This window comes from Colossoma macropomum, unplaced genomic scaffold, assembly GCF_904425465.1.
Source record: "Colossoma macropomum unplaced genomic scaffold, Colossoma_macropomum, whole genome shotgun sequence".
Classification (NCBI taxonomy): Eukaryota; Metazoa; Chordata; class Actinopteri; order Characiformes; family Serrasalmidae; genus Colossoma; species Colossoma macropomum.
Window position 1 is genome coordinate 8,897,401 of NW_023494794.1, and position 71,389 is coordinate 8,968,789.

At 40.8% G+C, this 71,389-nt stretch overlaps 4 protein-coding genes across 7 annotated transcripts; 3 read left to right on the plus strand and 1 right to left on the minus strand.

Annotated features, from left to right (window-relative positions):
• The first annotated feature begins 311 nt into the window (after positions 1–311).
• On the plus strand, positions 312–8,950 carry srsf7a (serine and arginine rich splicing factor 7a). 3 transcript variants are annotated; one of them, XM_036580086.1, is made up of 8 exons: positions 312–394; positions 3,279–3,501; positions 4,611–4,790; positions 5,486–5,539; positions 5,724–5,762; positions 5,987–6,100; positions 6,472–6,570; positions 8,379–8,595. In XM_036580086.1, exons 2-8 carry the CDS (start codon positions 3,293–3,295, stop codon positions 8,428–8,430), a joined length of 747 nt encoding a protein of 248 aa, XP_036435979.1. In that variant the 5' UTR covers positions 312–394; positions 3,279–3,292; the 3' UTR covers positions 8,431–8,595. The 3 variants fall into 3 exon arrangements, with proteins under 3 accessions (XP_036435979.1, XP_036435980.1, XP_036435981.1); XM_036580087.1 differs by having other exon boundaries at positions 313–394; positions 3,286–3,501; XM_036580088.1 differs by lacking the exon at positions 312–394 and having other exon boundaries at positions 3,456–3,589; positions 8,379–8,950.
• Positions 8,951–11,975: 3,025 nt separating this feature from the next.
• Positions 11,976–29,586, plus strand: hnrnpl (heterogeneous nuclear ribonucleoprotein L). Of its 2 annotated transcripts, none has more exons than XM_036580089.1 (14): positions 11,976–12,093; positions 14,237–14,355; positions 15,178–15,415; positions 16,033–16,118; positions 17,663–17,759; positions 18,534–18,606; positions 24,917–24,952; positions 25,317–25,385; positions 27,197–27,459; positions 27,582–27,703; positions 27,881–28,082; positions 28,260–28,317; positions 28,616–28,723; positions 29,349–29,586. In XM_036580089.1, exons 1-14 carry the CDS (start codon positions 12,010–12,012, stop codon positions 29,405–29,407), a joined length of 1,614 nt encoding a protein of 537 aa, XP_036435982.1. In that variant the 5' UTR covers positions 11,976–12,009; the 3' UTR covers positions 29,408–29,586. The 2 variants fall into 2 exon arrangements, with proteins under 2 accessions (XP_036435982.1, XP_036435983.1); XM_036580090.1 differs by having other exon boundaries at positions 28,628–28,723.
• A 1,192-nt stretch (positions 29,587–30,778) lies between these two features.
• On the minus strand, positions 30,779–45,039 carry kptn (kaptin (actin binding protein)). The gene is made up of 12 exons (XM_036580091.1): positions 44,570–45,039; positions 42,735–42,817; positions 42,529–42,613; positions 41,150–41,204; positions 39,063–39,141; positions 37,205–37,278; positions 36,603–36,709; positions 35,776–35,871; positions 35,576–35,657; positions 33,867–34,002; positions 32,223–32,396; positions 30,779–31,291 (listed from the first exon to the last, which is right to left on the minus strand). The coding sequence occupies exons 1-12, from the start codon at positions 44,778–44,780 to the stop codon at positions 31,160–31,162; spliced, it is 1,314 nt and encodes a 437-aa protein (XP_036435984.1). The 5' UTR covers positions 44,781–45,039; the 3' UTR covers positions 30,779–31,159.
• A 14,647-nt stretch (positions 45,040–59,686) lies between these two features.
• crx (cone-rod homeobox) lies at positions 59,687–64,714 on the plus strand. The gene is made up of 3 exons (XM_036580939.1): positions 59,687–59,789; positions 62,320–62,471; positions 64,106–64,714. Exons 1-3 carry the CDS (start codon positions 59,687–59,689, stop codon positions 64,712–64,714), a joined length of 864 nt encoding a protein of 287 aa, XP_036436832.1.
• The last annotated feature ends 6,675 nt before the right edge of the window (positions 64,715–71,389 follow it).

The following is a 71,389-nucleotide window of genomic DNA, read 5'->3' on the forward strand; positions in this document are numbered from 1 at the left end:
GTCTGCATTAAAAAATAACAAAAAATCAGAAATAAGACAACTGTGATAAAAGTCAACTTCAAAAACAAAACAAGTGCAGAGTCAAAACGACTGCGATAAAAGTCTACATTAAAAAATAACTAAATAAATAAATAACTTAGTGGTTAAAAATAAACAAAAACAGCTGTAATAAAAGCCCTCATTTAAAAAACTGAAGTTTACAACCAAACGGAGCGATGAGCGTCAACAGCAACCAAGAAAACAGAAAGTAAAAATCGCGCCTTCCTGCTTGGGCCAACCAATCGGATCACTCCGTCTGTGAAGCCCCGCCCCGTCCGAACCCGACAGCAGCGCGGTTCTCTCCGCGTGCATTTCCGTGAGCAGAGCGCGTGCGGCGATTCGAGGCGAGGAAACGGTGAGAAAACAAAAAAAACCTGAGTCGTTTTCGGTCGCGTTGAGGCTTCAGTGCCGTTTTGAGCCGTTAGTCGTTGAGCTGTTCGGTCTATTTTCAGCCGTACGGGGTTTTGTAAGCGCGCGGCTCGTCTCGGCCTCGCCGTGACTCGTTAATGGTGTAAGAGCGACGAGGCTGAAGTCGCTTCCTATTCTCCCGAATTCCCCGTTCCACCTTAAATGGTACAGCACTTACCGTAACGCTGTAGGCGCCAGAACGTACCTGCTGCGCCATTTAAGGTGGAACGGGAAAGTTCGAACACGAAGCGGGCGAATGGGAAGCCGATGTCAGGAGGCCGTGCGGTGGCGTTGTCGTTAGCAGCGGGGAGAGAGAGCCGGAGCCTCGGGAGGGGTTAAACGCGGAACCGCCGGTCTGAGAGGGTTTAATCCGCGCTGCGAGCGTTTGTGGGTTTAATCCGAAGGTTGAAGTTCATCGTAGCCGGTTCTGTTTAGCTTCGTTACCGCCTTGTTTGAACAAAGCAGCCGATAGCTTGAGGCTAAAGTTAGCTGGTTAACTTACTTGGTCGAATTTTCCGTTCCACCTTAAATTGTGCGGCAGTTATATTGTGGTACATGTACACAGATAGGTTCTGGGCCCTGCTGTGCCTTTTAAGGTGGAACGTAAAGTTCAAATATAAAGCTGGAGAATAAGAACCCAGCGTCTCAGCCTGGTGTTAGCCTATTAGCCTGTTAGCCTGCGGCCTTTAGCTCCTTTATTAGCCTGGAGCTCCTGCGCAGCTTAGTAACGAGCTGCGCGTGATACTTAAATCTGCAGGCGGCTGTTTGTGAAAAATCTTCTCTCTTCTCTTTTGATTTCTGTTCATCCTTCATATGTTCGGTTTCAGTTCGAGAGGTTAGCTTTATAAACGCTCTGCTGCCACCTTGATGCTAGTTGTTTGTATCCTAGCTTGCTAGCTAGCTAACTGGGCTAATTTCGCACAGTCGTTGGTAGAATTGACCTAAAAGGGAAATTCCACCAATTTTTCCTAAATTCTTCAGTGAGATATAAACAAAGTCGTTCAGAGTGGTTTGGTGTGAAATTTCTCCTTTCTAGAGAAACCCACAGATTCAGAAATGTTCACAGTGGTGATGGGAACCAGACGTCTGATGAGTATAGTGGCTCTGAAAGCTTCCTAACAGATATTTAGTACATTATGTCGTTATATTTGTGCTGCTTAACGTCTGAAACTTAATTTTATGATAGTTTAGTGATAGTTTTGGGTTATGAACTTATCTTTCTAATCTAGGTTAGGTTATTTATTTTGATCCATTTAAAGCGAAGGGATACATGCAAGGTGTTTTAAGGCAAAATAGCCCCCAAAGAAAATTTCTCATTTCAGATATACGTCTGTTTTAACATCAGTATTACATATAAAAACTCAGACACCTGCAGTTTCACTGGTGGTAAATAAAATGGTTATATTTGTGTTGTAGACATGGTGACCCCTGGTTTCCATCACCTCCACCGTAAGGACAGTTGAGTCTAAGGCCCGAAACATACTTCACGCGAGGACGCGAACGTAGATGCCTCAAGCTACGCAGACAGGGTTTCACGCATAGTTGCGTTCAAAAATGTGTCACTACGCATTTCATAACATGACGCAAGTGTGAGCTGCATTCTGAGCAGTACAGTAAGGGGCGCCAACACAGCCAAACCTGACCAAGCGGTCTTGTGCCGCCAGCCTGCTTCTCATCTGCTATAGGAGACGAGCAGTTGAGTCTCACGCAAAGATGGCTTAAAAATATGATTAATTATCGCATTTGCAATCCATGAGTTGAGGTAAAGCAGCTCATTCTTCTTTACTGTCCACGTTTAGCTGTTGAGGCTGTTGGAATAACAGTAGATCCCTCTCCGATTTGTGCTCTAACACCCCCTTCAGTACTGAGTGTTTTAACCACCACAGCAACGTAAGAATGCGCAGTGAGCTTGTACAGAAGGACCGAGCATTTGCAGTGCGTTCTCTGAGCGCTGTCATTTGTGTTCGTGTCCTTGCGTAAAGTACGTTTTGGGCCAGTTCATCTGAAAGGAACCTCTTCGCATCAGACCACTCTGAATGACTGCTTACATCTCAAGGACTGAATTATTTGGGATTTTTTGAAGAGATGGTGGGATTCCCCTTTAAGTTGTTAAGATGTAAAAACAAACATTCAGGGTGGTTTGGTTTGCTGAGACCTCATAAACATTTAGGCTGATGTTTCTGTACGAAAAAAATTAGAAGCGACTTATCGCAACCGCTCCGTGTTTGAAGAGATTTCAAAAGAAACGGCCGGAGGAGAACGAGGCTCTTGCTCAGAAAAAAGGTTTAAAGAATCCAAGGACGCGAACCAAAGAAGTGACCGTGGGCAAATAACATGCCTCTTTTACGGCTCGAGCACACTGTGGGTGATGAGCCCAGCTGTCAGTCAGTGAAGCTTCATGTTGGCTCCTGTGATGCTGCTGAAGATGAAGCTGAAAGCTCCGGGAGAGACTGGCGTTCGTTGGCAGTTATGAATGTTTACCTTTGGATGAGCAACATGAAGCATTGTTCTTTTGCGCATTCGGGTCGGTTTAGGAGCTGATCTGTTCAGACTAGTATCACATATAGACCACGTTTAAAAGATAATGTGAACGTAATGTGAGTGCACCCAGCCTATGAAATAATAACATTGTTGGACATTTTAAAATGATAGTTTGAAGACATTTGGTGAAATTGTATTGAGGTACTGAATAAAGGCTCAGATAACAACAAATAGCACAGACGCTGTACCAAGAATGTACTGCGTTGCCCTAACCTGAAGCTTATGTTTTTGCTTTGTCAAAGTATCTTGAGTTTGCAGTGCATGGTTGCCTTAATTTAATACTCTTTCAGGTTACAGATTAGGGATGTCTTACTCGTCACGGAGTACGGTTGACTGCAAGGTCTACGTGGGGGACCTGGGCAACGGCGCAGCGAAGGGTGAGCTGGAGAGGGCGTTCAGCTACTACGGGCCGCTGCGAAGTGTTTGGGTGGCGCGCAACCCGCCAGGTTTCGCCTTCGTGGAGTTCGAGGATTCCAGAGATGCTGAGGACGCCGTGAAGGGGATGGATGGAAAGTGAGTCAGCTTGAGTTCTATCTGCCTACCTTTGCCATGGTGCACATTTGACCCCCCTGACCTCTTCAGGGAGCTCAGCTCTGTAAGGGTGAGTGCTGGAAGGCCATATATGTTGTCGCTCAGAAGTAGGTTTTGTTTAAAAATAAATAAAATAATAAAGGGGTGGAGAACAACTAGGGTACAAACATATGATGAAGCTGATCTATGGAATGATGGTAAAGCCTGTGGTGTTTGTGTTGATTTCAAAATACTGTCTTAAATAAGGGTCCAGACATGTGTGAATATGTACTGCAGGCATCCCAGGATTGGCCCCTTGTTTATTTAGGCCCATTCCCCTATTACTTAGCCCTTACCTCTCCGTTTTGCACGTTCACGCCTAGGGGGTAGGGTGTCCCAATTTTTGTTGATATAGAGGGGTAGGACTACATGGGTTAGGATTACATGGACCTCCAAACAGATGGTTTTTCAGAGGCTCCAAACGGTCATAAAAAGAAAGAACAGCAAGATGGCTGCTTACATGACCAAAAAAACCCACAAACAAGTATTGCAAGTAGTTTGCCGATGTCTTGGTAGCTGGCTTGCTAAATGTCCCGTTCCACCTTAAATGGTGCAGTAGTTCTGATGCCTGAGGTGCCAGAATGTAACTGCTGCACCATTTAAGGTGGAACAGGAAAATTCGAATGAGAAACTGGCGAATATCCGACTTCAGTTTCATATCACTGAAGAATTAGGGGTGGGTGATATAATTGTCCCCCCTCTTTGAAGGCATATGATTCCCTAAAGTTAACTAAAGCCCAGCAGTGAGGAGCTGAACTTTACCCTCCTCTGCTGTCACTGCAGACTGGCAGGGTCGCCTACAGAGCAGCACTAGTAGCTGTTAATGAAGTGATGTTCTTTTTGTTTGATGTTCCCATTTTGCAGGAGAAGATTTCAACCTCTACCCCTTATAACTCCTTTCCAAGGGGCAAGATGACACTCGAAAGCAAGGGGTAGGGGTAAAAATTAGAAATGGGATTGGGCCTTAGTCTGCTTAGTTTAGCATGCTAACACTTGTGGCCTTAAAAAGCACAACCAGTTAATCCCCGTTAACCTCTTTTGCCGTTTCCCAGGGTGCTCTGCGGGACCCGCATCCGCGTTGAAATGTCAAACGGGATGTCCCGGAAGTCTCGCTTTGGTCGGCCGAGCCGCAGACAGTTCGATCCAAATGACCGTTGCTACCAGTGCGGAGAATGTGGCCACTACGCCTACGACTGCTACCGCTACAACAAGAGAGGCAGCCGACGCAGCAGGTAAAGCCACGTTTCAGAAATGTCCAGGGTCAAGTGACAAAAATGCTCTTATACTTATAATTGATCTTTAAGACATGAACAGGACCAAAATGCCTCCACAGAGATGTTAAGATTATAACAATTTAATACAAAAGAACTTGTCAACGCAAAGAATCAATGCGAATGTCAATATTGCGCTATTAAACACAGCAGACCTTTTGTTCCCATTTATATAGTTATAAATCGCCCTGCTTTCTGATTGTGACTGGTCGTCTAACATCAAGAAAAATATATGAATGTCTACATTGTGTTTATATTCAATTTTCACATTTATGATAAGTTAAATGTTATTTTATGTATTTAAGAAGGGCCTGTTCACATTTTCAGACCACTGTTTTGGTGTCAAAGCTGCCATGTGTGTAATAATACAGGAAATGTTGCAGAAGCTCTGTTCTAAACCAAGCTCAGATAGTCTGGCCAGTATTTGCCTGGACCAGATTTGTAATCAGGTTAAGGCTACCTCAACTAAGACCTTAGTTAGACTACGACAGTTGAACTATGCTAGTTATATGATCATGTCTAGTCTGACTAATACTGAACCACTGGGGTGCAAGTAAGATGCAAGTGTAGTTGCTGTTAAAGCTCTTATTGTCTTTCATGGACTTTTTTCTCAAATTCAACAGCAGGCTATGATGTTTAATCTTTTCCCTCTCCAGGTCTCGGTCCAGGTCCCGTGGTCGCCGCTACTCTCGCAGCCGTAGCAATGAGCGGTAAGTACACATCTACCCATCATCTACCTATTACATAAACTCCGCCGCCCAACTAAAACCTAAAACTAATGCAGAGTTCAGTCGTTATGATACGATTATATATGATAATGTATTTTCAATAGGATGGTGCAGGTCAGATTCAGGGAGTCCAATTGCTAATGTACCTTTTATGTCCACTTTGTAGGAGATACCGTTCCCCATCCTACTCCAGACGAAGGAGCAGGTGAGTCATCCAGAGAAAATGCTAATTGAAAGTGGAACTGATTTGCATAGAGCTTAATGTCAGTTAATGTTGTAGGTCAAGAAAAATGGTAGGCACTGGACATGATGTTGCTGATGTTCACTGTCTCAGCTGATCCCTTTAGCTGTGTGTTGATGTAGAGGCTAATGATATGTAATAAGTTTCAGCACATTTCAAATTATTTACAATAATCCGAATTATGTTAGGTCACCATCCGCGGGCCGGTCCAGATCCAGATCGCCAGTCCGGCGTGATCGCTCCCCCGTGCGCAGATCCAGAAGCCCTGCTAGGAGGTCCAGAACGCCAGTCCGCAGGAGCAGGTAATGTGGTTGTTTTTGAATTTCATCCAGTTTTTAACCAAACTGGAACTGTGATTGGTCAGAATGCTCACGGCATACTCCTAAAAACACTGATTAGTTAGAGGCTCCTATGCATTCTGCAGTTTTGTGAGATATTGTATATTGATAAGGCCAGTGCTGCAATAACAAGTGTTTTATGTAGATTATGAATTGTGCAGCAGTGTTCATCTAGAGAATTTCAGTCTTAATTTTCAAATAATTTCAGTATTGGCAGCTTTTGTGAAAAATAAACACATGGTCAGTATTTTTCATTTAACCTCTGTCTGTACTTTCTCTGCTCACATTTCTGCTGCCCTGTGTATTGATATTTTGTGTTTGTGTGTTGTGAGCAGTCGTTCCCGCTCTCGTTCCCGCTCCGGCTCCAGACAGAGCGCGCGCAGCGCGTCCAGATCCCGCTCCCGTTCCCGCTCCCCCAGCAGCAAAAGAGACAGGTGAGTCCCCTCATATGGAGAGCAATCTCTTAAAGCAATAGTTTGGCTGGACAGACATGGGCCGCATTTCCACTGTCGAGCCAAATGGTTCTCAGGGCCGTACTGGGCCGTTCCATGCTGGTCCGGACACGTGAGACCGGTTACGGTTTCTGTTTCCACCTGTTGTACCGCTACATCAGAACCAGGAAATACAAAAGAAAACTACACAAACGAATGGCTAACTGCTAACAGGCTAATAGCAACATACATGCCACCCACCACAAACACGTTTGATTCCGTCTGTCACTGGTCCCTCAGCATGCCCTCATCTTGTTTATCCTCTAAATGGGTGGTGTTTGAGCATCTGGTACTGAGACAGCCTGTACTGCGGTGGGTTTTACCTGTAGCCGGATAACTACATTAGCATTAGCATTTCAACACCAGTCATTCGAATTTGCTCTCCGATATGCGTCTTTGTCCTCTAAACAGGCGTTTTTAATTACCTGTTCGCCAGATCTGAGCCGTACCGCAGTGGGAGGCACTGTGCACTCATGTTAGCTTATCCTAGCAAGCTACGGCTTAAAGCTCTAAGAGAACAGGTCTGATTTCGTGTCACTCCAACACTGATCAGTCGATTTTGCTCTCGCTATTGTACGTTTTTATCACCTACACTTGTGATAGCAGTGCAGTTGCAGTCAAATCGAAGGTGCACTGTGGTGTTTGGATCTCTTTAGCCAAGTTAGCTAGGACTGAAGAGCCAGCTAGCATTAGCTTAGCTAGGAGGCTTTCTGTCCCTCTGACATCGGCCACTCGACTTCGCTTCCTCAGATATGAGTCTTTATCATCTAAATTTATGTCAGAAAAGCTTTTGTTAGTCAGAATTGAATCTGTTCTGTGGTGAGCAGCGCTGGCAACATGCTAGCTAAGCTAATGCTAACTAGCTACTCTTCTAGCTGGTGAGGCAGCAGAGTTTATTTTTAAAATTGGTTTTAGGTTGAAGCTTTGATATTTATTGAATAGTGGGTTTAAAATCGTGCACTGCTTTCATTTATTTGAGAACTGAATGTATTTGAATGCTTTCAGGTTTGAAATAGAGCAGCAGGATGCTGTGGCACAATACCAATATAAACATAGAACCAATCAGCAAACAGCTACGGTGTTACATCATCCCACCGTACGGTCCTGTGGCCCGTACGGTTAGCTAACCTTGCCAAAAAAGCCGTTTTTTAAGCGTTCCATGTCGAACAGTGTCAGTATGGAAACACCACCGGAACGGTTACCCTCCCGTGCTCAGAACCGTTCGGCACTGCAGTGGAAAAGAGGCCATATAGTACACAAGGTCAACAAGGATATAAAGCAGGACATGCCAGACAAAAATCATGACAAGACAGGCAGTATATAAGGCACACAAATAAAAATAAGATAATGACAAACAGGCAGTACACTGAACAAATAAAGTAAATTAAAAAAAAATGTAAATGCATATACACGAAGAAACGCACACATTCAGCTTCTTTGTACCAAAAATACAATAGTGTGCTGCAGTAATCTGTGTCAGTAATCACTAGGTAATATTGTTTTCCTGTACAGAAGAAGGGCGGAGCCAGGGCACCCTCAGGGGCCACCCTGCTCCCTTCGTCCCCTCAAAAATGAAATCAAATGTACAGTTTTCATCTTGCCCCAGTTGTAGTGAAGCTTATGTTCACCAGTTAGCACTGAGCAAACTGAGTGATTAATTTATACAGGACGGTTGTTGCACATTGATCATGGCTGTCAAGATGCTCTTTCAGTGAGAATGTAATCTAATCAGTGTGTGTTCTGTGTTTTAGCCGTTCTAGGTCTGCCAGCCCGAGAGCCAGCCCCACACCAGACGCTGACTGATGAGGGGTCGACGTTTCACATCTCCACTTCGTCCTCTGTTTCTCTCGTTCTGACCTCTGGGGCCGTTTTACGGCTTATTTTCTCTCTCTGCTCTGGAACGATAAAGTCCCCTCCACTGGCCTCGTGTTCATCTCCCAGCGCTGGTTTCATTACGAGTTTTTGTTCTATTTTAATGACCAGCGTTTTCCCGCTTTTCAGTTTCAAATGTAAATCTCTACATCTGCGTCTTACTGCATCTTTCTGAGACCCCTGTCCCCCCCCCAGACTTTTTGTTCCACGTTTTCTCTTATGTTTAGTTTACACTTTTAAATGATTTTAAGGTGTTATTTTAAATTTCTGGTCTGTTGTGAATGTGGCTAGAGGGGGCAGTCAGCAGTGTTGTGGTGGATCAGTGTCTTGTGCGTATATAAAAAAAGAAAAATTAGCTATGGTCAGAGTCGGGCTTGAAGTATTTTTTTTTTTTCCCTCCTCCTCCTTTGAAAGTGGCAATGATCTTTTTAATAAAGTGAATCTTTACACACCCGTTTGTTTCTTTATTCAGACTGATGATTCTCGCGTTAAGATGTTATGCTACGCAGTGAATTTCTCACCATCCGATTCTCCTTAATTTCAGTGTTGAATTTGAACTTTGTCGTCTTTCTGATTAGCCCATCATTGAGTGCGTGTACATGCACTTAACAATAAATGCAGGAAATCAGATTTTGTCAGTAATCCGATAAACACGTTTACATGCTCTTGAGTAATCAGATAATGGGAGGCTCTGGGTCTACATGAGTCAGACAGTAATCGGATTTCTGCTTTGCAACCAGCCAATAAACTCGCAGAAGACGACGTGACGTAAACATAACACAAAACTCAAACTTCGTCAGGTTTTTATTCATTTATTTATCTGTTTATTTTAACATTGTGCGACTTGAAAATACGAACATAAATCATCCTTTATTTCGTGTTTGGTTTCAGTGCCTCTTTGCTGTGTCTCGCGACATTCACCGTCTGTTCTCGCGCATGCGCAGACTGAGAAATCCGATAGAAATCGGACAAAGTTTACATACACTTACAAATCTGATTAGTCAGCTAAATTCCAGCTCTCTTTATCGGCCCAATCATAACCAGATTTCTACAGTTACCCGATTATTCAAGTGGTGTAAACACCGTACTCCGATCTAGAAATCCAGTTATGAAATCCAATAAAGAGCTGGATTTTAGCTGAGTGATCAGATTTCTCTGTGCATTTTATTTTGGATTTCTCAGTCTGTGCATGTGTGAGAACAGACGGTGGATGTCGCAAGATGGCAGCAAAACACTTTGAGAGGCGCCGAAACCAAACACGAAATAAAGCATTTGAATATTCATCTTCTAGATGATGTAAGTTCATATTTTCAGGTAAAGTAGCTCAATGTTTAAAAAAAAAAAAACTCCATGAAATTTGAGTTTTACGTTATGTTTACATGACGTCTTCTGTGAGTTTTAGGCTGGTTGCAAAGCTGAAATCACTTACTGCCTGACTCGTAGACCGGGAGTTTCCCCATTATCTGATTACTCAAGTGTATGTAAATGTGTTGATCGGATTACTGACAAAATCTGATTTTCTGCTGGTATCGGATTATTAAGTGCATGTAAATGCACTCACTGTTATACTCCTGAGAGCTGTACCAAAGACGAGTAGGTGTATATAATGTGCATCCTAAAGCCTCTAATCTGTGAAATGGTGCCGAGATGTGTAAGAGGAAAAGCTCATGTAGAAGACGGGACTACAAAAAAGCTAAAGTGTGAATATGGACTCACTGGTGTTCCGTATCTGTAGCACATGCAGTTTTTATGAATGGCTGAGGTTCAAACATCTGAGACTAACATTTTAAAAGAGCACTGAGTTTATTTGCTCAAAACCCTTCTGAATAAATGTCAGTCTTTATTTCCAGAGCTTTCCTGTCTGTTAGTCCAGTGATGCTTGTAGATGTTTTAATTTTTTGCTATTTTATTGAATAATATAATGTGTACAGGCAAATGAATTGACAATTTTGTGGTGAGAGGGTTTTTCTTCTAAATGAAGTGTTTACAGTAAACTATCCTTTTACTGTTCAAACTTAGAACATTCTTCCATAAATTGTTAGTAAATGTATGTATATATATATATATATATATATATAATATGCAAATCTCTTAAAGCAATGATCATATCTCAAAATAACTTCTCAACCCAATGAGATAGTATGTCAAAATGACATCTCAAAATTATGAGATAATGTCTGAATAACTTGCCTCAAACTAATGAGATAGTATGTCAAAATAACCTCCAACTAATCTCAAACTGAGATCTCAAAATAATAACTTGCACCAATGAGATAGTATCTCAAAACAATAACGTCTCAAACTAACACACTTAAGTTTTACTTAAGTTTTGAGCTACTTAAACGATTTTAGGCAGTCGGTTTCCTCAAACCCTCTGAGTTGACTTAACTCATCAGGTTTCACAGTGTAGGGATTCCAGACGTAGATTTCCTGTATGCCATCTACCTCCACAACAGCAAAATACAAATGTATGAAAAATGGGTATTTTATAGGAGTAAACTGGGTTAACACTATATAAACAATACACTGATCAGGCATAACATTCTGACCACCTCCTTGTTTCTACACTCATTGTCCATTTTATCAGCTCCACTTACTATATAGGTGCACTTTGTAGTTCTACAGTTACAGACTGTAGTCCATCTGTTTCTCTGCATACTTTGTTAGCCCCCTTTTACCCTGTTCTTCAGTGGTCAGGACCCCCATGGACCCTCACAGAGCAGGTACTATAGGGGTGGTGGATCATTCTCAGCACTGCAGTAACACCGACGTGGTGGTGGTGTGTTAGTGTGTGTTGTGCTGGTCTGAGTGGATCAGACACAGCAGTTCCGCTGGAGGTTTTAAACACCTCAATGTCACTGCTGGACTGAGAACAGTCCACCAACCAAAAATATCCAGCCAACAGCGTCCTGTGACCACTGATGAAGGACTAGAGGATGACCAACACAAACTGTGCAGCAGACTTTACATCTACAGGGTGGACTGACAAGGTAGGAGTGTCTAATAGAGTGGACAGTGAGTGGACACAGTGTTTAAAAACCCCAGCAGCACGGCTGTGTCTGATCCACTCGTACCAGCACAACACACACTAACACACCACCACCATATCTGAAAATGATCCACCACCCAAATAGTACCTGCTCTGTGAGGGTCCATGGGGTCCTGACCACTGAAGAACAGGGTAAAAGGGGGCTAACAAAGTATGCAGAGAAACAGATGGACTACAGTCTGTAACTGTAGAACTACAAAGTGCTCCTATATAGTAAGTGGAGCTGATAAAATGGACAATGAGCGCAGAAACGAGGAGGTGGTCATGATGTTGTGCCTGATCGGTGTGTGTGTGGTTAACACGTTATGCCAAGAAACTCTCGAAGCGGGCGTGGCTTTGGAGTGGGCGGTGACTGAGCGCACAAGCCCCTCCCTGTTCGAACGCCCCCGCCTGTTTTGTCTCGCGCTGTTCGGCTCCTCCGAGTTGCCGTATTCCATTTTAAACGCTTCACTGGGGACAACATGGCTGCAGCGGCGGGGCGCTACTACAGCGAGGGCGGCAGAGCGACAAAAAGACAGAAAACAGACAGCGACGGCATGGCGACGGTACGGCGACGGTACACTCAGGCTTCGGATAGGAGCTCTGACTTCTTCCCTTTTCAGCATTTCGAGTCCGAAAAAAGCCGCGCGGTGGAGCTCAGCCCTCTGACCGAGGCTGAGCGGTTAGCATGGCTGTCGGTTTCTTCATCTCCGGTGTTGTAAGCTAATGAGGGCGCAGCGCTCCGTCTTCAGCTCCTCCTTTTAGTTTGGTTGCTTTTGTAATTTTTCTGTTCTTTTCTTTTATGTATTTGAACCAAGATGCGTTTTTTCTTCTTTTATTAGCCTCAGCCGGTTCGTTAGCCTCGCTAGCTTCGGTGTCCGTTGCTAATCAGTGGCCGTTGTTCAGACAATGGGTTTTTTGTTAGCTTAGATTTTTCCCGTTCCACCTTAAATGGTGCGGCGGTTATGACCGGTGCACCACTTAATGAACGGGACGGGACGATTTGAGTAAGAAAATTTGGCTGTTGTTGCCGCTGTACGGTTTAAGGCGGGAACGGGGGAACTCGAATTAGAAAATTCAGCAGTGCTGCTGCACCATTTAAGGTGGAACGGGGAAAAATTCGAGTAAGAAACTGACTCGAGCTTCGTGTTGTTCTGTCCACACACAGCCGTGCTGCACATTCGCTTAATCACGGCTCCGTTTTTGTTTGTGTTCGGTTTAAAGTGTGTTTGTCCCGGGTGTGAAAACGGTATTAATTCAGTGCCAGCCGACCGGGGAAACGCGATTATGCTGACTTACTATTCGCCAGCTTTCTATTAGAATTTTTCGTTCCACCTTAAATGGTGCAACTCTCGTTACTTTCTGTAGCTGCAGGCGCCAGAAGGTGAGCTACTGCTGCACCATTTAAGGTGGAACGGAAAATGCGAACAAGAGGCTTCGTGTTGAGGCAAAACTGCAGTTTATTCAGATTGTCCTCATTTTGAAGCGGTGACGTTGGTGACTGCACTGTTTACCCCTTTAGATATTAAGTTTCTGTATTTGAGAGACTGAAGTGGTTGAATTAGTGCATCTGTCCTCTTTAGTTGCTTGATATTAGAGGAAATTATTTCAGGTTACATTAACATAAGTGGGTCTGTTAAAATGTGACTTTGAATCATTCACTTTCTGTGTATTAGATTTTAATAATTATCTGTGTTTGTTTAATTGTGCAAATGTGTCTTTCAGCGCTTAAATGGCCTTTATGGACAACCAAATTTCCTTTTTTTTTTCTTTTCAAATATTAAATATTATTGCGTAAACGTTGCTAGATTTCCAAAAGGTGCTGTTGAAAGGTGCCATATGAAACTAAACCGTTTTGAATTTATTTCTGTGATGCCACAAGATCCAACACATTTACATATTTCCATCTGTTTAGCTGAAAGCGGTTTAGCTGCTTTTTAAAGGAGCACGGTACCAACCAGCCAGTCATAATAGATCTCATTAACTTATCAGTTTTAAAGGCACGTGAACAAAAACAGCCTGTTTAATTCTAGAGGATGAAGAGTTTGGATGACGGCCGTCTAAAAAACGAATTATGACTGTTCTCGATACATAAAGCCACACAAACTGTATAAGTGGACAAAAAAAAAGGATAGAGTAAAATTGTGTTTGGACGCTGTGGGCGGGAATCTTCAAGTAAATCTTGAAGTAAATGAGTACCGATACTGTAGTATACTGCACTCGAGTACTATAGATAGGTGGATTGTTGTGTTATTTCAGAACATGATTAATGAAGTGTTTTACACAGGTGGAAAGATTTTAGACTATGGTGTTATACGGTGCTGTAGAGATGCACTGATATGGGAGTTGTTGGCTAACATTGATATTTGATATTTTTCAGGAATGCCTGCCGTAAAATTTGCGAAGTGTGGAAATTTTTACATCTAGGTGGACTAACATTTTAGAGAAATATAATATTTATATCTGTGGGGTTACAAATGAATAAAATGTGGACGTTTAGTGTAGCAGCCCAGTATCTATATGTACCTATATGTATCGTCAGATATCGGTCAGATCTAAACATCCGTCTGATCCCGCTAATTTTTAAATCTAATTATCTACCAGTAGTAATATGATTCTCATAACATCTGCAATCCCTACTGATACTGTAGAGCTTTTTTTGTAAGGATGCAGTCTACTTTGACTGAATATCTGTTTGTGTGTGTTTAGGAGGGGTATGTTGACCCCCATAAGACACTGCCTTCTCTGGTGGTGCACGTCAGGGGGCTGATTGACGGCATCACCGAATCTGACCTGGTGGAGGCGCTGCGGGAGTTTGGGACCATCAGGTAAAGCACGTTTTAGTGAATAGTCAGAAATACTAATGTTGCTAACAGTGAAAGGAAGTGAGCACTTTGTTGGCGATTAGAGTGAAATTTTCATGTCAAAAATGAGTATTTCCCAGTTTCTGATGCACAGCATGGTTACTAGCTTTCTTTCATCGTTAGCATATTTGTTTGAGCTGCTTTTTATTCTCAATAATGGAAATATTGTGTGTGGGTCCTGCTCTTTTCAGTTTGTCAAAGATATTTGACAGGGCTGTCTTTGCATGAAAAACCCCTCAACATGCCTTTGCTTTCAAGTTAAGGCTACTTAGTTCTTAATGCGAGCTCTGTATATTTTCTCTTTTGTTTCAAACATCTCTAAAGGTGTTGTAGTTCTAATTTATTGAGTCTCATGGATTTTCCAAAATCTAGGTAGGGCAAAGGCCATGTTTTGGCTAATAGGTGTTTAATAAAGATTATTGTAGTATATAAACATTGCTGAAATGTTTCGAAACATGCCATGCGCTCCCCAGTATGGACAGTGTTTATATACTAATATTCGTACTGCAGCAGTTTAGCCCCGCCCAATCGTGTTGAAGTTATAAGAAGTGTCAGCCTGGACTGCTTTTTAGTCGAGATGCAACACGGAGCAGCCAATCAGAACAGAGAATATTCAAATATATGTCAAAGAGACACAGTTATACAAACAGCTGGAAAACGATCATGTACAAATGAGTTCTGGCTGTTTTTGATACATAAACCTGTCTAAACATCATAGGTGGAGCTACATACCTACCCAAAGTGTATTGGCTGCAGTCAGACATGTCTGTGTGTTTGCGGTTGTAGCTACGTGGTGCTGATGCCGAACAAGCGTCAGGCTCTGGTGGAGTACGAGGACATGAGTGGCTCGTGTAACGCAGTGACGTACGCCAATGATAACCAGGTGTACATCGCCGGGCGACCCTGCTACATCAACTACTCCACCAGCCAGAAGATCTCACGGCCTGGAGACTCGAGCGACGCACCCAGCGTCAACAACATCCTGCTGTTCACCATCATGAACCCCATCTACCCGATCACCACGGTAACACTTCTTCAGACATGGTGCTTTTCTCTGCTAGCAGTCAGCGAGGATTAACAAATTAAATCAGTAATTATATGAATAAATAACAAATCAATTTAAAAAAGCAAATAAATCTAATAAAAATCTAAAAATCAAGTTAAAAAAGGCCTGGAGTTAAATGAACTACAGCATTTCTGGCCTTCTACTACTTTTAATGTTATTTCATTAAGAAAATAAAATCCTATCTAGGAAAAAATGCATATAAATTGAACTGCTTCTTACCATATAAGCATTTAAAAATATGCATTATTATTTTACTAACTAAGACCTGCTGATTAATTAATTAAATTAAGGCAAATTCTAATTTTAAATATTTTTTCCCCCCAAAATTCTCATGAAGGCTTTAGTGTATTTTTTTTGCAGTGTTTCTTTCTTAACTGTCTTTTTTTCCCTTTTGTAAATCGTGCATAATCATCGTACCATCATCATAGCAGCATGTTAGTCACTGTCCTCTTTTTCTTGCACCTCGACTGAAAGAAGAAGTGCAGGTGGTCGCTGTGGCAACGCAGTGCTGCCAGCTGTTGTGCAAAGAGCGTTTGATGATCAGAGCTCACTGCCGTGTCACTTCCTTTCTGCAGGACGTGCTGTACACCATCTGCAATAACTGCGGCCCTGTGCAGAGGATCGTGATCTTCAGGAAGAACGGAGTGCAGGCCATGGTTGAATATCCTTCACAAACAAACGCTGCTTCATCTGCTCGCATAAACCCTCAGCCAGTTATGAACTCTAACTGTTTTTTCTAATTGAAAACACCAGAATGTGAGGCGGCATAATAATAATAATAGTAATATAGATATAATACGCGCTTTGCTGATGGTCTCATGGCAGATACAAATAGGACATATGGGAGCTCCTGAGAGAGGCAGCCGTAGGTTAGATCCAACTCACTATTGTATTGTCAGTCACCAATAATTTAACGATTTCACATGTCTGAAAACACTCAGTCCATGGCTTTAAGATGCACAAAAGTAATTAGTTTTGTCTCTGTTTGCTATTAATGTGTAATGTTAATCAATGTCCTGAATCAGCTCAGTGTTATTTTGCTTTAGAATATTCTGTAGCAGCCTGAGGTGCATCTTATTCTTCCTTACTCGTTATTTTGCTTGTTACACTGATAATCACGATGCATTCTTTCACACGTGGAACAGCTTGCCTCACAAAACATGGACACAGGCTTTAAAGATTTTTATGTTGAGATTACAGCAGTTATCCATAAACAACGAAAGACAAAACATAGCTACAGTAAATCTATCCTCTAGGCTACTTCACATGATTAAGCTTTAGCCATCTTATTATTGTAATGAGGTGATTTGTAGGCCATGAACACGCATTTAAGTAACCCTACAGTAGAGCTGGGCTATAAAACGATAACGATGATCATCCCGATATAACTGTCCTCGATAGAAATATAAGAAATGTTCTCGCACTTTTACATTTAGCGAAAAAAAGCACAGATTTCAGTTTAAACGTACCTGAAAAGAGGACTCTGTCTTGTGCGAGAGAATCACACTGCAGTTAAAGGTTTACACAGCGAGCGTCAGGTATTGTGGTTCTTACACCCCATAAACTACTACGATAGAATAGAGAAATCCAGTCGTCTGCTAGCTGGTGTTTCAGTACTGTGATATGCTCTGACATGGATGTGGTAGGAGTGATGGCATTAAGGCGGTGTGATCTATCACTGCCGTACTGAGCCAGCTAATGTTTGCTGTTCGCATTAAGCTGATGTTATTGAGAAACTAAACAGTTTAGCATTTGTAACCAGATAGCCGAGCGCTCGTCACCAGACAGCTAAAAATAATCTTTTCTTTCTTAAATTATGACTATTACAAAAATATTGCAGCATTCCAGCTGGCAAAAAACAGCTCACCAGAAACTTTCTCTCACTCTCCCATCACAGATTTGTGAAATGCTCCACTGTTTGGCCAGTGTTTGTCATATTCTGACCATAAAGGATAGCGTAAAAGAGCGACTGACCACTCAGGAGCAAAGGTCAGCCTTCAAACTTGCAAGAAATAATGACTTGACATTTGTCCTGCTAACGATCAGCCTGCAGTGCGTATTTAGGGCTCCTGACGAAACAGAATTAGCAGTTGTCTTTCTCCCCCAAGTGTGTTGAGCTGTCCAGCGACATTGTGTGAAAATGGCTGTTACTTGTCTGTATGTTGGTCTGTCTTTTGGTCTGTAATGTCCTTGACTCCTGCCTACGTTTGACTCCGTCCAGAGTGCTCAAAGAGCAAAAGCATCACTGAATGGAGCCGACATCTATTCTGGTTGCTGCACTCTCAAAATCGAGTATGCTAAGGTTAGTAACCAGCTTTCTCGAGGGCCCCATCCTGAACAGCTTAGTGTTGTTCCTGTTTAGCACACGTCAGCCTCTGAAATGTTTGATGATTAAAGATAAGCGAACAGGAGAATGTTAAACTGTACAGTGCAGGGTTTCTACAGAACATTTGTCATACTAAAACCTTGTAACTCTTATTTTACTTGCTTAATTTTTTACAATGCAAATTTTTATTTATGTAGCACATTTTAAATACAAAGGCAATTTCAAGGGCTTTACATAAATAAATGCAAAATAGAAAGGGCCTCAAAATAGGTTGGAAATGAGACATAATTTAGGTATACTAAGAGCTAAAAACAAGTGCAAAGTCTCGGCAGTCAATGCTAAAGACTAGAAGTGTCTGTATTCTTGTATTCTATCCTGTATTCTATTTTGGTAATGCAACTATGTATTGTGGCACACATGGTGTGGAGAACACTACTCCTATCTATAACAAGCCATGGACCAGCTGGTACCACAGCGCTAATGACAGTAATGTTTTCCAAATTGGGTATATGTGATGCACATATAAGAAAAATGATATGAGACGTTAAATGAAGCTGAAATTAGCTTTTTATTTGAATGCTGTTCCACCTTAAATGAGGCAGCATTTACATTAAAGTAAGTGCTGCACCCCCAAGTCCTCTTATTAGACTTTGTTTTTCTTTGAGCCAGAGGGAGAGGAATGTTGGAATATGCCCCGACACGTTCCTGTCTGAAATGTTAACTCCATGTTTTCCTGCCTTCCTCCTCCAGCCAACTCGTCTCAATGTGTTCAAGAATGACCAGGACACTTGGGACTACACTAATCCTACTCTGAGCGGCCAAGGTAACTTACATTCACTCCCACAGAAACACGCACACACAAACATCCTTTCTTCTTGATCAGGTTTTGGGGATTTTTACCTGGACTTGCCTCCTGCTGTGGGAATCCTGTGGAATTCTTGAGTTTCCTTAGCGGTGAAGCTCCACAGGCTTGTCACTTCAGCGACGCAACTTTTTTCCTCATAGCAAAACACATGTACGCACACACATTCGTTTTAAAGCAGGCCGTGACAGACCTTCTCACAAGACACAGAGTGGTGAGGTTCAAATGGTACACATACATACGCACACCTACATCTTCCCCTCTTATAGGTGTTTTTCACCACTGAGTCGCATGTCACCTTTTTCGTGCCAAAACACACAAGCATGTGTCGCACTCGTGCACTCGGCTCACTCGTGAAGCAGCGCAGCGTTGACCTGCACACTGTCACGGTCACTGTCACTCAGCATGGCCCTGCACCTACAGCGCACATGGTGGAGAGTTTTATATATATGTTCATTATTTGATTATCAGGAATACTTAATCTTAAAATGCCAATATGCAGAACAAGTAAAAGCTAACAGGGCCCACATATCTTGATGCTATCCTGAACTGGTCCCTGCTAATTTTTATTAGGTTTGGCATTTTGCAGTGCAATATTCTTTACGTTGTAATGGTACCATTTATAGATGAAGATACTCAGTAGACCTGCACTGGGGAAAGAGTGGTCACAAATGTAAGGATTAGGCCTAGTTTAAAAAAAAAAATGTTTCAGGCTATTGATGTAATTAAATGGTTAACATAAACATAAAGCTGTTCAGAGTGGATGGATGTGAAGTGCTCTGTACTAGAGAAACTACAGAATTGTTGGAATTGACTCTGAATGTTACTTCACTGGTGTTACATACATGAAAGGTTTACCATCTGATGCATTGTTTTACAATAGTTTTGTGAGGGTTTTGGCCCAAAACAATTTTTGTAAAAATCCATTCATGGTAGAAAGGTACACGCAAGCGATTATAGGGCAAAACCTTCCCCAAAAGAAACACACTGATTGTTTAGGATGGTAAGTAAAATTTGCTGTGTAGACAGCGAACCCCTAGTTCCTAGTTACAGACTGAAGACATCTAAAAGTTTCTCAGTAATGGACTGTTTCCCATCACACCACTCTGAACGACGAAATGAATTATGCAGAAATTTTGAAAAAATTGGAATTCCTACTGTAGTGGTGTTCTGGTCTTCTATCCATAAAGCATCTCAGAGTAGAAGAGCTATTCTTGTAGTCTTTTTCCCATTTTGTGACAAACACATTTGCAAAAATGATTCATTGTGGCATTGGCTCCCAGATTAGCTTCTACTCTGTTTGCTGTAATCACAAAAGGAAGAATAGAGTAGCTTTTTAGTTTATACATTTAGAACAGCAGTCACCATCCCTGGTCCTGGAGATCTGCCTTCGTACAGGGTGGCGTCCCAACCACAATCGGTCACACCTGATTTGCTACCTCAGATACATTAGTGGCAAAAAGGATGCAGCATTTTAGATGCAGGTTGGAACTAAACTCAGTAAAGTAGATCTTCAGGAGGAGGTTGGTGACCATTAGTTAAGGGAGATGTTGTATATTCTGGTCATATAAACAGAGATTCATTGCTTCTCTCACTGAAACTTCCTGTACCAGTGTGTACAGATCATACGTTATCCCAGACATCAGCTTAATTCAAGGGTTTGGCCAAACGTAACCCAAGTGTAGTCATTAAGCCAAGATATGTTTAGTATCTGTAGTTTGCTTTGTTAGTTTTATACCAGAGTTGCAAGGCTAGCTAGTTAATAATGGAATCTTATAGTCACTGTTAGCACTTGAACTGCATACCATGCAGGTTCAGTGAAAAGCTAAATAAGCAGACTTCACACAAAGCATGTCTTGGCTGATTGACTACATCCAGGGTGATGGTGAAACCACTGTTTTAAGCTCAGTTTGATCTGATGAGGTTTCTCTTTGTCTGAGCTAGGGCTGCACTGTTAGGAATGAGTTAACTGCAGTTGTGATTTTTGACCTTAGGACTCCCAACTTTGGCATCCATCTCAAACCCTTGAGTGCTCCATAGACAAACTGGGCAAATACACACTCTAAACACCAAAAGGCCAGTGTATGAGTAGTAATTTCAGGGAAAATAAGTGTGTAAAAGGTCTTGGAACAAATGATACAGTGATTAGGACCAGTCACGGTCAGAAGAAGGTCTTAGAAAATACAGCAGTCATTAGGACCAGTTGCAGGGGAACGTCTTAGAACAAATGGTGTGGTGCTTAGGACTGTTCTTAGAACAAACAACGCAGAGATTAGAACCAGTCCCAGTCAGGAGATGGTCTTGGAACAAACTGCACAGTGAGTAGGACGAGTCAGGGGAAGGTCTTAGAAAATACAGCAGTCTTTAAGACCATTTATGATCAGAAGACTATCTTAGAAAAATAAAGTCATTAGGACCAGTCGCAGTCAGGGGCCTGGTGATTAGGACTATTCTTAGAACAAACATTGCGAAGATTAGGCCCAGCCTTAGTCAGGGAAAGGTCTTGGAACAAACAGTGCAATGGTTAGTCTGGTTCCATTGACTTACATTAAAAGTAAAGTAGGTTTTTTCCTTCTCCTGTAAAGTTACCATTTTGGAGATACAAGGTTTTCTTCCGACAACAGCGATATGCTAATCTAGTCCTAATTGTGCAGCCCTATTACCGGTACCGAAGATGGAACGTCCCAGCTAATAAATATATTTTAGCATTTTTATATAGTTTGTTCTTTATTCAGCAAGACATACACCGAAAGGACCCTGTCATCACCTTTACTCCTCAGACACATTCTCAAGCAGTTTTTGCACTCTCCAAGTGTACGTTCTTCATACAGACATACACCGAACATTTCCGTCAAATGCTACTCCACAGACAACATGGAGCGGTCAAAAGGAGGCACACCGACCCCACATCGTAAACTCTGCAATGACGTCCATTTTCCAAAAAATACAAAGTCAGATCACATGGAACAAACACCTCACTACAGCTGACATTCTTCGCTAGCGTCTTTTTCCTCAAGACGACTACCCTCTGTCTCACTGATTTAGCATCATATTTTGGGGGATGGTCTTATCTCTTTGGATAATACATTACAGCCAATCACAGAAGACTTTTCCTTCACCTCACCACAAGCCAGCCAATCAGCCTGTCAGACATGCCATGCAAAGACACTCAGGTTGTCAGAGGATATGGGAGGATCATACATTGTTTTTCCTGTTCTCTGCTAATGTCTTGTTTCTTGGGTGCGTGGGCTACCTTTTTGCTATCGCTGCTCTACTCTGATGAGAACATGACAGAACATTTCTGAGCAGACACTGCCATGCAGGACTTCTACAACACCATGAACAGAGGTTGCCACGACATGCTGAGGTCACATTACCATGCCAACACACCAAGCCAAGACACACCAAGTAGACGTTTCTAGACGTTTCTTCACAACATGCCAAACAGATACTTCCAGGACAGCACACCAAGCCACGGTCGTCACTGCACGTCACCTCAAGATTGCTGCAGATTAAACACCACGAACAGGCATCGTCACGACTACATATCAAGCAGATATTACCTTGACAACAAGTCGAGGTTCAGTGCTCACCATTGCCAAGATTGCCCCGTCACGTCAACATAGAAGCAAAGATTTCACACCGTAGCTCTATGGTCATGGCCTCTCACGTAGAACTAACAGCACAGACATACCAAGTGTCCAGTCGCCACGTCCCGAACCTCGAACATCGTCATGAGAACACAAGAACACATCAAGCCTCACGTCCACCATCACAGTAGTGAAATTCACCAGACCATCACGGGGACACCACTGCGGCCAACACTACATTACAGCACATGGAAAGGATCACTGGGGGTTACCGTGGAGACACAAGCACCGAAACACGTAGCTAGAACCTCGTCATCCCTCCCTAAGACCTCTCTCTCTTTGTGGACTCAGGTGCTTTTGTCTCTCTTTCTTTCCTTCCTCCATCCCTCCTCCTCTTCCTCTGTTTGTTAACTCTGTTTCATTCTGAACGCGACGTTTCGTGTTCTCACTGCTGTTACGCCTTCCGTGTGACGCAGGTTTGGATTAGCTTGACTGCTGCAGCGGCGTCTGTCCTCAAAAATCGGCGCTGTGTCTGCAGCCCCTCTTCTTCAGAACGGTAAGCTCCGTTTGTGCCTGGAAACCCACCCAGCCTCAAAGCACTTGGACGAATAACTAAAAGACAAAGGAGAATGATTGTTGGCTGGAAATCAAACCTTGGGGTTGGGAAGGAAAGGGTTGCGGGCAAAGCCTCTCTCTCGGTCAAGCGGTTACGCCTTGGATTCTCTCGATTCTACCCACTGTAAGTAAGTGCCGCCGTTCAAATGTCTCAGTTGTGATGACTTTTGTACGGGCTGCTCGGCCAGTGTGAGCCTTTCAGCCCTTTGTGGGTTCGGCTTGCGATGCAATGCAGGCTGGCGTTTTGGGTTGTCTTGGTCAGCTGTGCTTGCCCTCTACTAAAAAGGCCTTTCCCCTCTGGCCTTAATACCTTAAATAAAGACAATTTATGTTTCTACCTACTAGAAGGTGCACTGATTGATTCTCGTTTATTTTCCTCTCCAAAGAAAGATTTTGGGGTAAAAGTGCTAACGTTGCTACTAAAAGCAAATTACACTCAGATAAGGATGGCTAGTCCACTTCAGAAGAGTATGTGGTAAGCAACGTTGGGATTTTTGCTTTATTTTATTGAGAAGCTATAATTCAGATGCGTAAATGTCAGGGATTCCTCATAGCTCTGTGGCCCGTGACCCTTAGGCTGCAGTCACATTGAAAGCAAGAAAAAATTTTCCAAGGGAGGCAAAGGAAATTTAATTCATTTGCCAAGAATGTGGGAACATGAAAAAGAAGTTTACCTGTGGCAGCAGTTAATTTCACTGTTTAAATTTCAGTATTTAACTGCCAAACATTTACCAAACAATGTGTTCCCTCCTAAAATTTGCAGCAGGACAGCCTGTACTCTCTATTAATTATCCATTATTTATTTTTTTTTATCTCCCCCCATTCTATCTTTGCTCTAACCCGGCGAAGAACATACCAAAGTGACAGGCCGGTGTGACTGCGGCCTTAAAGGATTCAGGTTCACTTGACTGATTTAATCAGTTCTCTGATTCAGTGGCTACACCAGAAATGGTAACTGGTGGAATTACCAGTACACTTGAAGATATTTTGGCTAGAAATTTACTGAATGGGCGCTGGGCTTACAAGAATTTTCTGAAATGTAGAAAATCGATCCATGATCTCATTGCAAGTCCAGAAAAACTGTAAATTTCTTGTCCTTATCAGGCTAGCGGAGTGTTTGCCCTGAAAATACAGGCCGCGAAAAGGTTTTTAGACTAGCATAGTTTAGACACTTGTTATTCTAGCATAAAAGTACAGATTTATTTCAACAAAAAATCAGGTTTAGAATGCAGACTTTGATGACTTGGCAAGGGCATGTCTAAAAGGTATAGAATAGTATTGAAACCATTTGTTAACCTCTTTTCCGCCCTGAATTCAGTGCCGTTTGCTCCACTCTGATATTATGTTATTGGCTGGGCATGTATTACAAACCCTGCCATTAATGTTCCTCACACCTGGGTTGGGTTTGGAGAATATTTGCACTGTTCTTTAAACAACAATACTGCAGATGTGTATTTTGTATTGATTGCCTATTCTTAAAATATTAATGCTGTTGGCGGTCTTAACTGGCTGCTTAGCTTGGCTCTACATAGACTGGAGCCAAGGTTTTCTTTCTGACAGTTCATTTTAAGGTCTGCTTCCTATTGATTACTAAACTATTAGCAAGCAATTAATAATACCCTAATAAATAGGAATATACAGTTTGTAAAGAAGCTGAGATTTGACTGACTTAAATTGTAAGTTTTCAGTTTTGAGCATGCATGTAATGTCTTTATTTGATCATATTCCTTTATTAAGCTGTCAGTCACATTTACAGAAGACCTTATGAACTTGTCACTAACACATTTCTAAGCTTGTTTGCAAGCTATGTTTTTGTTTACCTGGCCATTATTGATTGCTTGCTTATGGTTAATTACTTGTTAAGAAGCAGAGCTTAAAATAGTGTCACCACTTGTTCTTCAAATTCAAGATGCTATATTAAAATATCTATATATGGTTAATTAACTAGTAAATGCTACATTCTGGACATTAGACACTAACATTTGCGAAAAGTTTTTATTTAGACTTTTTTTTTTTTTTGCTTTTTTCCGCGTGTCTGATGTGTGTGTATACCTGTGTCTGTACAGATGCTGATTCAGACGGCAATTGGAACAATTCTCAAGGTGTGTTTGTGTGTGTGTGTGTGTGGGCGTGTGTGTTCAGGTGTCCCAAATAGATTATGTAAATGTGAGACAGGTTCAATGAATGTCAGTATAGTTAATTAGCTTAAACCTTCATCCATTGCTCTAGTTTTGTAGCCTCAGTCTGCTCATTCTAAGTGCTATTCTGAATATGCCGTATGTACATATGTTGCCCCCATCACTGTGTAATGTTTACAGCTAATGCAAGTCGTAGGCTCTCCTGCATGCCAGTCACAATTGCACCACACCGCTGCCTTTAGTCTGTGGATCTGGTTCCTGTGTGCTGCCCTTGAAGCTGATTGGCTCTGCCGATGTGGCGTTGACCTCTGTGTGTTCTCTCTGTTAGACCCCAATGCTAACCCGAACAAGCGCCAGAGGCAGCCAGCCCTGCTTGGGGACCACCCGCCAGAATATGGTTAGTCACACATACACTTGCACCACTCTCAAACCCCTACAGTGAAACTGCATCTGCAGCATATGGTCACAGCACGTCAGCCACTACTGTCAGCCACGTTTCAGAAAGTAATGCTTTGTTTAGCCGTTTGCTGTGTTGGGGTGGTCCGATGGAAATGTTCGTGTTGGATGGTTTCATTTAGGCCTAAATTATTGGGCTGAGCAATCCTCCATGAAATACTCCGACACTGTCATTTTAACATGCATGTACAAAATGCAGCTTCCTAGCCTAATTTTAACTGAATAGGCAAATGAAGTGGCTCTTTTAGAATAGCAAGATCTTCTCTGTGTAATACTTGGTGTAGAGATGTGTCAGTTTGAGGGTGACAATTCGACTGCATTCATTTTGAAACATTAGATTTGATTATAATTTTATAGATTTTGAAAGTGAACACATGCATATTAATGCCGTCTTGCTCATCGAGTCAGAAACTGCAACACTGCATCAAGTTTTCAATCAGCAGTGTGGTTACCTTTGTACAGACGTGTTAATCAGGCTAAATGCTCGAAGCTCGTGTTGGTTGCAGTGCAAACAGATGACGACGGCAGAACAGCTCATCTTGCTCACCGCAGAGCAAAGCTATGACAAGCAAGAAGCTCATTTGTGCAAGTGCAGCTATGATAGTTGTAGCCTTTTTTATCATTGTATTTAAAAAATTTCATGCAGCTTCAGAGTTTCTGACTTTGTGTAAGACAGAATTAATATGCATGTGTTCATTTTCAGAGCCTGACACATTTTCTCTGGACCGGTCTGTCTGGTCCTTTTTTGTTGATTTGTGCAGTCTTTAGGTGTTTAAAAGATTATAGAAAGAGTATAGATCATTTATAGATATTATAGATATTATTATTATTATTATTATTATTATTATTATTATTAATTCAATGCCACAAGAGTCCACTTCAGTTCTTCAGTCTTCCTGTAGATCTTAGATGTTAATCAGACCCACTACATTTATAAAAGCATTGTATTGTTTTTTTTTTTTTGGCAGGAAGAAATCATTCTTGGTGTTTGTAGGCCTTTAGGTTAGGAACATGGATGACTTTAAAATCCAGCACCTCATGAAGGCGCTCACCAGTATAGACTTACTTAGGCCTGTTCACACAGAGTCTGATTTTTACTGGCAAATGTGAGTCAAGGTAAATTTTCTGCATTTTACAGATCCAAAATAAAGAAAAAACATACTTGGTATGAAATATACAATTACGGTTTGAACATACTTGAGTTTGAACCAGTAAATGAAGCTCCCAGCAGGGGGCAGTGGTGCACTTTTTAACATGGTTTGAACAACAAAAAGCCTGCTAGCACTTGGATGTAACACAAGTCAACATGACAAAGTCCCCTGAAAACTCCAGTTAAGCATGTAGATGTGTGTTGCGTGTGGAGAACACATTACATGTTGTAAAAAATAAACACTACCTCTTATCTGATGATGTTTTGGGAGCTGGCTTGTTTTGTGTTATTGGGGAAAAGAATTTGGGGGCACGTTTTAAAGGGGGCAAATCCTCTTTTTGTGAAAACTTTGAGTTGTCCCACGACGTGTATTGTTACGAGATCATGTCTGACCCTGAGGCTATTATTTATTTTTTTTATTTATATATCTTTTGGCCAAAGTCATCTGTTTATTTATTTTCTATTAATAGTTACTCTTTCATTTCCTAAAGAACTGTAGTTGAATCTCAATAATCCTAGCAAGTGTTTATTTCTTATTTGCATCAACATTCATGTCTTTGCACAGTGAACTGTTCCTTTAACCTTCTCTCCTGCACTTCCAGGGGGACCTCAGAGTGGCTACAGTCACTATGATGACACGTACGGCCCCCCTCCCCCTCACTATGAGGGACGGCGTATGGGCCCACCTATGGGCCGGGGCCGTGGGGGGCCCCGCTATGGGGGTCCGCAGTACGGACACGGCCCTCCGCCAGAATACGCCTCTCAGGCAGACTCTCCTGTTATTATGGTGTATGGCCTCGACCCCTACAAGATCAACGCTGACCGGATCTTCAATATTTTTTGTCTCTATGGCAACGTAGAGAGGGTAAGTCTTGATTGACTTCTTATGTTGTCATAATCTTTTCTTTATGTTGTCTTCAAATGTGTGGTTTACCTTTGAGGCCAACAGGGAACCTCTATAAGCAAGTTGTGGGATTGTTTCTGCAGGTGAAGTTCATGAAGAGCAAACCAGGTGCTGCGATGGTGGAGATGGGAGACTGTTATGCGGTAGAGAGAGCCATCTCTCACCTCAACCACACCATGCTGTTCAACCAGAAACTCAACATCTGGTACATGCAAATCAGTGAAAACTAGGGCTGTCATTGTATCAGTAATGAAGTTATCTACTAATTATTTTGAGAATGGACTGATTATACGCCAAACAGTAAAATGGACTTGGCTGTACAGTAATGAACCATGCAGCGTTTCATTGCTTATCAGTTTATTTGTTGATCTTCTGTATGTAGTGTGTCGAAGCAGCAGGCTATCATCCCGGGCCAGTCATACCAGCTTGAGGACGGCAGCAGCAGCTTCAAGGATTTCCATGGCAGCCGGAACAACCGCTTCACCTCCCCTGAGCAGGCGGCCAAGAACCGCATCCAGCGGCCCAGCAACGTGTTGCACTTCTTCAACGGCCAGCCGGACAGCTCTGCCGAGATTTTCAACCAGGTACACAACAAACTCTCGTCCTTTTTGCTGTAGTCTAGTTTTTATACACCACTCAAGACCCACTAAAGGGGCAGGATTTGTATTACTCACTTCTGTCTTTAGCCTAATTGTTTTTCCATATAGTTACTGAATAACTTGTGTGGAATCCTTTTGCAACTTTTCGTTCTTTCTCTGCAGATCTGTGATGAGCTTGGACTGAAGCCTCCCACCAACGTCAAGCTTTTCACAGGAAAGAGTAAGTATCTGAGTTGCGTTGTTTCTCGATGAACTGTCGATTTGCATGACGCATGTTCTTCTATGTGTTTTACAGTCAGAGATGGAGCCTCAGAAACCTGGTTCTATCCGTTTTTTCTTAGTGTTATTGTCTGGCTTTTCTGCCCGTTTGAAATTAGAAAAATGAGTACTGAATGAAATGAGTACCGAAATTGTCAGTGGTGGCTCTGTAGATTTCTTTCCTGAGTGGCTCTCGTCTGTCACAGGTTTGTAACTGATGATAACTGGACGGTGTTATAAATAAATGTGTCTATATGTTGGCGGGTCTGTAGGTGAGAGGAGTGCATCTGGACTGTTGGAATGGGAGACGGTGAATGATGCTATGGAAGCTCTCTCTATGATGAACCACTACCAGATGAAAAACCCAAGTAAGTCATTCAGAGTGGTTTGATGTAAAACATTTCATTGGAGAGAAACATACAGAACTTCTGTACGGTGGTGGTGATAGAAACCAGGGCTCACCATGTTTCCAACACTTACTTTCCATTCAAAACCACCAGTGAAAATACACATTTTCTGAGTTCTTATATGGAATGTTGATGGTGCTAAATTTTAAAAAATAAGATTTCTTATTTTTCTTAATATATGATTGAAAGTGGTAAAATAGTGGTAAAGTATGACCAAAAAAAAAAAAACTTTTGTTGGGTACTTTTTGTGTTATGATGCATTTTATATACCTCTCCAATATGAAAAATGTGTTTTAAGCCAACATCTGACCTCAAAACTACCATAAGACAATGTCTGAGACAACAGGACACGTTTGACACCATTTTATGTGGTCTGTTTGTGTGAGGGAGCTTTTAGAGGCATTAAACTCTTCAGACGTCTGGTTCCTATCACCACCACTGTGAACAATTTTGACTGCTCTAGAAAAGAGCATTTAAAATAGTGTTTGAATCCTAATATTAGATTTTATGCTGATGTTTTTAAAAAAAAAAATGCTGGAATTATTTTTGCTTTGTTTTTATTAATATCCCCCGCTTTCTTTTCTAGGTGGGCCGTACCCGTACACCCTTAAACTGTGCTTCTCCACTGCACAGAACGCAAACTGAGCCCACAAGCAACCTAAACTGACATTTAGCTGACATTTGACCCTCACAACTAAGCCCACTAGCACACAGCGAGTCCTCCGAGGTGGACAGCAGATAAAACTCCCCCTTAAAGAAAGATAACTGTGTTTTTGTACAAACAGTGTTCAACTTTTTAATTTACACTTTGTCTATTCTTATTTACAATCTTAAGATGTTTTTTGTTCTGCCCTGTATATCACGTTGAAATATCTGGAACAAAAGAAATGTGATAAGGTTTCTGTTTAAATAAACACAATCAGTGTGATCCAGGTGAGCGTTTGTGGTTCTGTATGAATGACAGCATCTTCATCAGCTACATTTCTGTGAAATAACCACTCGTGGTTCATGATGAGTCCACTAGTTTTAATTCTGCTATTAACAAATGGTAGATGGTACTAGGGGTGGGCAATATGACTGTTTTATCGTAATTGTGATACTTTGTCACAGTATGCTTTATTGACCATATTGTGGATATCAGTACTTAAAGAACACTGAACTGCACATTTTATTACAAATGGAGCTTAATTAGCCCTCTTTAATTGGACTTAATATCACTGGGCCTCATTCACCGACCATTCTTAAGAAGAAATTTCTTCTTAAAACCCTCTTAAGCAGTTTTTACCAAGATTCTAACATTCATCAGTAAAAACCGACTCTACACACACTTAAGAACACAAAGGTGAGAACAGTTCTGTGGAACATGTCATGAATCTGACGTAGACTTTTTCTTAGAACCTCAAGAACAAATTTTAAGAAAAAACAGGAAGATTGGTGTCAGTTCTTGGAGCAAGGATGGTCCTTAAACGGCAAGCATTAGGAAGCGTGAGGCTGAACGCTGTCCCTACTAACTAGAGGTGAACAAAATAGTAAAAATATCAGAATACATAAAGGCATTTCCATGACCGATAATATGCATCAGGATATTTTGTTTTCCAGATGTTTGATAAGTTAAAACAGAAAAAATTTACCAAAAGGGCCAAATTTAAGAAAAATCCTATCAAACAATGAACACAATGGGCCTCATTCATCAGTCTTCCTACGTTTTATTCTTTGTTCTTGAGAGGTTCTTCGAAAAAGTCTATCAGATTCATGACGTGTTCTTAAACCACAGAACTGTTCACACCTTTGTGTTCTTAAATGTGTGTAGAGTCGGTTTTTACCTAAAAACAAATCAGAAAACACAATGTTAAAATCTTTGTGAAAACTGCATAAGAGGGTTTTAAGAAGAAATTTCTTCTTAAGAATGGTCGGTGAATGAAGCCCAGTGATATTAAGTCCAATTAAAGAGGTCTAATTAAGCTCTATTTGTAATAAAATATGCAGTTCAGTGTTCTTTAAGTACTGATATCCACAATATGGTCAGTAAAGCATACTGTGACAAAATTTATCACAATACCGATAAAACATTGTCATACTGCCCACCCATAGTACCATCTACCATTTCTTAATAGCAGAGTGAGAGTGTAAGAATCAGCTGACTTACAGGAAGCATCAAGCTGACCCAACCATGCTGAGATTAGCTCTCCGTTTGCTAACAGATCGTATGGGAAACCTACACGGTCGACTCCTGCAGCTGCTCTGGAACATCCCTTTCTATTGATCAGTGCTTTTCTATGGCGACTACATGTTATAGAAGCTGTATTAAAAGCTATGGATGAACCTCAAAGTAGCTGGATTCACTCATTAGATGGGCTGTCTGGATACGTCTGAATATATAGTGTAGTTGTGCGCAGTCTATGAGGATGAAGCTGTTGTCCGTTCACAGTCCTGCTTTGTGATTGGCTGGTCTTTGGGTGCAGCAGACAGTTTGGCCACTCTGTTGGCCAGACGCTGAAGGACGAGGTCGGCTGTACTCGTGAGACTGTGCTGTAGAGAGAACCAGAAAGAGAACATGAGGAACCAAATAGTGGGAGGAAGACTAAGAATAAATAACCCTGAAAGCACTCGCTGTGTATCACAATCACCTTAAACCTTATAGAGAGGTTAAGTCTCAGTGTCTCACATCTCATTTACAAATAAGAAAACATTTGAAGGCGAAAACCAAAAGTGGCACTTTTATGGCAAAATAACAGCTTTTAAATCTTCATTTTTGTTTTAGGGCTCAGACACCAAACTGATGAAGAGCTTGCTCCAGCTAAGACTGATGACCTTCCGTTCTCTATACCAGGAGACGGCAGTCTGTAAAACTACAACATACACCAATTAGGCATAACATCATGACCACCTCCTTGTTTCTACGCTCATTGTCCATTTTTTCAGCTCCACTTACTATACAGGTGCAAAGATTTTTGCCAATCTGAATGAATACACTCAGATTATAGATTAAGACTGAGGTGTTTATCTGCTCACGTCTTTTAAAGATCAGAGCATAAACTTCGTCTCCTCTGCAGATCAGTTTCTGCTCTGCCATGTTGAATGGTATAAACTTTCTCTATGACGCGACGAACATGATCAGAACGGACTTTCCGATTGGGAATGTAATCAGATACAGGCGTTTACACGGATATTATTCTTCTATTTAACGGATTATTTATAGGATTACCCACCTCGATCAGTCGGATAGAAATTGTATTCCGAATGGCCTCAATCAGAATAGTCTATTCCGATAAAGGTGTATTCATGGAAGTGTTCTATTCCGATTGAGCTTTGTCAGATTATTAATGGATTAATGGATTATTAGGCTGCATGTAAACGTGGCTACTGATGTGTCCACTTAAAAACAGAATGTGTTGTTTGTTTTAACACATTTTTTTTTAGAGTGTACATGTTCTACAAAGGAATGAATGAATGAATGAACCTGTAAAATGTGCAGTCCTTTTATTGTAAGAATGGCCAGTTCCTTCACCCCGTCCCCTGTGAGGTCCAGGTAAATGATTGACAGCAGGGGGCTCTTGAAGCTCCGCCTCCACATCAACTGGAACTGCCCCTCTGTTGCTCCAACTGGCTGCTGAAATTTGTAGCACAGAAGGTCCTGTGGGGGAATCAAGGGTTATATAGCCAAAAAGTCATGGAAGCTTATGTGCACCAGTTAGCACTGTGCTACCTGCCCAAATCACCACACGTCTCAAACCATGTTCAGTAATGTCTAATATGCTTATATACTTTCTGACGCTATCCTTGGGTTTCAGTCACGTGACTCCTCTGTTGTGGCCGCCATATTTGGGACCGAATTTCTGGCATCGCTGCTCCACACGGACGTAACTAGAGGTGAAAGATGGGTAAAATGACTCTCCTTACTTTGGAAAAGAAAAAACGTGACCTCGACAGAGTCGATAAAATAGGCTGAGATCCTTCTATAGTTTCCCCTGAACTCCTGGTCCCACTTTAACGGACGGAAAACTGCCAAATCTGTGTTTTCCTGACATTTATATTTATCTCATACTCAGCCCCTCTCCCTATTCTGGAGAGTCTCTCAAAGCATTTAAAAGCACAGAAGCCCACCAGCTCTTCACATCAGGGTGGGTAAAGGATCCCATGGTGTTGCATAAAGAGGAGAAAAACTCTGTGATCATAGGAGGAACGACATCGGCTAATTAACACAGATGTGATCAATTCTAGCCTTTAGATCACTTTCACTGATGTTATCAGCCGAGAGATGAACAGTCGCCCCCTAACGGAGCTGCAGACAGCCGGTATAACTTTACTCTCTGTTTCTGATTTAAATGAGGTTTGAATGGAGAAACATAATCGTTAAATATCAGACTGAATGTTGTGAGTCGGAAAACGACGTCGTGTTTCGAAAGACGTGATTCTGTAATAGTGTCTAGTGCCGTTAGTGCAGAGTTCAGCTCCAGTCCTGCAACCCCTGCACTGCATAACTGTGGTTTCCCTGGTTAAAATATCTGATATACCTGAGCTGAACGAGGTGAACAGCAGAGAGAAACACTAAACTATACAGTGCAGTGGCTCCAAGCCTGGAGTCAAAACACTGACTTAAAGGTCTGTGTGTCTCTCGTCTCTCAGCGTCTGTGTTGCAGGTGAATCATTCACAAAGCAGAGTGAATTGAAGGCAGCAAGCAGCGCAGTCACTCCGTGATTCGGTCCTCAAAATGACGGCGACTATACAGTGTGATGTCACGCGAAACGTGAGAATACAACACACTGTTATCTGTAAACACGGACACTAGTAGTCTCAAGACTGCTACTAGTCTATCAGAGACACTTGAGATATGACTTTGCATTAGCTACATTAGCCTCGTAGTTCCAGTGCAAAACTAAAAAAGCAAACGTGTCTTGGTTGATTGACCACATTCAGGTTAAGAGGGGATTCCTTTAAACTTCACAAGTATATTTAAGGCAAAAAATTATTACACATAATTTGTGGACACATTCACTGATCGCAGCCTTGGATGGACGGATTTCTTTTACCTTGTAAAGGAAAGAAAGAAAATCAAAAGTCTATATTAAAGCTTTTTTTCAGGGATGAGGAGTTTGTGTGTACCTGACCATACGTTCCCAATAACACCTCCAGCTGTCCGTCAAAGTCCAGATCAATAAGCAGAGCACACAGAACAGCGTCACACTGATCGCTGTCTGATAAACACACCGGCCTGCTGACACCACACCGCTCCACATCTCTGACAACACACACACACAGGTGTACACGATCTTAGGATGTGGGATTAAACATGAACATCCACAAGTACCAGTATGTATTAGTATATTAATATCTTACAAAACAAATGTTTTTATATATGTGTGTGTTAATATTTTATTAATTAATAATTATGAACACAATATATGTACATCACTGCTGTCGAAACAAAACATCATAACGCCACAATGTTAACTTCACAGGAGAAGGAAAAAACGTAACTAATGGAACTTGTCCAAGCACTTTTGGAGCATTTCTTTTGGTTCAGTCATTCTGAAATTTTAGCACGTCGTAATGGTCAACTGGCATTTTCAAATTTGGACAAAAATGTAGGTTTTGTTCCGACAGCACCTATAAATACTGGACAAAAGTCAAGAGACCACCTTTCATTTATTCATGTTTCCAGACACAATGACCACAACAACACATCGTCATTAAGTTATTCATTCTTCAGCGTTAAGAAAAAAAGCAGAAAATATATGATGTCCTAAATGTAACTAAAGCCCAGCAGTGAGGAGCTGAACTTTACCCTCCTCTGCTGTCACTGTAGACTGGCAGGGTCGCCTACAGAGCAGCGCTGGTAGCTGTTAATGAAGTAATGCTCTTTTTATTTGAGGGTCCCGTTTCATAGGGGAAGATTTCAACCACTACCCCTTCTAACTCAGTTCCAAGGGCCAGGGTGACACCCGAAACCAAGGGGTAGGGGTAAAAGTAAGAAATGGGATCAGGCCTTAGTATCATTTCTCAGTATTTGGCGTGTTCACTCTTCACCTTTATTACAGCTTCCATTCTTTTAGTTTTTCATAGAAATCTCCACACCTCCAAAGTTCAGTCTTAGAAGTTGGTTTAGCATCTTCTGCTCCTCACAATCCAAACAATTTCTGTCCCTGGTGGTCTCTAGAGGTTCTTGTCTAATCTGTTTAGAAACATCTGCCTTGGCCATTTTAGATGCACATGAGAAAGTCAGCTTGAAGGCAGTTAAGGTGAGTCTGGGTAGCTGTTTATGTGAATGTTGGTATCCATTTCAAGGGGAACATTTGGCCTCATTCTCCAATATCTACCTTAGTTTTTTCTCAAATTAGTAATTGAGAAAGATCCTAATAAAAAGTCTGTGTCAGATTCATGACGTGTTCTTAAACCACAGAACTGTTCTCACCTTTGTGCTCTGAGTCTGTGTAGATTCTGTTCTTACCTAAGAACAAATCCCAGATAAGAAAACATCGATGAGTGTCAGAATCTTGGTGAGAACTCTGTAAGTGGGTTTTAAGAAGAAATGATTTCTTAAGAACAGTTGTTGAATGAGACCCAGTGTCAGTGACTCCTCTGGGAACAGCTGTCGTTGGGAGGAAACAGCTGTAACTGGTTTTAGGTTTAGAAGGATGGAAGAATTAAGGTGGCAGTAGATGCACAAAAGTAAAGCGTGGATGAATTAAATACTGACAGATTTTATACTCAGCGCTGGACGTTTCTGTGCAAACTTCCGTTCCTGTTTTCTGCTTTTTTCCTGACACCGAAAAATAAATAACTTGTACACAGAAACAGAAACTGATCCTCACCTGTAAACAACAGCCATCTCAATAGTGCTGGTCACCAAGAGGTTATACTCTGTTACCTCGGTCACCTCGTCCACCTGAAGCCCTGCAGACCAAACACAGTGATCGGGTGTGGCACAAGCGCAACATAAATATGGCAAACTTACAGCAGGCACACACACACACACACACACACACACACACACACACACACACACACTCACCCTCTGTGTTACTGTTGTGGGCCGGCAGCTTCAGAGGGAAGAGGGACACTGTGGATATCGGACTGTCCTGCTGTAAACGCCAACTCTGGAGAATCTCTGAAACACAAACAAACGTGAAAGTATAAACCTGCGAGTGCTCAGAAACCGTGTCACTGTTTTTATATACAGTCACTGCCAGAACAAATTCTCTTATCTCTAAAAAGTAACTTTACAGGAAGGAGAGAAAAATATTCTCAACTGTCAAAGTAACAAGATTTAATTTGAAGTCATTTTGGACAAAATACAGTGTGAATGGCTGGCATTTTCAAATTCTGCCCAAAACTGCTGTTACAACAGCAATCATAGGCTTGTACAGAGGGGTCCAAAAGTCTAATTTAATTCATAGTTTTTCATTACAAAATTCATTATCGGAATGACAAATAGGGTGGAAAAGAGAATCTCACCAAATCTGAACATGAATTTCTGAATCTCAGTGCTGTGTTTGTCCTTCTTTTGCTTTAATGACAGAAGGCGCTCGAGCTGGTTAGTGCAACTCCATCTGAGAGTCGTCTGAACACGAGCTTCAACAGAAGCGATAAGACTAAAAAACAATCTGACCTTTTTAAACGGAAAATGAACACAGATTTGCTTAATTTTGAATAGTGAACAAGAAATAGGGCACAACCTTTAATATTGTCTTCATTTTACCATCCTTTGTTCACATTTTTTCAAAATTCTAAAATGTTTATTTCCAGGTTTAAATAAAATCCCAGTTTTTCAATGGGTTCTCAGACTTTTGGACCCCACTGTATTCAGCATGTGTTGTGTGTGTGTGTGTTGTGTGTTACCAGGTCCTCTCTGGTTGACGAGAGCGAGTCCAACACAACCGTTCTGACAGCCAAACGCGGTGAGACGACGACCATCGTCAATACTTAAAACATCCAGCCACAGCACACTGCAGCAGACAGGCACACAGTACAGTCACTCAGACTATACTGATACTGATACTGATGAGCACCAGAGCTGTCAGAACGCAAACTGAAATACTAGCTTTTGTCAAATTACAAAAAAAGCATACATTAGTGTACAAACCACAACTGACATCTGTATCTGAGTCGCATCTAAAAGCCTTATTCACTTCTATCACTTTTATTTTCTCATGGTTAGGCTGACTGAGAGGTTCTGAGGATGACTGATTCACCTTCTTGGACACACAACTTTGGTGTTTAGCCCACTGCAGCATAGTTATTTTCTGTTTATCTTTAAAAAATAATGTATTTAAAATCCAAATATATTCAAACGTTTGAAAGGAAATTAAAATAAGATCTTGACTTTCATTTCTGAGCACAGCTAAGACCCCAAATGAGCACTGTTTACAAGTAAATACACAAGTTTTCCCTTCAGACTTCAGCAAATTGAGAAAATTCATGAACACGTTCACTTTACTCACTTGCTTGGCAGCTCTTTAAGTTCAGGGAAGAGCCTCTCCACTGGCTGCTCCTCAAACTGGTGCAGCGAGGCATTCTACCAATCAGAGAGAGGGAGAGAGAGAGAGTAAAAGACTGAAATACTTCTACTAGTTAACTCCTTAAATGACCCGAAGTTTTATTACACACGTCTATAATCTAAGAATAGCTCGAACAGTTTGCATTGGAGTCAATGTAGTTCCTGAATAATGAGCCTGGGTATGTAATAAGCTGGGAGTTTAAGGGGTTTCAGGAATGGTTTGGTTAAAAAAACCAAATATACACCATTTTCCACCCCAAATGTAGCTGATCAACCAGAACATGTCTGATCTCCATATCTGGCTTTACTGGATCTACAACACTAACGCTGCTAACTGGAAGTCAATAGTCACCTAAATCGTTTCTGTGAATTCATCCACAAAACTTTAACCCACTGAAGCTGCATCCAGAAATCTCGAGTGTAATCTGCAGCGTCCACATGCGCAGTGTGGGCGCACTGGACATAAAGTCAGAGTCAAAATTGAGCCTGTCTAGTGTGGCTAACCGCAGCTACACAGTGAAGTTTAGTTCATTGTTACAGTTCACAGAGTCCCAAACCACATCTAATTTACTCAGACTTGCTTCAGTGGTTTGATCACATGCCAGGTACCGAGGCTGTTTATTGAACTGGGAAAATCTGCCTTTAGTTACAGGGAACCAGCGAACTGGACCCTCACTACAGGAAACACTGAAGCTCAGTTCACTGGGTCACTCAGTCACTTTAAATGTTTAACCACCTCCACTCTGCCTGTTTTACCTGATTCTCACTATTATTGTTTTATTTTCATTATTTTTTATCCATCATCTAAACCGCTTATCCTTCTGGGTCGCGGTGGGGTGCTGGAGCCTATCCCAGCTGTCATTGGGCGGAAGGCAGGATACACCCTGGACAGGTCGCCAGTCCATCGCAGGGCAGACAGACAGACATACACATTCACACACACACTCACACCTAGGGGCAATTTAGCATGTCCAATTGGCCTGACTCATGTTTTTGGCCTGTGGGAGGAAACCGGAGTACCCGGAGGAAACCCACGCAGACACGGGGAGAACAGGCCAACTCTTGTCATCAACCCTGGTCATCCAGCTGGGAATCGAACCCAGGCCATTCTTGCTGTGAGGCGACAGCGCTACCCACTGTGCGCCGTGCCACCCCATTATTTTTTATTTATTTATTATTTATTATTATTCTTGTTTAAATTATGATTATTTTATATCATTTTATATTGTTTCAGTCATTTTAATTCATTTTTAGTTTACTTTTTGATCTTATTCTGATTGGATTTTATTGACTTGTACATTTTAGCTACATTTTAATTATTGTTTTATATTTTCTACTCTACTTTTTATGTATTTTTATTATTAAATGTTTCTTTTTTTATACTTACCTGATTTGAGTCATTTTTTAATTAAATTTACTTTTATTATTTGATATGTTTTTACACATTACCAATCCTTTTTCCTGTATCGGTAACACTGTAAATGAGGGTCACCCTCAATGTTCCCCGAGGTTAAATAAAGGTTGATTGATTGATATCAACACGTCTGCGCAACCTTACTGATGTGCTGGATGTGGGTTCAGTGTATTGAGAGAAGTTTTGTGGACGTATTTACAGAAAAATGAGGTGACTGTTGACTTGTTAGTGTTTTTTAGCAATGTTAGCCTAGCAGCTTCAGCGCTGAAGAAGCAAAACTTGGACAATAAACATGTTGATCGACGACACCTGGGTTAAGAGGAAAACTGTGCACATTGGAATTTTAGCTGAAATGTTCCTTTAAAGTAGGAACACACAGAGTTTGTACCTCTTTGTAGAGGTGAATGCGCTGGTCATGTCCACTGAGCAGAAACACAGTCTCTCTCTGACCCTCTCCGAACTGCAACCTGTAAAACACAACGAACATATACAACACAGACACTGTAGACAACAAAGAGTGCACAAAAAATGTGTAATTTTATATATATATATATATATATATATATATATATATATATATATATATATATATATATAGATAGTCACTGTTGGAACAAAACCTTGTATCTCTAAATGGTAACTTTGCAAGAGAAGGAAAAAACATGAACATTTCTGTTCATCATCATTTTTTGAAGGTTTCAAATTACGCAAAAAAAGTAAAAAATGACAAAAATGAAGACACAAGACTCTCTGAGGAACCATGACAATACAAGACATAATAATTTATAATAATATATCAGTGTACCTAAAACATTCTTCCCTGTGATAAAATCGCAGAAACGCACAGCCTCAAGTGTCTTATTGCTTTTATGAAACGGCAGCCAACATAAAATATGATAAAATACACCATTTTTCAGAAAATAATTTAAGTTATTCTCAATAATAACCGACATAAACAAGTATTCCGCCAAGAAATGTAGTTCCTTTAGAATATGGTATCACTGCCAATCAACCATGGACCGCTGAATGAGGAGAACGTTCAGTCGCCCGTCGCTGTATATTGTGGTCATTTCATGAACTTCTTAACTTTTAGTCATATAACAATGGACATATGATAAATCAGCACTGTTTAATGCAAAAACTTTCACTTTATAAGAACTTTTCTGTCACCAAATCACCACCGCAAGTCTTATTTAGTACCATCCAGCAGCGCCATCTTCTGGGGCTGAATCTCAAACGGCTCCCTGCTCCCTACATAGTGCACTACGTAGGAGTTTAAATACTGGATTCTGCACCACACTGGCACAAAATACAGCTAAGAAACAGTCATTTGGGACACATTGACACTGGATACATGAAGCACTGTTTGGCTGTAGAGGCTAAAATGTTGAAACTTTCATAGTTAACACACTGTTTAGGGAGTACGGAGCAATGTGGGATTCAGCCGTTCACGTATGTGTGTAGATATAGATATATATCTGTCAGAAGAAAACCTCGTATCTCCAAAATGGTAACTTTACAGAAGAAGGAAAAAACCCACTTTACTTTTAATGTGAGTCGATGGAAACAGACTTCTTTCCAAGTCATTTTGGGCTGTTTTTTTTGGTCCATTCTTTATGAAATTTACACACAATGTAAAGGACAACAGGCATTTTTAAAAACTGAAAAAAATGACAAAAGTGGAGATACAAAGTTTTGTTCCACCAGCAGCGATATATATATATATATATATATATATATATATATATATATATATATATATATATATATATATATATATATATATATATATATATATATGTATTACATTAACTGCAAAATGCACCAAGTAAGCCTTCTACTAGTTCTGGTAACCTTATTGACTTAATGATAGCTGATGGTAGTGGTCGATAGTCGATGATATGGGTGAAAAAAAATTACGATACACGATTCTACCACGATACTGTGACACAGACAAAATGCGCTAATAGTCACATTTAAAATCTGCTATCAAAAACTATGAATACAACAGTTATTAGTCAACATTTCACATAATGCAGTATATCTAGTTAAACAGGCCTAATTACACTGTTTATAAAGAAACCTGCAGTTGTTCAGTGTTCTGACGATACAGTACATATTATCACGATAATATTAAAATACCATCATATTGCTCGCCTCTACCTAACAGTGCTAAGTAAGATCAACATGTCATTACATCACACTCACCATTAAACCAAACCAATGCTCAACACCACAAGTCTATCATACAACTGTAAAAGGTATAATAGTGTCTGATAAATAAAGTGTACAGTCGATGTAAACATGATGAACAGACTTCCTCATGCTCTCATTCAGAGCTATTATTTGTGTAGTAATTCCTTGTGAGGGAATGTTCTTATTAAAATGCAGGTCCCCATCATAGTGTATCTGATCTACATACATACTCTAAACACAAATATACAGTCTGGGTTTGATTTTCCAGTGTTTACTCACTCAGTGTGGTAGAGCTGGAAGGGGGTGAACTGCAGCTCCAGGTTCAGGCAGCTCTCTGTAAAAACATCAGCAGTTTCTCTTATTCAGAATCACTCAATCGCTGCACTGAGATGGTAATACACTACAACCACCCCCCCCAAAAAAAATACTCTAAAAACTTCATATATGAGCAGTTTGACCTGCTCTAACTCTACACCAGTCCTTAGGGGCCACCAGACGCTCCACATTTCTGCTCTAATTCAGGCCACAACACACCTGTACCAGGAGCACCTTCAATCTCCAATCACTGTGGACCGTTCCTCTCGTCTGATGGGCGTGTCAGAAGTGTAACCCAGTCAGCAGCGGCGTGTATAAACTAATAAATTCTAACAGATTATAATAAAGTTCTCTGCAAATGTAGCTGCTTGTAACATCCTAGGGCGTATTCTGTAATGTTATTAGGGTCCAAGCACACAGGAATTGCTCCAATTTTCTTATTGTCAGTTTTTTTTTCCTGAAAAACGTGTTGTGGAGAAGAGACCGTAATTCCTAGAGACACCAAACTTATGTGGGTAGGTGTAGTTTGTGTTCATCTAGCCAGGCAACAAAAATACCCTGAATGGCCAAAGGGGGGCGCTATACAGCAGCAAAACACATATTGCCTCATAACTACTATCACCAGAAAGGGTTGCCAAGCTTGACATTGTAACAGTAGCAGAACCCTTGCTGGTGCTATACAGAACCCTTTTCAAAAAGGTTCAAAAACGCTTTCATGATGCAAAGAACCTGTTAATCCTGCAAAGGGTGCTTTGAGTGTTCATGGTTCATGGTTCTATATAGAACCATTGTCTTTCATAAAGAAACCCTTGAAGAACCACTTTTTTAAGAGTGTAGAGATCTACCTTCCTTCAGACTTTGTCCCCAACCCTAATCGAGTCCACCATGGGGGCCATTTCACAAAGCAAGATTTCTCCGTTCAGCCAAACTTAAAGTCTGTCCAATAAGAAAAGAGTTGATGGACTTTCTTACTGGACAGTCCTCAACATTGAGCTTAACTTACCTGGATAACCCAGATATCCTGCTTTGTGAAAGACCCCCAGATCCATCTAATGTCTGCCTTCAGACAGTCTTGTTTAGCTGACGGAGGTGTTAGATTTGGGCTGAAGGTGAAACCTACAGGAAGGTAGATCTCCAGGAGGACAGCTGGTGACCACTGGACTACAGTCTGTAATCGTAGAACTACAAAATGCACTAATGTGGTCAGTGGACAGGAAAAAAATGGACAGAGTGCACATATAAAAATATCAAAGTTTATGAATCATTTAATTCAAAACTGCTTATTGTCCCAGCCTTAGGCCCCGCCTCCATCATACGAGAGCATTTCGATGTGCATGACTCACGTGCAATGGACTCCAGATTGAACTCTGACCCCGGCTCATAGTCACAGTAGATGTTCAGAAACGGAGTGGCCTTATCTCCCGAGTCCTGAGAGAGAGAGAGAGAAAGGGGGGATTAAAGGTAAAGGAAAAGACATAAACTCAGCTCTGAGTCCTGATTTGAACCACACCTCGCTCAAGATGTTCAACGTGACGCCTCCAAAGCTCACCTTGATAAAAGTGATGCCCACCACCAGGCCTCTGTTGGGGGGAGACTTGTTGAACGCATCAATGGAGACAATCTCAGCATCAACTGTGTGGAAAAAGTGGACGTTTTGTTTACGTTGCACCAAAATGCAAAACGGCATTTTCCAACCAGGGGCTGGATTCACTAAAGTGTCTTTAGATAGAAAACCTTCTTAAATGTGCAGTTTTGCTTAATGAAACTTAAGAAAAAAGCTCATTTTTCCAAAAACTTTAAGAATTTTCTTAATTTCTTTCTCAACTTTTCTCTTAAGAACAGTTAGAAGAACCAGCATACATTCTTCATTCACCAGCATTTTCTCACATCTTGTTCTTGAGAAAGATCCTGAGAAAAAGTCTACGTCAGATTCATGACGTGTCCTTAAACCTCAGAACTGGTCACACCTTTGTGCTCTTGGCTGTGTGTGGACTCAGTTCTCAGAACAAATCCCAGATAAGGAACGCTGGTGAATGTGATAAGGTGTACGGATGTGCAATATGTACAGTAAGGTGTCCCTATGTGCACATGGATAAAATAAACCTATGATTTAGCACGAGATTCAGATTCGGTCCTCATCTCTCCTCTTCCCTCTTCTCTTCTGGCCCCACTGGGAAGAGCTGAAGAGCCTAATGGCTCTAGGGACAAAGGATCTCCTGAGTCTGTCGGTTTATTTGCTGAATATAAAGCTGGACTATGTATGATTTTTCATTTCACTTCTTTTCGTCATCACAACCACAACCTGACGCATAAAGCAGTGGTCACCAGCCCCGGTCCTGGAGATCGACCTTCCTGCAGAGTGAAGTTCCAACTGCGACTGGGCCCACCTGCTCCCGGCTAAAGAACCTCTTCAGAAGTCCTTTATGGGCTGGATCAGATGAATCAGCACTAAAGAAGGGGTTGGGCAGCATACAGGTCGAAGCTAAACTCTGCAGGACAGTAGATCTCCAGGAGGAGGGTTGGTGACCACTGGCATTAAGCTACCTGACTAACAGGGAATCTGCTAGTATTTTAAAAGTAAAAGTGAGCAAGCTGGACGCGACCACGCCCCTTAGCAACAGCACTACCACGTCCCCCGTTGCCATGCGACTTACAAAGCTGCAGTTACTCATTTTTTACTCAAGTTTATTATTCAAAATTTCGTTCCACCTTAAATGGTGCAGCAGGCAGAACAGCCACGCAATTTAAGGTGGAACAGAAAATTCGAAGATGAAGAAGAAGCTGGAGGAGAACAGGAAGGTAAAGGGGAATTTCACCAATTTTTCGAAATTTCTGAACAATTCAGTCTCTGAGAGTAAATGGAGTCATTCGGAGTGGTTCGATGTGAAACATGTCACTATAGAAAAACCTAGTGACTCTGATTTCTTTACAGTGGTGGTGACAGGAACCAGGGGTCACCGTGTCTACAACACAAATATAGCCATTTTATTTACTATCCAAACCACCAGTGAGCCTAATCGTGTCTTCTGAGTTTTATATGTAATGTTGATGGTGGTGAAATAGTCATAAATCTGAAAATCTCGGGGGACTATTTTACCTTACAATGCCCTGCAGGCACCCCTTCTGCCATGAATGGATTAAAATACAATTTAAGGCAAGACTTTATCACGAAACTATAATAAAACAACGAGATAGACATCAGGCAGCATATATCTGACCACTTCATGTAACAGCTTGCTGTGAGGCAGCTTTCAGAGGCTCTTCAGACGTCTGGTTCCCATCACCACCACTGTGAACAGTTCTGACCCCGTTCCTCCAGAACAGAGCGTTTCACACCAGACCATGTCACCCATTTAATCATGCAGCCTTCTGACTCTTTGTTACCTGGTATGTAGGTGAACTGCACCTCTTTGGCCACAGGTCTGATCTTCTGCTGCAGGTCCTGGTATCTGAAACACACCACTTTGCCTTTGAGCGTAGCGGCGAGCAGCTCCTGATCTCCGGCCTGGCAGAGTCCGTACATGTTGCTCTGAGAGGGAAAGCGACTAAAGCTGTCCTCGGCGAACGGACACGAGCCCTTTATATCGGGCAGCATCGCCGCACAGATGGAAAAGCAGGTTAAAGAGATGAAAGAAGGAGGAAAAAACACTGTTTTACTTCATATTTCACTCCGCCGGTCGGGCCATGAGGCGCTCGGACGACCAAAACATCCGGATTTGAAGGGCGGGTTCTAAACGAGCAACCAATCAACGGCGGCATTCGGTGTTTCCGACAAATCAGAAGGTTTCGAACGGCCCGGCGTCAGAACGCTGCGGACGCGTTCCAAACCGTCAGCGCGGCTGTGTCTCAAATGGAAGCCGAAGGTGAAGCAGCCTGGTAAGGTCATAAAGCGGACCAGGGCTCCTCTGCGTCACTCTCTGTCCATCACTCCAGCAAGGTTTCTGAGCAAAAGCCGCATTTCCTTATTTTAGAGCGTATCTGTGTCATTGTCTTCAAACGCTTACGTCAAGTAAACTTTGTAAACATTGTAAACTTAAACTTAAATATATTAAGTATAAAGTCGTAATATTTTGAGAAAAAAGTTGTAACATTTCAAGAAAAAGTCGTGATATTTCGAGAATAAAGTCGTAATATTTTTGAGATAAAAGTCATAATATTTCGATAAAAAAGTAATATTTTAAGAATAAAGTCGCCAGACTAGAATTTTAGTCTAAGTCTATTTTTATTTTTATGAACAGTGGCCCTAAAACTCTGTCGTATTATTGTACTTGTTGCACCTGTATTTGTAATTCTATGTTTGTGTGACTGTCCCTGTATTGTTATTCTTAGATTAATTCTGGTTATAGCTTATAAGACATGATTGTTACTATTAAAAAAACAAAGAAAATAATTTTTTGAAAAATGTACCTGATTTTCTCTTCATAACCTGTTGTATAAGAATACATTTGCAGAGTAGCACTAAGTACTGCGTGTTCTCTCTCTCTTTATCCAGTTTGTGAACTTACCGTTCATTTCATTTTTATTTGTTTTTTTATTTGCCAGATTTGTGTTTGTTTAAATGCTTTACAAAGATATCACAGCTCTTAATATGTCTTTGTCTGCCATCATCACAAAGTTGACTGACTGCTTTTGGGCCCTTAAAGGGTTGAATACAGTTCACACTTTGGATTTTGACCACTTGGAGGCGCACTAGAGAGCTGCAGGCCCTGGACTGGGCTATCAGGCCTGCTAATGCAAGTCTCTGCTTATATGGACTTTACATTAGCAAGCTAAGAACATGATGGTGTGAAGAAACGACAACACGTAACTCACATAAATCACTTTTTGATAAGAAACATTGTATCAGGATGATGGATATATGAGGGAAAAGTGGATTATAAAGGTGTTATTAATAAGCTGTTAGCCTGCTACGCTCTGATTTTCTCTGTCCAGCCTAGCTGTGATTAAACTGGGTTCAAATAAAAGGAATTTCCCTCTTATTTCAAAATTTCTTTGTTAAGAACAAAGTCATTCAGAGTGCTTTGATGTGAAATGGTTCATTATAGAGAAACTTACTGACTCAGATTTCCTTACAGTGGTGGTGATAGGAACCGGACGTCACCATGTCTACAACACAAATATAGCCATTTTATTTACAATCCAAAACCACCAGTGAAGGTTTTTTGGGAACTACTTTGCCTCACAACACTCTGCATTTATCTCTCCACCATGAATGGACGCTTCAGACGTCTGGTTCCTATCACCACCACTGTAAACAATTCTGACTCTGTGTCTTGATTTAATCATGCAGACTTTTTAAATATCAGAGTTTCAGTCTAAGCCAAATGCGTTTGACACTCCAAATTAAAGTGATAATGAGAAAAAAGGAGGGAAATCAAATAAAAACAATAATTAGAAGTTGAAAGAAGCTGAAATCTCATAGCTTAACCTGAACATTATTAATAAATGTGATGTGGGTCCCTTTTTCTCTGGTGTGGAATAACCAAATGTTTACATAATTTCTAGCACCAATTCTCAAAATGTGTCAGCATTATTTAGTTAGATTTCCAGCATTTATTCTGTCTGTTTGGCCTTTTTTAAAGGTACAGAGAATTTCACTGACTTTCTATAAACTACAGAGAATATAATAACTATACAATCATTTTACGATGGAAATAGATGCAACTGCTAGACTGTAATGTGGGTTAAATGTAATCCTAAAATGTAATATTTTCATAATAAATTAATTAATTGTTTTGTACATGAGCTCGTGTGTGAGAGTTAAAATGTCACCACTAGGGGTCAGTCATGTTGTCATTTGGTCATTTGAGAGGCCTCGTGCCACTGACACATTTCGGCTCCCTGCACTAGCACAGTTTTCTTCTGCTTCTGTTTTCCTTTTAAACACAAAAGGGATATTTTGTCTTTTTGTACAGCAAATAGCTTCGACAAAACAGTCTGATTGGCTGAAAAGGTGTGATTCTTATCATCATTCCCCGGACCACCGACTTCCCACATCTTACAGCTCGACTAATGGCCACAGTAAGCTCCCTGCACAGGACCCAAGAGGTTTACTCACCAGCAAATGACCGGCCCCTCAGTGTTGGCCCTGTGCAGGCAGGCCTCCCTCAGCACTAACTACATGAAGGTCCACAGCTCAGCTCAGCCCAGTGTGGGCTACTCCACGCAGAGCCTGTGAGGGTCTGTAGACTCCAGCTTGCATAAAACATCTTAAGTATTTATCTTGAAGCTGCACTATGTAAGATTTCTTGTTAAAACTGAAAGAACTAGCATTACTGAGTCCAAAGAAAAGAGCACATAAAAATATGGAAACAATAATTCAGTTATATTTTAGGTGTCGGGTCGGATTTCGTGGACCACATCATAGGTCTTAACATATTAATGTCACACACACAGACTCAAAAAGACATCGCATAAAGACTCTGCAGTTGAGAATGCAGTGGTGCAGGTCCCATCCAGTGAATAAACCGAGTGACTATGTACTGTAAACGATAAACTCTGTTAACAGTTGTGCAATATGAAATATTTATGGATGAATAAACAAAGTGGCAGAGCAGAGTAATATGAGTGGAGATAACATACTGACATATATGATACATATGGGACATCATTATTACATTACAATAATGTAATTATCAATGTAGTTATTATAAGGTAATAATAATGTCCCATATGTAATATACATCATTATTACATATAGTTACTTATACGTACATGAGGACCTATTATTACTTCATGTAAATACTTACACATAGAATATATATGATACATATCGGAATTATTATTGGATATAGACACACACACACAAACACACACACACACACACACACACACACACACACACACATATATATATATATATATATATATAGACGTTATTATTACACATAGATACTTATATATTATATATATGGGACATATTTATGACCTCATGCCCTGATAGTATTAAAAACCAGTGTTTGTGTACGTGAGTGTTAAAGAGGAGTGTTGTGGTGCAGTGTGTGTGTGTATATATGGAGTGTGTGTGTGTATGAGTGTGTGTGTGTGTGTGTGTGTGTGTGTGTGTGTGTGTGTGTGGCGCGTGTGCGTTTCTTCAGGGATTAGGAGTGTGTGAGTGATTGGTGCTGACAGTGGGCTGTGTATTACTGGCTGGGCAGGAGATTAAACCCGTTCTTTTTAGACCGCCTAATCTGGATTATCTGATGCAGCGTGTGCCAGCAATGACGCGGCCCACTCCCTCCCTATCTCTCTCTCTCTTTCTCTCTCTCTCTCTCCCTCTCTCTCTCTCTCTCTCACCTCACTCACCCTCCATCCATCCCCCCGTTTTTCTGGCCCTCTTTTTCCTCTCCTTTCCGTCCCGTTCTGTTCTGTTCTACTCTGCTGTCGTTTATTTCATCTCTTCATCTCTGTGCGGTGCAGATTGAGTGTGTCAGTGTGTTGACCAGAGTGGGGGGGGCCCTTTTGCAAGAGTGTGTAGTTTTGTGTGTGTGTGTGTGTGTGTGTGTGTGTGTGTGTGTGTGTGCCTGCGGATTAGAGGATAGTCCACTTCCATAATTGCTCTTGTGCCTGTGTAGCTGGTGGTTGCCAGATGGACCTACCCCCCCGCCTCCCCCCTTACCCCTCAACACGACCCCTCCCCCCACTCTACATCATCCTCCAGAAAACTTCTCCATCCACGGACCAGACCAAACACACAAATACATAAACACATAAACACACAAACATCGCGCACTTAAAAAAACACAAAAACAACCTCCACTCTGCCCGACACTGTGCCTGAAACGGGAAAACAACAGCGACTGGAAAAACAGACTCTTACAAACCTCAGCTCTAAGAAAGTTGGGACAGGGTGTGAAACACAAATATAGACAGAAAACACTCATTTATGAAACCATTTTGACCCGTAAACAAAAACAGTACAGAGACAAGATAATTCATTTTTTATTTTATCAAGTTTGTTGTTTTTTTATTAATACATGCTCATTTTGAAATTTATGACTGCAACATGTTCTAAAAAAGCTGGGGCAATTTAAGACTAGGAACATTCTGAAATGTTAAAAAACATGTTAAACAGGTGATGCAGTCCTGCTTGGATGTAAAAAGAACAACCAGCAAAAGCGAAATTCTTTTAACGAGTAAGGACGGTTTGCCAAACTGCGTCCAACTGTTTAAAAAGAACATTCCTTAATGAGCGACTGCAAAGATTTTAGGTATTTCACCCTCTAAGATGTTTAATGCCATTTTAAGATTCAGAGGATCCAGGGAAATTTCTGAAATCTGAAATCAGAACTGAATGCTCATGACCTTTGACCCATGCATTAAAAACTTTCTGTGGTGGATGACACTTTACGGGCTCAAGAATAACAACCTTCTGGCAATAAATACTGTTTATCACTACTTCCACAGATGTAAGTTAAGACTGTACTGACAGTGGAAGTCATATGTCAACAGCGTCCAGAAACACCGGCGAGTTCTCTGGGCTCAAGCTCATCTGAAATGGACTGACGCACATCCTTTCAGATTATTTATAATAGCTGTTGTGTTCACTGGGCCAACGGAGAAAAGACTGTTACCAGCGTAAAGTTCAAAAGCCAGTGTCTGTCGAGGTATGAGGGTGTATAAGTGGGTAACTCGCACATATGAAAGCACCACTGATGCTGAAAGACATTTTAGAACAATATATGGTGTCAAAAACATTCTAGCCATGTTACAACAGCATGGCTGTGTAATTGGAGAGTGTGGGTGCTAGAGTGCCTGCCTGTCTCCTGCTGAAAAATGTGGCACATTATGATGTGCAAAATACAATAGTGAAGACCCTGTTCAGTTGTAGCTGAAGACTTGGAAGAACATAGATGTCATACATATATTTTGTGTAAGATTTAAAGATTTTTTTTTGCAAAAAATTTGCAAAATTTAAATCAAGATTTCTCCTTTTTTTTCAAGGCTTATTGAGTCGTAATGCATTTGCCTGGCAGTCAAAGGTCCCAGGGCACTCGCCCTAATGGCCTGGTCTGTCCATCCCTGGTGCCATAAAGGACCACTTTTGGTTCCCTAAAGAACCTTTTAAAGAACCATCAGACTGAAAGGTTCTTAAAGGAACCGAAAGTGGTTCTTCTATGGCATTGCTCCAAGGAAGGCTTTGTGGCACCTTTATTTTTAGCAGGCAGATTTAATTACTGTCTTTAAATTGAGATATGTAAATGAGTTCTGACATCACACAAACAGTGATATCAAAACTGGATGTTTTTTGCAGTTTAGTTTCCATATATGGACTGTGTGGGTACAGTTTAATATCTTTCTTTCTGAGACAACTGTGACATAATTATATATTCATCATCATGATCATCATCATCATCTTCATCATCCTCATCATCATCTTCATCTTTAACCACTTAATCCAGATAGGGTTGCGGTCGCAGTTGGAAGAGTAAAGAATCCCAGATGACCCTGTCCCCCCAACTTCCTCCAGCTTAGTTTGGGGGACCCCGAGTTGTTCCCAGGCTAACTTGGAGATATAACGACCCCGGGGTCGCAGTAGGCCGTGCCTGGTAAACGCCCCACTGGGAGGGGTCCTGGGGGCATCCTGATCAGATGCCTGCACTCGAACCACCTCAAATGGATCTTGTATATATATTATATGCAAGTAAGTATAGGTACCAGTAATATATCCCACACATTATATGTCCAAAAGTTTGCGGACACCCCATGATATTAGTGCATTCAGGATTAAGGTGCACACACTGCTGACACAGGGGTTCAAATGCACACACGACTTGTATAATCTTCATAGAAAAGTACAGACAATAGAATTGGACACTCTGGGGAAGCCACACATGAGCTGAAGGTCACCATGTACAATGCCAAGCCTTGGCTAGAGGGGTATAAGGCCCCCCGGCATCGGGCAGTGGAACTGTGTTCTCTGGAGTGATGGAGCTCCATCGAGTACCTTTAGGATGAGTTGGAGTGATCCAGAACTGATCATCCAACATCAAAACCTGACCTCACTAATGTTATATATCGCTGCTGTCGGAACAAAACTCTGATCTCTATTGATGTTGTTTTTCAGTTTTTCGACATAAAGTGCTTGTTGGCTTTGACATTGAGCATGAATTTTATGATAAATGGGAAAAAAGAAACAGCCCAAAATGACTTGGAAAAAAGTCTGGTTACACTGATTACGTTAAATTTTTTTCTCCTTCTCCTGTAAAGTTACCATTTTGGAGATTTTGTTCAGAAACCAGTGATATATGCAAGTAGGTAAATATACATATATTTATAAATATATGAGTAGGTAAAAAAACAAAAGGACAACCAGCGAGAACATACAATCAGAGGAATCATGAACCAGCCTTTAGAGGCCTGAAGACCCAAACAGACTATATGAGACTTTTTATAGCAACAGTAAACCATTTAAAGCATGTTTAATAAAAGTCCAACAGCTGTTCTAGCTATTTGGTAATTAATAATAATAATAACCATAATCATAATAATCATAATAATAAGTTCAACATATTGACCACCTGTCTCAGACTCAAGGTCGCTTTGCCTCCAGCAGTCATTCTAAATTTTGGGACAGACAACCTGTGTCAGAGGACCTAAGTGTTCAGGCAGGACAGTAACGGCGCAGGAGCTCGGCTAAACAGGCTGGGCTAGACCACGTAGAGATTCGTATGTTAGCAGAGGGAGTTTAAACTGGACACAAAGCGGGACAGTGAACCAGTGTAACTGACACAGAATTGGTGTGATGTGAGCTGATTCTTTAGAGTGAGAGAGAATTCCAGCAGCTGAGTGGTGCAAATACTGAAGAGGGCGGATAGTTTTGTATTGCACACCAACGAGAAGGGAGATACAGTAGTCTAAGTGGGATGATATGAAAGCATGAACCAGAGATTCAGTGTCTATCATGAAGGGGGGGCGGTGAATATGAGCAATATTATGGAGAAGGAAAAAAGCTGTTTTGACCAGAGCCATAATATGCGGTTCGAACGAAAGGGCAGGATCAAAAAGTACTTCTAGGTTACAGTTGAGGAATGAATACAGCGTTAGATGTACTTTAACTCGTCCAAATGATTCTCTACACTACGTTGCCGCTTGCTTACTTAATTACACCACTGACACTGTTCTTAATGCGTGTCTATGTGCTTTATGTGTCTGGTGTAGGCTGTTCTTTATATGCACATAAAGATCTTGCTCTATAACTCCCCTCTGTTCTTAGTGGTGTAATAGAATAACATGCAAACTCAGCTGTAGTTCATACAGATTTGTGCAGGTCAAATAGAGTCATCAGAGAAGGTTTAAATCAGTTCCACACTGCACAGAACAAAAGCTTCAACTCAAGTCCATCCTTGATGACATCATTTTCCAGCATGTCATATCCTTTCCCAGCGTCCCCCCTCCCCTGCCCACACTCGCGTCCTCTGTCCTTTTCAAGGTCTCTGCTGACCTGCAACCTAAATCCCTCCCTCACCCACATGGCCTCTCTCCGGCGTCTTAAACGGTCCGAGCGCACTTTTACACCACGTCAATTTTTTTGTTGTTTTATCATTCCTATGTTGTTTTTGACAAATTTTTTATGTATTTACAGCACCGTGTACACACGCTTTTGTTTATGCAGAAAACATATTTAACTGAAAATTACACAGAAGCCTCAACAACAAAATGTAATATCAGTACTTTCAGTATTCAGTGTGTTCACTGTTCACCTTTATTACAGCTTCCGTCCTTTTCAGGAGACTCCAAAGTTCAGTCTTAGAGGTTGGTTGCATTTTCTGCCTCTCAAGATCCAAGTAGACTCACCCGTTCAGGAACCCTAAAGGGCTTCAAACATTCCTGTGAATTCTAAAATATGTCTTTGTTCGATTTTCTTTAACATAATTATTATGTTGGTTGTACATAAACCCTATAAATACCATAGAAATTGTAATAATAATAAATTCATTGTTAACTATAAGTTGTAAACAAACAGAAGAAATGAAGAAAAGAAAATCCATTGGAAAATTGTCCAATTAGGATTGTTTTCTCTGTGGTATCTAGGTAGACACAGCCTGACGAGCTGTCCCATGGGCTAGGACTTCAGGAGCTGGACTGAAGGCCTAACTTGCAGATTAACCACTAACATGATTAGGAACTGACAGTGGAATCAACCAATCACATTTCAAAGTACAATGAGTGGAACCAACCCTGTAGGCCTCCTGGATGTTTTAGACAGAGTTGTCTGGAGAACATACTGTAGATGCTTCTATACAGAACCTTTTTGTAAAGGATTTTATATCGCACCCAAAAGGGTTCTTATATTGTTACAAGCTCTTTTCAAGATGTTCTGTATAGAACCATCTACAATACATTCTCCATCAGTCTGAGGAACCATTTCATGATACAAAGGACCCTTTAATCATGCAAAGGGTTCTTTGAGTGTTCATGGTTCTTTATAGAACAATTTTCTTTACTAAAGAGCCCTTGAAGAAACATCCTTTTAAGGAGTGTGTTTATCTGTGTTCCATGGATCTTGTATTTTTGTTGGAAGGGTATGAAATTAATATACATAATAAGCTGCTAACATGCTGTCACTAAAAGGTTACAGTACTGTTACCATTATTCAGTGTTACAGCTTTAAATTAGCTGAATGCAGACTGATTTGTTTAGGACTTGAAGATTAGGACTATTGACTTGGGACACGACTTGAGACTCGCGTGTACTGACTCGGGACTTCAATCGAGACTCGACTATCTTGACTCGGGACTTGAGTGTCAAAACTTGAGACTTACTTGTTACTTGTAACTGAGCGACTTGTTCCCACCTGTGGTTCTATATACATCACTGTCTGTGAACACGAGTTGTAGTCCAATCAGACTTGAGTCAGATTTTAGAAGTACAAAACATCTGCGGCAGCTTTACACAAGCGCTCTGAAGGAGTCACTGTAAAACTGCCACAGGTTAAAATATATATCTGATAAAATCTCAAACAAAACATCTAAAATCTTTACAAATTTCAGATCTCTGGGTTTAATGTAAAATGACTGTTTTTGGGGGGGCAGTTTTGACATTTATAGCCCCAACTGAAGGCAAGAAATCAAAAGAATAAAAGAAATTGAAACATAATTTTAAAAAATAGCTCTTCTTATGCTCTCTGGGTCCATTTAGGAGCAGCATAGTTGCTAAACGCTACTTCTGCATGTTTAGTTTTTACCTTTGGCAAGACTAACTGACTACTTCCTAATGATCTGAAGGTGTAGCTCTAAACATCATCTGTTGAGAAATTCGTACTCCAACATCTCAGAGGTCCAGTTACAGTCTTCTAGTGTGACATTTCTTCTTTGTTGTCTGTCTCCTTTTCTCAGTGAGGCTTCTTGACAGCTACACATCCTTTCAGACCCACAGTGCTGTGTTGTCTTCTCACAGTGGATGGATGGACAGAAACACCTGTGGATTTTTTCAGATTTGAATTAAGAGTGATGCTTGATGTTCTCCTCCCTCTCAGAGATTAAAAAAGATGGTTCTTCAAGGGTTCTTTAGCAGAGATAATGGCTGTATATACAATGCCGTTTCCAAAATAGTTGGGGCGCTGTAAAGATGTAAATAAAAATAGAATGTAATGTTGGGCAAATCGTTCTAATCCTAAATTTAATTGAAAATAATACAAAGACAACATATTAAATGTTGAAACTGACCAAGTTTATCGTTTTTGAAAAATGTATGCCCATTTTGAATTTGATGCCAGCAACACGTTCTAAAAAAGTTGGGATGGAGCAAAAAAAGACAGGTAAAGTTGTGTAATGCCAAAAAAACACCTAATGGAATATCTCACAACTAATTAAGTTAATTGGCAAGCAGGTCAGTAACACGATTGGGTATAAAAAGAGCATCAGAGAGGCTGAGTCTTTCAGAAGTAAAGATGGGGAGGGGTTCACCACTGCGTAGGCAAACAGTGAAACTGTTCAAGAATAATGTTTCTCATAATCACATAGCAAAGAATTTGGGGATTTCATCATCTACAGTACATAATATCATTAAAAGATTCAGAGAATCTGAAGAAATCTCTGAATGCAAGGCCAAAAACCAATATTGGCTAGCCGTGATCTTCGAGCCTTCAGTTAGCACTGCATTAAAAACAGATACAATTCTGTAGTGGAAGTCACTGCATTGGCCTAATGGCTCTGAAAACCACTGTCTCTAAACACAGTTTGCAGTCTGCATCCACAAATGCAAATAAAAACTCTACTATCCAAAGAAGTAACCATACATAAACAGGATCCAGAAACGCCACTGCCTTCTCTGGGCCCGAGCTCATTTAAGACAGACTGAGGCGAAGTGGAAACGTGTCCTGTGGTCCGACAGACATCATTGACGTCACATCCTCCAGGCTAAAGATGAAAGGGATGAACCGGCTTGTCATCAACCCACAGTTCAAAAGCCAGTAATGCTGAACAATATATACAGGTTTTGGACCAACAAATGCTGCCATCCAGATGACGTCTTTTTCAGGGAAGGCCTTGATTATTTCAGCAGCACAATGTTAAACCACATTCTGCATGAATTACAACAGCATTGTTCCATATTAAAAGAATCCAGGTGCTAAACTTACCTGCCTGCAGTCCAGACCTGTCACCACTGAAAACATTTGGCACATTATAAAATGAAAAATATGACAAAGGAGAGCCCGACCTGTTGAGCAGCTGAAATCATATATCAACGAATAACAGGAAAACATTTCGCTTTCGCTTACAGAGTGTTTTGCTAAAATGAAGAGATGATGCAACACAGCTGTAAACAGGCCCCCGTCCCAACTTTTTTTGAAAAATGCTGCTGGCATCAAATTTAAAATGGGCAGATATCTTTCAAAATACAGTTTCATTTTCAACATTTAATGCGTTGTCTTTATACGAATTTAATGAAATACAGGGTTTGAATGATTTGCACATCTTTGCAATCTGTTTTATTTGTATTTTGCACAGCGTCCCAACTGTTTTTTGAAACGAGAACCAAATAACTATTTTCATGCTAAAATGATTCTTTGCATTGTGAATTAGCTTTTCAGATTGACGGAGAGTATGTTGCATGTGGTTCTATATAGGACCTTAAGAAAATGGTTCTATGTAGCAGTAAAAAGGGTTCTACTTTTTTATGATGTCAAGCTTGTAACAATAGAGAAACCATTTTGGTGCTGTATAGAACCATATACACTACATTCTCCATCAATCTCAAGAACCATTTCACCATGCAAAGAACCATTTAAGCATGAAAGAGTTTGTACAGAACTCATGGTTCTAAATCGAACCACTTTCTTTAAAGAACCCCTGAGTCTTGTTTTATCTATATTTTACAATAAAATTGAACTTGTTTTCTTGTATTTTTCTTTGATTTTGCCCGTCCTTATGAGTAATTCTCTGTTAAATATATGTTTCCTGAGATTTTTTTCTGATGATGAATGAATAAATTGCACTAAATGGCCTGTTTGAATAGAAATTTCTATAACAAATGGGTGATCACTGACTTTTGATGATGTTTGCTCTGACCATGTTGGTAACTTGTTTCATAAAACACTCAAACAAAAATATAACATTTTATAGATTTATTACAGTGTATTCTATTTACATTTTGGAATATATCAACAGCATATTGCACTGGTGGGGATTCTAGCCTCCAGTCCTACAGGCCTACACAGCAGTGCCATATCACACCTGATTCAGCTCATCAAGAGCTTCCCAGTCAGCCATGAAGTGAGTCGGGTAAGCATTTGAAACATTAAAAGGAATCAAGCATTAAAGGGTCTGTATGCTACATTATTCTTGTACTTTTCCCCCCCAGAGGTCCACTTATAACATTGTGCCTTTATCTCATGGAATCAAACAGGCTGTATCTCTAAGACTGATGTATGTAAATGATCTGTATTCTGATTGGCTGTCTCATTCAAGAATCTATTGAGGCTGAAACACTTTATAACCTCAGTGTGAATTGGTGGAGCTAAACTGCTGCAGGCTGAATGGGTGGATGTAAAAGAGTTGTTTTTGTGACATCACAAAAACCAGTCAACTCAAAACAGACTATTTTTGCTGCTAATTTTCCATATATGGACTGCATGGACTTGAACGGTACATTTTGAAACTGGGTACATTTGGAAAAATAGTCAGGAAAATTCAGTTTTACATGATATGGGCCCTTTAAAGGAGCATCCCAATCAATGCTAATGTTGCTAACAGGCAGTTGAAGCTACTGTTTCTAAAAACACTAGATGTGATTAAGTCAAGTCCATGTATTTGACCTGATGAAGCCCCTTGGATGGCTGTATTAGACTAAACTGAGTGCAGTTGTCTTCGACACTCTTACTGATGTAAGAATCATTTACTATGGAGAAAAAGTTAAACAGAGCCCAATAACTCTTTGTCCAATCACACAGAAACCCCAATAACTAGTGTCCACACCTCTAAGTTCAGTCTTAGAAGTTGGTTTTGCATTTTTTTGGCAAAATGTAAAATACACCATTTTTGATTTTTCTGAAACAATACCGGCCCATGCAGGTATCCATTACCCATACTGCCATCTAAATAATCAAAAAACACATCGAAGCATTCAGACTGATATCTATACAGTCATATGCAAAAATATGTGCACCCTGTGCAGGATGTGTTCACTTATTTTCACTTAGAAAATCAGCAAGACACGTCATTTGACCAGGGGCGCCTAAACTTTTGCATATGACTGTAGATCCATCTATCCACCCATCGGCCCACCCATCAGTCAGTCATCCATCTATTCATCTATCCATCCATCCATCTGTCCATCAGTCAGTCACTTTCCTCTGTAAGGTCCCTCTTCATCGTTGTGGACCAACGTCCGTATGGACCTCCTCCGCTGCTGCCCCTCTGGTTTATCCATCTTTAGCCATCCTTTCTTTTTCTTCTCTGTGTTCAGCAGTTTTCTGTCCATCACGTCGGTTCATCAAGCCCATCCATCGTTCGTTCTGTCCATCCTCTCCTCTCCTTTCTCTCCCTCTGATGAGAAATCACTTTTTTCCCTCTTTATCCTGGACTAAGAGACTTACTTTTCAGATAAAGCACATTATGATAAATCAGCCTAGCTGTGTGTGTGTGTGTGTGTGTGTGGGTGTGTGTGTGTGTGTGTGTGTCTGTGTGTGTGTGATTAATTTCGGATCACTGTAAGTGTGTGAGAAGTATCTCTTTAATTTGGACTTAATTTAGTCCATTTATAATAGTCCCTAATAACATTAGTGTTAAATAAAAATAATTAATCATTTATCAGCATTTAGTCCACACAAAAAAGAGAAAATTGTCCAAAATTAGATTGTTGGCTTAAAAAAAGTTGCAAACAAGTAAAACTAAAAATATTGAAAAAGAAAATCAGCATTTCATTTCATTCTGTAAAGTTTCATGAATGTGACTCTGATATGATCAGCATATTTGCTTATTATTGCATTAAGTTGAAACTGGCAGGAATGCAGGAACAACACCATCCAAACTGAGAGAGAGTGAGAGTCCTAAATTGTGGAGGGATGGATGTATTATTGACTTTTAATGGTAATAAATCATTTTAAAACATCCTTGATAAAATAATGCAAATGGTAAAATAATGCAGGATAAATATTAGACTGTGTTATTCTGGTTTCAGGAAACCCAACATGTTAAGACCGGCTGATTTTGAAGCAGAAAAACAATAAATTGTTTCTGGTTTAGTGGCAGAACACCAGAACTAAAAAGGTCCCACAACAGAGCCCTGAGGAACCTCCCCATCGCTGAGGCTCTAAATGTGACAGTATTTCTTTCTGTCCTTTTAAACTTCACTGACTGAGAATCTTAATCATACTAATATGAACTAATATTAAATAAATAAAAACAAATTTAGAACAGTATTAAAATCTTGATAAGCATCAGTGGAGGCGTGTATTAAGCCTTGGTGTGTGACTGATAACTCGTGTGTTAGAAAGAGAGAGAGAGAGAGAGAGAAAGCTTCTGAGTTCAGTGTCCTCCATCACAGGCAATTTAATCAATCAAAAACAGCCTCCTGAACACAAGAAACAAAGAAAGAAAGAAAGCAAGAAAGAAAGAAAAAAAGGAAACTTCAGACAGGTGTTTAAGAGAAAGAGAGAGTCAGAGAAAGAGAGAGAGTCAGTTAGAGAGAGAAAGAGAATGTTAGAGAGAGAGAGAGCGAGTTAGGGAGAGAGAGAGAGAGAGAGAGAGAGAGAGAGAGACAGAGAGAGAGAGAGAGAGTCAGAGTTAAAGAGAGAGAGTTAGGGAGAGAGAGAGAGAGGGGGGGGGGTGGTGGTTAGAGTTAGGGAGAGAGAGAGGGTTAGAGTTAGTGCTCGCTCTGCAGTAGTAGTTGTTGGTGTCCCGGTTCAGAGTCGTGGTGTGTCTGAGTGTCTGTGTTTATCTCGTGTTTTGTCGTGTTTTATCGTGTTTTGTCGTGTTTTGCCGTGTTTTTAGTGTGTGTAGCAGTAGACTGAGTGTGTGTGTGTGTGTGTGTGCTGTGGTCAGCGCGTCCGCGGGCAGCATGATGTCGTTCATAAAGCAGCAGCCCCACTACGCGATGAACGGGCTCCCGCTGCCCGGGGCTGCGGGGATGGAGCTGGTGCACACGGCCGTGGCCTACCCGGGTAAGAGCACGCGCACTCACGCGCATTCACGCACAACTTAGTGTCTGTGTTTAAAACACGTTACACCCCAAACTGTGCGCTCGTCATATACAGTTACCTTTAATATTACACTTATTTAGGGTCTGTGCACGTGTATACGTGCCTCCAGCGCGCGCCACTGAGGTTTCTTTGAAGTGTGTCAAATATTAATCCTGTTCATCTCAAAAGCGAAGCCTGTTTCACTGCTTTTCACACGTATTTACGGTTTATACCGTTTAACCGCGTCTTCTGCGCGCGCCACTTATATTAGGCGGGTTTATTTGACGTGTTAAAAACATGAATCTCAACAGCAAAACTTTGCAAAACGTGTAAACACAGTTATCAACACTCCTGCTTTCACACGGTGACTGAACCAGAGGAGAAGCTCCGATGATGATTTGAAAAGCTGAAAAATGTTCGTTCCGCTCGTCTCAGCTTTGATTTCATGTAAGCAGAGAATTTATTCGACTGATTTGTAACGAAATGGCGTTTACTGAACTACAGTTTACACGTTTTTACAGTTTTTACACTTTCACTGCTTTTATTAAACACACAGCCCTTCAGACTTGAATGCGATTTCCACGTGAATAAATTCAGTCAAAGTGAACTGAAACACAGTAACTGAGTGATGTGACATCACTTATGAAGTAAAAATAATTTTACAAGAATTATACATAAATATATATCATATTTATATATGATTTACTGTATCATATACAGCTGTACGACAGTACTAATATACAGGGTTGGAAACATTATAGAGCACTGTAGAAATCTCAGTTATCAGTTTTTTATATTGCTGTAAAAATGATTGAGTGTTTTAAAGTAACCTTAAAATTTTGATTTTATTGAATTTAAATTTTGAAGATGAATTAATAACAGACAGTAAAGCAGATTACTGTTCTGGTAACTTACTGTTTAAGTACTGAATCAAAGCTGACTCATGTTTTACAGTGTGTAGGTCTACATCAACGGTTTAAAAAAGGCAATTTATTCAAGTAAAAATGACCGGATTCATAAAATTCACCGCGCTGTTTTTTTTATTAATTGTTTTCTTGTTTTGTTTTTTTTTCTGATCAGAATTTTAACAGTAGATTACTGACTGCTTAAAATTAAAACAATTTATATTTACTGTGATGGAAATTCATATTTACATTTGTTTTCATAAAGAAACAGGGACGCAGGCGCGTTTAGCGCAGTCATTTCTCTTGTCTTTATCGCTGCTGTCGGAAGAAAACCTCGTATCTCGATTTTTGTCGTTTTTGTCAGTTTTTGAGACAATTTAAATATACCTGTTGTACTTTATGTTGTGTGTAATTTTATGATGAATGGACCAAAAGAAACGACCCAAAATGACTTGGGGAAAAAGTCTGGTTCCATTGACTTACATTAAAAGTAAAGCAGGTTTTTCCTCCTCCTGTAAAGTTACCATTTTGGAAATACAAGGTTTTGTTCCGACAGCAGCGACATGTTTGTGTTTTTTTAATGTTTGTAATGTTTCTCGTGTTGAGATCGCAACGAATCTGTTTTTATGAGTTTTTTGTTTGTTTATTGAATAATAATCATCCACTGGTTGGTGAGCTAAACGGAACAGCACGGCTGCCGGATGAAATATCATAATATTCCTAAACTACATGTGTAATTTATGATCTACTGGCTCAGACGTTTTATTAAGCTTTCACATATTTTTGTTGTGAAATCTATATTTCTAATCGCGCATATTCAGCACTGATTGACCTCACAGTTACTCCGCTCACTGCCCTTTAATTCAGACTGTCAGACTGACGCAGTTTAGGCTTGAAATGCTAAAGAGCCAAATATAATATCGAATAGTTTCATCTTTGAGGTCTTAAAGATACGTAAAAAAGAAAAAGATTAAATGAACTGGATGAAAAATTCCGATGAAATTATAAGCAATTTGATTATGGTTTATGAGAAATACATGGCAGGCATATATTAAGACGCGCTGAGCAAACTGTCCCATCATAAAAACACTTCTTATTTATTTATTTATTTATTTATTTGTCTAAACATATGATGCAAAACAAATGTGAGTTTGACGTGAATACAAATAGCAGGTATGTAAAAAAGGAAATGAAGTAAATAAATTTTGCATATTACAATAATAATATCTTTTTTTTGCTGTGCTTTAAGCCTGTGGAAGACGTGGGGTGACGTCATTCATAGGGGCACCCCACTCTCACCGCCAATAAGGAAGACTCTTAAGCTCAAAACACACACTCTGTACACATATATAAACACTTACTGAAGGCTCTATAAAGAATAATAAATAGTTTAGTTTGTTTTCAGAGCTGGAACTCAACTTCGAATTAAAGAATATGATTCATTACATCACAAACTCAATGTATGTCCCATAAATTAACCCTGAAGTGATGAAATTGGCCTCAGACATGCTCACCTGAGAGCATTCTGTCTCTTTATATGATGTAAAAGTAGGAGGACCTGAGATTAAATGTGTTGTATGTTTTTGTGTGTTTCTGTGTTTGTTCAGCCACTCCGAGAAAGCAGCGTAGAGAGCGGACCACCTTCACCCGCACCCAGCTGGACATTCTGGAGGCTCTGTTCACGAAGACGCGCTACCCAGACATCTTCATGAGGGAGGAGGTGGCGCTCAAAATCAACCTGCCTGAGTCCAGAGTACAGGTGAGATACTGCAAGAAGCATATGAGGCCTACCTGAGCAGTCATGAACTATGGGTAAGACTTACCTGAGTACAGGTGAGATGCAGGTACAATGTGATTCAATAAAATATACTACAGTACAATTCAATAATAACAAACCAAATTGGAGATCCAAATTGGAGTTGATGACTGAAGTAAATGTGATGGTTAGCTTACCAAATATTTAGAAATCATCTTGTAGATGGAAAATGATCTTCCACTCTTTGGCCACTTTATGAGCTCCACCTAACTTATAGGACCCCTGAAGGAATATAATTAAAAGCTGTAGCCCATCTATTGCTGGACAGTTTATCAACTCTCCCCCACCTCATTCATTGTTAGTCAATCTCCCACCACAGGGCTGCTGTTGACTAGATATTATTTGGTGGAATACACAATGCTAGCTTGAGAGCGGGTCATTGCCCAAAAATATCCAAAGAGTGACTCTGTGGCCAGAAGCTGACCCTTGATAAAGGGCTAGAGATCTACCTCAGAACAAGTGAGAAACTCTCAGGTGAGGCCTACCTGAGTACAGGCATGATAATGTATTTCTAAGATGAGGTTTATCTCAGTCATTACGTGTGGGTAAGATTGACTTGAGTACAGATGAGCTGCAGAAAAGGAGCGAACAGGTGAAATCTACCTGAGAACAGGTGAGACTCTCAGGTGAGGCCTGTCTAAGTAAAGACATGTCTTCAAGCAATCATGAAGTGTGGATAAAACTTACCTGAGTACAGGTGAGCTGCAGGTGAGATCTCTCAACAACAAGTGAGACACTCTCAAGTGAGACCTACTTGCGTATAGGCATGATAATGTGTTTCTGAGATCAGGCTTATTTCAGAAGTCATGAAGTGTAGATAAGACTTACTTGAGAACAGGTGAGTTGCAGGTGAGATCTACCTGAGAACAGGTAAGACTCTCAGGAGAGGCCAATCTAAAGAAAGACATGACAATCTATGGTTAAAAACACAAGGAGTCATGAAATGTGAGTACAGGTGAGATCTACCTAAGAACAGATGAGAAGTACTTGGGAACAAGTGAGACACTCTTAGGTAAGACTTATTTGGGTACAGGCATGGAAATATATTTTTAAGATTAGGCTTATCTCAGAAGTCATAAAACGTGGGTAAGACTTACCTGAGAACAGGTAAGAGGCTACCTGAGAACAGGTGAGATCTACCTGAAAACAAGTGAGACATTCTCTGGTGAGGCCTACCTGAGTACAGACATGACTATGTGTGGTTAAAGTAAGGTCTATCTAGGATTGAAGTGTTGATAAGAATTACCTGAATAAAGGTAAATTTGAGGTAGGTCTACCCTACAACAGGTGAAACAATAAGAGATGCATCTGAGCTGGTCTGATCTACAAAGCTCTGGTGCCATCTTTGTGGTATATGATGTGGGGGCACCCAGTGGGTACTGTGTTATTCAGCTTTATTTTAAAATACTTTCTGTATGCTTGGATTTAATATATAGTTGTTCATTGCAATCATTTAATCTTACATATATAAACAATTTTTTTAACAAAATATATTCATATATTGTCTATAATTAATCTATATGCTATACCAGAAGATATTATTGATGTACTTCCTTTTCTCATTCGCTGTCTCTAAGGTGTGGTTCAAGAACCGCCGTGCCAAATGCCGCCAACAGCAGCAGCAGACCAGTGGCCAGCCCAAGCCCCGCCCCCCCAAGAAGAAGTCTTCTCCGCCACCGGAGCTGCCCTCTGATCCTGGCTCAGGTTCGTCCGTGGCCCCGCCCCCAGCCCCACCTGTGGTGGCCCCCAGCTCTAGTGCCGCCGTTGCCACGGCACCTGTGTCTGTTTGGAGCCCCACCTCCTTGTCACCGCTCCCAGACCCCCTGTGTGGCACAGGAACCCCCTGCATGCAGCGTCCTGCACCCTACCCAATGAGCTACGGCCAGCCATCATCCTCCTATGGCCAGGGCTATGGCTCGTCACCGTATTTCGGCGGCCTCGACTGCAGCCCCTACCTGTCCCCCATGACCTCGCAGTTGTCTGCCAGCGGGGGTGCCCTGTCGCCCCTGGCTGTGCCCTCCATGGGAGGCTCCCTGAGCCAGTCGCCCTCGCTCTCCTCACAGGGCTATGGTGCTTCCTCGCTGGGCTTCAGCTCCGTCGACTGCCTGGACTACAAGGACCAGCAGGCTTGGAAGCTCAACTTCAGCACCGTGGACTGCCTCGACCACAAGTTCCAGGTGCTGTAGAAGTGGCAGAGAGACGTCGGCTGAGCCCCAAATAGCTTCCTGTCAAATGCGTAGTGCACTGTGTAGGCTTTAGAAGAAGCCTTCATTTCATGGCCTACGTAGTGCACTATGCAGGACAACAGGGAGCCATTTGAGATTTAGCCAGAGAGAGAGTGAAGATAGGCAAGACATAAGAGAGGGACACCAATAAGAGTTTCATGGACAGAATCTGAAGTGATTCACTTCCTGAAGAAAGAGATACTAAGTGGTTGCAGGTTTTAGTTGCTTTAGAACAAGGGTTCTAGGCTCCAGTCCTGAGACCCACAGTTCCTGCACAGTTGTCAAGTATTTCCTTTCCCCAACATATCTGATCCTACTCATGAAGAGCTTATTAATGAGCTGATTAGTTGCATCAGGTTTGTTGGGGAAGGGAATACAACAATCAGCCAAATCCCAGAGTGCTTCCTATTGAAGGTGTAGTGCACTGTGTAGGGCAGGGGTACCCAACTTCTGGAGATCTACTTGTGGAATTGGGTTCCAACCCTGACAGGATCCAGTAGGCAGATACCCAGTATTCAAAGTTGGGTACTCCTAGTCTAGTGATCAAAGCCTTTATTTTATGGTCTACGTAGTGCACTTGGTAGGAAGTAGGGTGCTGTTTGAGGTTCAACTAGCAAGCAAGTGAAGATTGTGAAGAGCTTGGGTTTACAGTGGAGGGTTTTATGAACTGAATCTGAAATTATTTGCACCATGAAGAGGGAGAAACAAGTTGGCAACAAGTTCCAGGTGCTGTAGAGCAGGAGTTTGCAGCTCCAGTCCTGGGGACTCACTGTTCCTGTACAGTTTTAATCTCCAAGTCTTCCCATGACCCCAACATACACAGTCCAACTTGATAATTAGCTGTTGAGTTGGATCAGGTGTTTTGGGTCAGGGAATACCTTTGAATTGTCCAAAGCAGTGGGTCTCTAGGACTCAAGAGGAAAAGTCCCAAATTGCTCCCTGTTGGACGTGTAGTGCATTTTGTAACTATTATTTCATGGCCTGGTAGTGCATTATGCAGGGAGCAGGGAGCCATTCAAGATTCAGCTAGCAAGAAAAGAAGAGGGATCGCAAAGATGGAAGAAAGTGAGCACAATCAGTCACCGGTTTAACTCCGGTGACTTTTACGGACTGAATCGAAAATGATTCACACTACGACAATGGAGAAACAAGGCAGCCGCTTCTCCAAGGCCCAGATCAAGAGCAAATGGACTCCTCCAGAATCTTGATCAGTCATCAGTATTATGAATTTACCTCACACACACACATACAGACACACAGACAAGGAACTTTCACACGCATATTCAGAGAAGAATCTCTTAGCCCAGTCTCTGTCCAGCTGTATTTAACGGCACCGCCGACATCTTTCTACTTTCTACTTCAATTTGATTTTTCTTCTAGGAGACTATAGGATTTACTGTGTTGTGCTTTTAGCTTGCTGTTATTGATGTATTGTTCTGTTAAGTTACGCCAGATTGTACGGTGTGCTTTTATGCTAGATCGAGATATCATTAAACTTGACTTGTTATTGAAAGACCGTCTATGGATCCTTTTCTGTATGGGTGATGTTTTTCATACCTTGACAACCTCAAGGCTCTCCTTTAGGACAGTCTAGCACATCCCAAGGGTGTTTCTTTGGGCTGTAACAGTCCACACATATTCAGAGTTTGATTTAATACAACCAAATGGTGACTCAATTTGACGTATTTTACAAAAAAGCAAAAATAAGAAGAGGCTGAAATGTGCCTTACATGAATATGTTAATGTTTCCATTTTGAGCTTATTAGAGCGTTTAACAGTATAAAAGTACAACATTTGAAAAAAAGATGTAGCCCTGACCTAACTCTCTAGCTGTAAGCTAATATGTTAGCTCCAAGCTAACACACCAGCCACAAGCTAACATACTAGTCAAGATACACTGATAAAATATGATACAATAAAACATACTGCGAATTAAGGTGATGTTTAGCTAACCATATATCTAGAAATCATCTTGTAGATGGAAAAGAAAATAAATGAGAACTCCCCAAAATGAGAATTGACTTGCTATCCACATTGTCCAGTTCCACTCACTATTTTCATCTTCCACTCTTTGGTCACTTTATGAGCTCCACCTACCTTATAGGACCCCTATAAAGGAACATAATTAAGGCAGTAGCCCATCTATTGCTGGACAGTTTATTAACTCTCCTCTATCCCATTCATTGTTAGTCTATTCTCACCAAAGGGCTCTTTTCTACTAGATATTATTTGTGTGGAATACACACTGCTAGCTTGAGAGTGGTTCATTGCCCAAAATATCCTTGCAAGACTGGCTCTGTGGTCGGAAACTGATCCCTGATGAAGGGCTAGAGGATGGCTAACAAAAACAGGCTACAGTCATTACCTGTATACCAGCAAGGTGGAACCACACACTTAAATTATGTTTTTTTTCAAGAGTTCTTTAGTAAAGACAAAGGTTCTATATAGAGCCATGAACAATCAAAGAACAGGTTGCACGATGGTTCTTTAAGGGTTCTTTAGTAAAGACATGGTTGTATTTAGAACCATGGGACCATTTTATGTTTAAATGGTTCTTTGCATGGTGAAATGGTTCTTCAGATGGAGAATGTGCTGTGTATGGTTCTATACAGCACCAAGAAAGATTCTTCTGTTGTTCCAAGCTTGACGTTGTAACAAAAAACCTTTTTCGTGCTGGATAGAACCGTATACAGCACATTCTCCATCAGTCTGAAGAACCATTTAACCATGCGAAGAACCATTTAAGGATAAAATGGTCCCATGGTTCTAAATACAGCCATGCCTTTACTAAAGAACCCTTGAAGAACTGTTGTTTTAAGTGTGTTCAATGGAGGGGTTTCTAATAAAGTGGTAAATGGTTTACATAAATCTTTACATAACTTAATCAAGTTAAATATTCTGGACACATATATTTTTTTCAGATTTCTTGCTTCCTACTAATTATTTAGAACCTATGAAGTTACATGACTGGCCTATCAGAGTCATGTTATACATCTCTCCAAGTTGGTTTTATATCAGTCAGAACCGTAAATCCAAACTGTTGAACGCTGTGGGACAGGTGCCTTGGGGTGGAGGGGTGAAGGAGCACCTGGAGAGACAGACGGCCGTTGTCATGGCCGCCGTCTGGTTGCTATGTTGTCATGACGACGTGTGTGTGCGGCCTTGCCTGGGCGACCGGGTGTGTAGGGTTATTTTAGCCGATGACCCAGAGAGCACCTCAATCTCCTTACCGTCAACCCAACACGATCCTAAAGCAATTAAACAGGATTACCTACCCTCTCTCTCCCTCTCTTTCTCTACATCTCTCGCCCTCCCCGTTCCCTCTCTTCCATACTCTCCTTCTGTTCTACCCACTCCATCATTCTTTCTCTTCAACCTTCTTATAAATGTCTGTACTCAACATCCACTTCTCCAGGAAAGTTTAACTCTTAGGGCCTGTAGGTGGGTCCACACATCAGGTCCTCACTCCCTTAGCCACATACCTTCATTATAGTTACTGTGTGATTCATAGCAATGACTGAATTATTTATAGATCCTACTGAATACTTTTTAGAATAATTGATACTTATATAGTAACACTTACATAGTAGATACTGAATAATTCATTACAGTAACTGAATTATTCATAGTAGATATTTAATCATTTATTGCAGTAACTGAATTATTCATAGTAGCTGCAGAATAATTTATAGCAGTAACTGAATTATTCATAGTATTTGCTGAATAATTTATTGCAGTAACTGAATTATTCATAATATTTAGTGAATCATTTATAATAGTAACTGAATTATTCATAGTATTTAGTGAATAATTTATAGCAGTAACTGAATTATGCATAGTAGATACTGAATGATTTATTGCAGTAACTGAATTATTCATAGTAGATACTGAATAATTTATTGCAGTAACTGAATTAATCATAGTATTTAGTGAATAATTTATAATAGTAACTGAATTATTCATAGTATTTAGTGAATCATTTATAATAGTAACTGAATTATTCATAGTATTGACTGAATATTTTATTTCAGTAACTGAATTATTCATAGTAGATACTGAATATTTTATTACAGTAACAGAATACTTAAAAGTATTTACTGAATAATTAATTCCAGTTACTGAATAATTCATAGTATTTACTGAATAATTCAGAGTAGCTACCTGTCTACCCAACTGTCTGTCTATCTCTCTGTCTGAAATATAACTCAAATTTACACCTGCTGTTTAAGCAGTTAAAAAAGTGTATATGTTTAAACATGATTGGTCAGAAGAACACTCTGTATCCACTTTTTAGATCCTTGTTTGTCCACTTACTGGTCCATTATACACTCATCTGTCCACATACCATGAACTCCCCCTCATTTTACTATAACCTTTCCAAAAAAGTTGGGGCGCTGTGCAGAATGTAAATAAAAACAGGATGCAATGATCTGCAAATCATGTAAATCATATTGTTAAAGGAAAATACTACAAAGACAACATATCAAATGTTGAAACTGAGAAATTTTATTGTTTTTTGAAGAAAATATGTCCATTTTGAATTTGATGCCAACAACACTTTCTAAAAAAGTTGGGACGGGGGCCTGTTTACCACTGTGTTTCATCACCTCTGCTTTAACAACACTCTGTAAGCGTTTGGGAACTGAGGAGACACTGCTGTAGTTTTGAAAGTTTAATGTTTTACTGTTCTTGTTTGATATAGGATTTCAGCTGCTCATCAGTTCGGGGTGACAGGTCTGGTGACAGGTCTGGACTACAGGCAGGCCAGTTTAGCACCTGGACTCTTTTAATATGGAGCAATGCTGTTGTAATACAGTACTTGCAGAATGTAGTTTGGCCTTCCCTGAAAAAGACGTTGTCTGGATGGCAGCATATGTTGCTCCAAAACATGTATATATCATTCATCATTAATGGTGCCTTCACAGATGTGCACGTCACCCACACCATGTGCACTAATGCACCCCTATACCATCATGAATACTGGCTTTTGAACTGTGCACTGATAACAAGCTGAGTGGTCTTTTAGCCCGGAGGACACAGTGTCCATGATTTCCAAAAAGAATTTCAAATGTTGATTTGTCGGACCACAGGACACTTTTCCACTTCACCTCAGTCCATTTTAAATGAGCTCAGGCCCAGAGAAGGTGGCAGCAGTTCTGAATCCTGTTTATATTTGGTTTCTTCTTTGCATTTTAGAGTTTTAACTTGCATTTGTAGATGCAGCAACAAACTGTTTTCACAGACAGTGGTTTTCAGAAGTGTTTCTGGGCCCATGCAGTGATTTCCACTACAGAATCATATTTGTTTTTAATGCAGTGCCATCTGAGGGCCCAAAGATCACGGGCAGCAAATACTGGTTTTTGGCCTTGTCCCTTAAATACAGAGATTCCTCTGGATTCTCTGAATCTTATAAGGATATTATGTACTGTAGATGACAAAAAGCAAAAGTTCTTTGCTATTTTATGTTGAGAAACATTATTCTTTAATTGTTGCACTATTTGATTGTGCAGTCTTTCACAGAGTGGTGAACCCCTCATCATCTTTACTTCTGAAAGAATCAGCCTCTCTGGGATGCTATTTTTCTTCCCAATCGTGTTACTGACCCATTGTCAATCAACCACCAGATGTTTTTTCTCAACTTTTTTGGAATGTGTTATTGACATCAATTTCAAAACGGGCATATATTTTTTAAAAAACAATAAAATTTCTCATTTTCAAAATTTGATACGTTGTCCTTGTGCTATTTTCAATTAAATATTGGGCTTAAATGATTTGCACATCATTGGATTTTGTTTTTATTAACATTTTGCACAGCATCCCAACATGTTGGAAATGGGGTTGTAATACAAACACCTACGATTTACAGCTACAGACTGTAGCCCATGTACTATATCCAGCAGTCCACCACCCAAAAATATCCAGCCAAGAGCAACTCTGTGGTCAGAAACAGACGATTGATTAATGCCTAACATGAACTGTGCATTGACAGATGGGCTGAGGAACGAAAGAACGGAGATAGATGAGTTTAGGATGTCATTGTCATTTCTGAACTCCATTCCCTACGCTCTCTCTCTCAGCTCTCTTTCTCTCTCTCTCTCTCTCTCTCTCTGTCATCTACACATCTTTCTTTCCTCCATCTCAGCTCCTCACTATCACCTTTTCTCTTTGTCTCTTCTCTTTTATTGCCACTCCCCCTTTAATTACTCATCTTCCTCCCTGTGTTCTTTGTTTCACTTCATACCGATTTATGACGCGTAACAGAGGAAGCATATAGATCATGTTTCTCATTTCATAAACAAACCTCTCCTTCAGCCTCTCTTTCTCTCCCACAATCCTTCTCTTTCTCTTTCCACCCCCCTTTCTGTCTCTCTCTCTCTCTCTTTCCTTCCCTCCATCCCCCCTGTGCACACTGAGAGCTTCCTAATCCTGCTGTGACCTGAATACAGTCCGGCAATGTGACCACAGACCAGCGTGTGTGTGTGTGTTTGAGCATATGCATATTACTGAAGTATATATGAATATTCAGCATTTCTATCTATCTATCTATCTATCTATCTATCTATCTATCTATCTGTCTGTCTGTCTATCTATCTATCTGTCTGTCTATCTATCTATCTGTTTGTTCATCTGTCTGTC

Coding starts and splice junctions, on each gene's coding strand:
- srsf7a (XM_036580086.1), top strand. CDS start 3,293: ATGTCTTACTCGTCACGGAGTACGGTTGACTGCAAGGTCTACGTGGGG. Junction 5,540..5,723: donor CGCAGCCGTAGCAATGAGCG/GTAAGTACACAT, acceptor TCCACTTTGTAG/GAGATACCGTTCCCCATCCT. Junction 6,101..6,471: donor ACGCCAGTCCGCAGGAGCAG/GTAATGTGGTTG, acceptor TGTTGTGAGCAG/TCGTTCCCGCTCTCGTTCCC.
- hnrnpl (XM_036580089.1), top strand. CDS start 12,010: ATGGCTGCAGCGGCGGGGCGCTACTACAGCGAGGGCGGCAGAGCGACA. Junction 17,760..18,533: donor TCAAAATCGAGTATGCTAAG/GTTAGTAACCAG, acceptor TTCCTCCTCCAG/CCAACTCGTCTCAATGTGTT. Junction 27,704..27,880: donor AACCAGAAACTCAACATCTG/GTACATGCAAAT, acceptor TTCTGTATGTAG/TGTGTCGAAGCAGCAGGCTA.
- kptn (XM_036580091.1), bottom strand. CDS start 44,780: ATGCTGCCCGATATAAAGGGCTCGTGTCCGTTCGCCGAGGACAGCTTT. Junction 37,279..39,062: donor GCATTCACCTCTACAAAGAG/GTACAAACTCTG, acceptor TCTGATTGGTAG/AATGCCTCGCTGCACCAGTT. Junction 35,658..35,775: donor CCACAACAGTAACACAGAGG/GTGAGTGTGTGT, acceptor TTTGGTCTGCAG/GGCTTCAGGTGGACGAGGTG.
- crx (XM_036580939.1), top strand. CDS start 59,687: ATGATGTCGTTCATAAAGCAGCAGCCCCACTACGCGATGAACGGGCTC. Junction 59,790..62,319: donor CACGGCCGTGGCCTACCCGG/GTAAGAGCACGC, acceptor GTGTTTGTTCAG/CCACTCCGAGAAAGCAGCGT. Junction 62,472..64,105: donor TGCCTGAGTCCAGAGTACAG/GTGAGATACTGC, acceptor GCTGTCTCTAAG/GTGTGGTTCAAGAACCGCCG.